The sequence below is a fragment of the Malania oleifera genome, chromosome 1 (assembly GCF_029873635.1).
Source record: "Malania oleifera isolate guangnan ecotype guangnan chromosome 1, ASM2987363v1, whole genome shotgun sequence".
In the NCBI taxonomy this organism is placed as follows: domain Eukaryota; kingdom Viridiplantae; phylum Streptophyta; class Magnoliopsida; order Santalales; family Ximeniaceae; genus Malania; species Malania oleifera.
Genome location: NC_080417.1, coordinates 17494876 through 17566964, shown reverse-complemented (window position 1 = coordinate 17566964; position 72089 = coordinate 17494876). Strand labels below are relative to the sequence as shown.

At 36.0% G+C, this 72089-nt stretch overlaps 1 protein-coding gene across 1 annotated transcript; it reads right to left on the bottom strand.

The window, feature by feature from the left end:
• Window positions 1-55054: 55054 nt before the first annotated feature.
• On the bottom strand, window positions 55055-56091 carry LOC131158760 (transcription factor HEC2). The gene has a single exon (XM_058113617.1). It carries the CDS (start codon window positions 56089-56091, stop codon window positions 55297-55299), a length of 795 nt encoding a protein of 264 aa, XP_057969600.1. The 3' UTR covers window positions 55055-55296.
• Window positions 56092-72089: the final 15998 nt, after the last annotated feature.

The following is a 72089-nucleotide window of genomic DNA, read 5'->3' as shown; positions in this document are numbered from 1 at the left end:
TCTGAACTGCTAGGGGAAACACTCCCACGCTGATGCACAATTGACTATACAAACACCCACACTCTATTTGAGATGTGTGGTAGTGAAACAACTGTCTAACATTCTAACTGTAATACCTATGCAGGAGGAGTTCCACATGGACATTCTCCACGCGGACCATATGAAAAGGGAGGTAGATGTCCAACTGTGCAATAAATTTAAGACCTATTGTGCGAAAATGCGTGAACATTTTCGTGCGATGGGAGATCAAGCAGAAATCCACCCGTATGATAAGATATCCCAAGAGGATTAGGAGGTGGTGTGTCGCTATTTCCGTGATCCACACTATCAGGTGATGTATTTGTATTATAATAACTACTTTAAGCTTTGATGTGAGTAATAAGAAGTCATTACGTCATTTTGTAGGCTATATGTGAAAAAAATGTTGCAAACCGCAGCAAACTCCCTACGATGCATTGTGGTGGGTCGAAGTTATTCATAAATTATCGAAGGGTAATTGCTATATATTAGACTATCTGACCATTACCTGAATTAATAGTAATGATTTTCATATGATAATGTAGCGTGATCCCGAGACGGGTGCAGAGGAGTCGCTGCAAGATCTTTATCAGAGGACACACCAAAAGCGCTCGGGGGATTGGTGCAACGGTGCGCAGGACAAACATTTAAGTCAAAGAGAATTAATAGCTTCTACTTTTATTCAAAACATCAATGTTGTATTCTTATTTCTTCTTGTTTTTCATTTTCATGATAGAAAATAGGCGATGATGGTCAAGTTAAGGGATGCACCTGTTCTAGAGGGGAGCCAGCAAATGACGGATTACCAGATAATGGCCCAGGTTCTTGGGGAACGAGCGGGGGGCTAGGTGAAAGGTCTTGGAAGTTGATACATTGCCCTAACAACATCATCTTTGATGCGTGCGGTGGCTCGTACTGAGATAGAACGAGAGTGCCGAGATGCTGAGTCTTGGACGGACAAGATGGTTCAGCAAATGCATACGATGGAAATGGAGAAGTAGAAATTGAGAGACATGGCGTCTAACATCTCGAAGGAGAACCAGAGTTTGAAAGACATGATGTCTAACGCCTCGACAGAGAACCAGCAATTAAGAGACAAGGTCTCCACCATTGAAGCCACACTCGCTGCAATTCTGAGCAAGCAAGCGCAGTTTGAAGAAATGATGTGTCGATCTTGACCAGATGATGCAGGTGGCTCCTCTCATTAGAAGGTATGTAAAACGTAATTTCAATATTATGCTGGTAGTTCTGCTGCTTGTTTAATTGTGCTACTTGACTGCATGCGTAGTTTAAAATGCCTCCTGCATGATGGATGTAGTGGATGTGAATTGCATGCTGGTAGTGGATATAAGTTCTCGTTTGCCATAAATTGCTTATTTGAATCTATTAGGTACAAATTTTATGGGAAAACGGCCAATTTACTGACGACATGCTGCCAAAATTTCGATAGCCCAAATTAAAACCTTTTACAAAGATGATTATGTTAAAATAAATGATAAAATATTTTTGAAAGGATGAGTGAAAAATAATTGAATATTAAATTTCATCCTACCATAATCATCGAATAGTTAGAGGGGCTCAGCTCCATCTAGTGAAGCTAGGTCCATAAACCTTAGAGATAATTTCTTGGAGTTCATTTTTGTTTCCCTTTTTGAAACTATTCTTATTTGTTTGGAGATACTAGAACTGTATTGATTGTGCTGTTACGACTTGATTTATCTTTTTTGCAATATCATATATGCGTAGATAGAACCTAAGTTGTGTACTAGTGCTGTTGGCTTAGCTAATCCTAGGAAGGACTTTTGTGATTTGCAGGTTTGGGAAATGTTTTATTTATAGACGGCATGCTGCCAAAAATTTGTTAAATTCCAAACACTTTCTTAACCTCCTCCCAAATAAATCTTCTAAACACTATAACTTAGCAACTTATGGACATTAAAACCCATTAAAGAATCACAACTCGAAACCTCCTATATATTGAAAACTTTTCTAGTCAAACTCAAGTTAGTAAATTAAATCCTAAGGACCAAAGGCAAGCTAAAAAATCTCCAAAAAATTACAAAAGGCAATCTTAGAACCTTCTAAAAATCATTAGCAAAGTGTACATGAGAAACAAACTTCATTCCTGTCAAGCAACAAACCTTCCACAAGACCACAAACCTCACACCTAATTAGCACTCTAATTATGTATATATGAATCTATGGATGTATGTATCTGTGTGTATATATATATTTAAAGAGATCATAGTGTTTCAAAGCTTACTTATATCTTCTTTTTGTTTGTTTTCTACCACTTATATCTTTCAGACATAAATTGAATTAGTTGATTGGGCCTTTCGTCCCACTGCCTAGTCCCTTCACTAAAAAGGGTTTAAACAAATCACCCACTTGCCAGTCGCCACTTAAAAAAATCACCCTAGACTCTAATTCCATGAACAACTTCTTCCGAGCCTCAAACCTCACCTTGGCTCTTGCGAGCCTTCTCACCTTTACGAGAATTCCTCGAAGGCCGCAATAAGCTCTCGCATCCCTTCCTCCTCTTTTCCCTATAGCTCGTTACTATGTTATTCTCTCGCGAACGAATGATCGTCTCTTTAGTGTCTTTGTACTTTTTCTCCAAGCCTTCCAATTGATCTTCAAGTAAGGGTTTACTGAGCACCAGCTCTTCATTCTGCTCTCCGATTGTATATGCTCTTCTAGAGAAGTTCACTCACGAATCGAGAGCATAATGGAGAGCTGGTGCTCAGTAAACCCTTGCTCGAAGATCAATTGGAAGACTTGGAGAAAAAGTACAAAGACGCTAAAGAGATAATCATTCGTTTGCGAGAAGATAACAGAGTAACGAGTTATAAGGAAAAGAGGAGGAAAAAGGGATGCGAGAGGTTATTGCGGCCTTCGAGGAGTTCACATGAAGGTGAGAAGGAGGCTATTGCTTATGTGAAGAATAAGTTGAACGATTCAGAGTTCTTGCGAAGGTGAGAGCCGAGGTGAGGCTTGAGGCTTGGAAGAAGCGGTTTGTGGGATTAAAGGCTAGGGTGATTTCTGCCTGGAAGAGGATACGACTTTGTTGATGAGGTTCAAGGTTAGTTGAATTATGTTTTAACTTTTTCTTAGTAATATTTTCTTGATGGATGGTATAATGTTATATGAATTGTATATTGAACTACTGGAATACATGCTTGTGTTGAACGCCAACTGCATGACTAATGCAGTATATTGTGAATTGCATGCTAGTAGTGGGTTTAGGTTGTTGCATGCTTGAAATGTTTTATTTTGTGAAAACAACCATGTTTCAGGTACAGGTTTTATGGGAAAATATCCAATTTACAGACGGCATGCTGCCGAAACTTTGTTAAAATTTTTCCAAAAAAAAAAAATCATGTACAAAGATAATTATGATAAAATGAATGTTAAAATATTTTTTAAAGGATGAGTGAAAGTTAAACGAAAAGTCATTTCATTAAGCCCTAAATTTGCATTTATTAACATACATGGCATATTATTTGCTTTTAACTATGGATAAGCATTATCGTTTGTCCACCACCACGAATATTTAGTTTTGAGAACAAGTTAAAGTGTTTACATGCGTGGTTTGATACATGCAATTGTATATATTCATACGTACGTCATTCACATTCATTTCAGTTATTCATTTAGGGTTGAAAGTTATTGTACAACGCACTCTCTATATTTTTCCTCTTGATTATACTGAACGTCAGCTCTCCATTATGCTCTCCATTTGTATACTAATTTTTATTTTATGATTCTTAATTTGTAGGGTTCGCAACACAATGCCATGCATGTACTACAGTTGTCGGATGCAACTATTAATTATTTCTTTATAATTTTTATTTTTATTTGAACAAATGAAATTTCTGTATTTTAATTTGAATTTTTATAATGTATTTGTATTTGAATTTTATATTTTTTTGAAAATTTTTTTGTTATCTGAACAGATGTTATTTTTTTTTATTTTAATTGAATTTATATTTCAATTTGAAATTTTGAATAATTTATGAATTTTGTAGTAATTATGGTTTTAGGTTATGTATGCGAAAATGTAATTACAGATTTTTACAGAAACTGATGATTAAAAAAATTAGTATAAATTTTTTTAAAAATTTTTAATTATTAGTGAATGATTAAAATTCATCACTAATAGTAGAGTATTAGTGACGAATTTAAATCTTTCACTAATACTGCACTATTAGTGACGAATTTGAGCAGAGCCGATGTAGAATTTATAGTAACGGTTATAATCTATCACTAATACTGTATTATTAGTGATGAATTTCAAATTTGTCACTAATAGTTAGTAGTAACGGCAGATATAACAATTAATTTAAAACCTTCATTAATACTTATAAGTATTAGTGACGGATTTGATCCTTCACTAATACCCTGATTTTTTGTAGTGGGTTCGGTCGCCTGGCCTCGAGAGACGATCGACCGAGTGAACAGTGTTGGTTGAGTAGGGATATTTTGTTCTAACTTGGTTGGTTAGCTGAGGCCTTAGAAACCTGGTCTAAGTTAACGTCTGTCACACCCCGAACCCCGAAATGGGACCCAAAGGTGAAAATGTAATCTAACATGTCCATGTATCAGATCAAACATCCAAAGATATAGTACAGTGGATGAGGGTTCGACCCCGTGGGATTCCCACGCACCCTAAACGCATCCAAACACAACAGAATATACGCAACGGAAAAGGTCATTCTATATATATACAGTACCATACCAGAGTCTATACAAGAGCAGAACATGGCTCCATCAAAACGTACAAACGAGTGCCCAAATACATCTCTAAATGGCAATCCACCAAAATACATTCCTAACACTTACCCAATCGCTAACCACAATACACTAGCTACTACGCTCCCTACACAGGACGCTAGTTCCGGTTACTTGAAGGACCTGTAAAAATGTACGTACAGCAGGGGTGAGACACCTCTCAGTAAGAAAGAACATATATTATATCAGTGTGTGGCATTTGAGTATTATCATGATACATTAACATGCATGGATCAATAGTCAAAACAACCAAAACAGTTCCAGTATTTTCACAAACCAAGCAATACAATCTGGTGTCATCACACCCTTCGGCTAGAAGCCGGATTTTCTGGTGGTAATTCACACCCTTCGGTAAAAATCGGTGATATGGTGGTATTTCACACCCTTCGGCAAACTTCGGTGCCCCTGGTAATCAAGCATAGCATCAGCGTTGAACCAGTGCAGATCTGGTGTTCGCACACCCTTCGGCTCGAAAGCCGACCAATCTAGTGGTATTGCGCACTCTTCGGCAAAAGCCGAATTTTCAAACCTGGAACAATTTGGAACGATGTTCCTATTTCACCAAGATACAACATATGCATGCTTATATAACCAAACAAACATCACCCATTTGGTAATCTAAATCATGGTTTTCCAAAAAATACAATTTAAACAAGTCAAGGCACCACCATCCCAATATCATAGTATAAATCAACATATACCCTCGGTTTTCCACAAAACCAGGGATGCAGCCCATCGCCCCCTTGTCCCAAAACTGTAATAATGAAAAACTCATAATTTTCCCCATTAGATCCCCCCCCCCTCCAAATGAGTAGTCAAAACATACATAGGACTGTGAATCACAGTTCAACCAAGTTCAATTTCAAAAATAACCGATATAAACACAGTTCCCCTTACCTTTTCTCCGAAAGCAAATCCTGAACTCCAAGGCCCCTAAATAGCGAATCGAGTTCCAAAACCTACAAATCACAATACAGAATATACTCACAAGACTGTTATCTACAAAGCTACTGGATCAAAATTGAAAATCGAGCCTTACCTTGATTTTATGTCGAAATCCAAAAATCTCTGAAACGAGATTCCGATCCATAGAAGTTGTAGAGAATCCTTCCACGATCCTCGGGGTAACTGCAGATTTTCAATTCCATCAACGATCGAAGAAGAAATCTAGAGTGAGAGAGAGTAGGGATAGGTTTTGAGAGAGAAAGAGAGATAGAATTGAGTTTTCTTAATGAAGAAGTAATGAAATTTTCTATTTATAGCCCTTTGACTAGGCCCAATTCGTCAACGAAATGGTGCCTTCGTCGACGAATCTTTCACTGACTTCGTCGACGAATCGGTGGCCTTGTCGACGAATCTAGCATCTCCGATTTTTCCGAGACTCCTTAGCTTCTCCTCGTCGACGAGTCTCTGAATTTCTTCGACAAGAAGAACAAAGGTTTCGTCGATGAAATCTGCCAAATTCCCAATTTTGCCCCTCTCTTATTTATTTAACCCATTTATTACGGTTCGGGTTCTTACAAAGTCGATCGGCTAGGTGCTTTAAGAAAGCCATGGCCAATCGACCGAGCTAGTTGGTCGACTGTGTCATTTAAAGCTTGAGAAGGCCGGTCGACCGAGGCTTTTAGAAAACATAAATTTTAACCCCATTTTCCCTTAAAATAATATCAAAAACCTTTGTGTGAGTTTAGCTTTTATGAAAAGGGTTTTTGATGAAAGTTAAGGTACCCTAAGGTCAGTCTATGGTCTTTTGAGCTTTCATTCACATTATGTAAGAACTACATTATCACAAAACAAATATAAAACTAAATGCATTACAATTTAAAATATATGTCTTGTTTTCTTTTGCTCTTCCGTCTTCATGAAATACACCAAGATGAGATGGTCTTTAAGTCCTTTATGGCTTCCATTTTGTCTTTACCTTATGTGTGTGCTAAATTATATATAAACCTATTAGCATACTAAATACACACATAAAATACGAGTGATTTCTCATAATCAAAACGGGATTAGACTCAAAAAGTCAACAGTAAAACCCGAATAAGAAACCATTAATTATCTAGTATTAATACTTTATTAATGGGCGTACCACCCATTTAGAATTTAATAAATAATTGTGTGTGTGCACACCCTTGTAATATAGTGACAATCACCTAATTAATAAAATTACTCGAGAAGTTATAATGGAAAGTTGTTTGGACAAGGTAAATTATTTATCACTTAGACAACACAAGAATCATTCGCCTCTTAGGCAATAGAGGCAAAGTAGTCATAAGACGACAATGGTCGCTTAGTCACCAGGTGAAAGTCACGCAGTCATTAGGCAACAAGGTGAGCTATCATTGTGCAAGCATCTTAATTATAATAAAGTTACCTTTAATATTCTGGAATGATTCCAATTTATGATTAGATTTTAATGTTTAGAATTATTATCTATTATTAAGATTTAATATTTTGAATTTATACTTGTAACCGTAAAATTAATGTAGGTTTGACCGCAAAGGAGTATAAATACTTATAAGGATTATTGTAAAAGGGATTTCCAACCCAAATCAACAAACATAATGCAATAATTTAGGGCGAAACAGGCTCTAGTGCCTTTTATCCCTCTCATCTCAATTTCACTTCCTCTCTTACTTTTTCTCCTCTTGGCTAGTCTCTTTCCTCTCTCTTTCTCTTTACCTTTTCTAATCTGACTTTTCACTTCCCTCTTTTATCTCTCCTAATGATTTTACTATTCTTACTATCCATATCCTTACACTTTTGATAGTTGTTGATATATATATATATATATATAAAGAGTTCATTTACAATCAATCCACTATCTATTCATCCAAATCCACACGATCACTTAAAAAATGTTTGATTTTGTATCAAAGATCTGGTTTAATACAATGCTAAGGCATACTTTTCAAATATATTTGTATTCAAGGCTTGAATTTTGTCCGAGTTCAAATAAATCTAAATTTAGAAATTGAAATACATACTCCTAAATACAACCTTACCCTATATTTAATTGGAAGAATCAAATTCAATCCGACTTTAAATTTAAATTATATGATTGGAGTGTATGTGGAATACTTTATTGTATTAAGTTTTATCTTTAATTTTTTTTTCGTTACAAATTTAAATTTAAAATCCAATAATTTTTCTCCTAAAGACCATCTTAGTATGAATGTCCAAAATTTGAATACAGACATATTTGACGATAGGTGATGTAACAATGTGATATGTGTCAGGCGCCAAGTTTATCAAAACTACAAAATACATATTCATTTGCCCTGGTCACATTCCAACAGGATCGAACTCTATCCTGTCAAGATTGAAGACACTAGATGGAAAGGATATGGTCGAAATGATTAAAAAATTATTTTGAAATGTCAGAGAGGATGATATATACTATACTAATACAATGCATGCACTTGCTTGCTTGCAGGGTGGGAGAAGCTAGCTGCATGTGTGCCCTAAATTTTCAAGTCTCCACCCACCTACCCACCCTCTTCCAATAAAAACCCCTATGGGTATGTTGGGACCTTTGTGGATGGTCTCACATGGGGTATCTCTCTCTCTCTCTCTCTCTCTCTCGGACCTTTGTGGGTTGTCTCACATGGGGTACCTCTCTCTCTCTCTCTGGCCGACTTGATCACTTAATAATACATGAAGATGGGAGGTGGGGAGATATATAAATGGGTGTTAGTGAGGCATGATCCTTGGGACATGAACACTCCTGTAGGTCGACCCTGCCTTGGGAGGCAACCTACCACCTTCCTCCCTCTCCTCATTTTTAATTCCCTTTAAAACAACTCAAACGATGGAAAACAGCTTTGAACTGGTCTAATTTATAATCTATACATGATCTTCTCTATTATCCATATTTATTTATTCTATCATATACGTGCAAATAAATAGGAGTTCTTCTTTATGTTAAATTTTTATTTTTTATTTTTTAAAATATTCTCACAAAATTATTGGTTGATTAATTAAAAATTTTGATGATAATATAAAAAGATATTACACATCTTATATCTATTTTATAACTATTTTTACAGATCGAAGATATAAATATTAACAAAAACCCGTGAAAACCTTAAAATATATATTTTTAAAAGAACAAAAAAACCTATTTTACATGGCTGAAAATAATTGTTTTAGAAATATTCTCTTATATCAAAGTTAGAAACACATCACCAAACTCTTAGATCTTTTTTCTTTGTTTTGGTTCTATATTTTTTTTTATATTTAGTCATAATATATTTCAAATCATTTAAAGTTAATGCAAAGCTGGTATGGTTTTCAAACTAAAATCCAAATTACAATAAATTAGAAAATATAATGAAAAAAGTTGCAGTTGTTTCAAATTTATGGTGACCATATACAAAAAGGATATTAACTTAGATGATATATGAACAAAATAATTTTTTTTAAAAAAATTTAGTGATGAAAAGTGCATTTGACTCTTATACTAATGCCATGATATATAGTATAATACTATGATATTAATATAAATATCTTTATTAAATTATGGTGTTACATTTTTAGACTATTATAGTAATATATTACTATTAATATCGTACTAATTGTTAATATAAGTATATGTTTACATTATAATTTCTCAACATGTAATTATATGTAATGTAATTAATATAATAATATTATTATTTATTATTATTACTGATACTATGTAAAACAATACTTAATTTCTAATATCATAAAATTAACAGAATTTCGAACTAAAATATTTATATTTTACAATGCTTACTAAATTAACACCTTTTCCAATAAGTAATAACAAACAATATTGGACACAGATGGTTGAACTTTTTCATATGTCATTTCATATACAGATCCGTTCAACATATATTTTAATCATCGCCATCGAATTCGTAGACCAATAAAAAAATCAAGTCGGCATATTTTTATTCAAAATAAAATAAAATATAATAAAATAAAATAAAACAGACAAAATTTATACTTTTCTAATCATATGAAAATGTATAGAAGCTCTAACAATCCAATCATATGCCCAATTAAATGAGCATGTGACGTCTTAAATGCGACATACATTATTTGGCAATAGTGAAGACTATCATACTTCTAATAAAAAATCTTAATTTTGGAGGATCATTAAATTAAAATTGTTTTTAAAAATTAAGATAACATTAAATATTATGGTCAAAAAATTGGTTCAAGTTTTAAATGCATAGGCCTTTAAATTGTTACCATCTAAATCTGTTAGCACCGAAAGAGTCCATGGGAGGGTTTGATATACATGGGTGAGCATCAACTTGACCCAAAGCTTAAGTCTATTGGGTATTGAGCCTAAACATGTATATAAACACCCATCATCTACTTAATTTTTTCAATGTGAGACAAATTCACAAGTGGAATTCTCAACAATCTCCCCCTCACTTGTGAGTTCCAATTGCTCTCTCTAAATCAAAATTCGTCTCCCTTATGGGTGTAAGCTTAATTCTACAACAATTACTCAAGTTAGCCTTACCACCACCCCTTACGGGCCTCGAATTGCATTCCACGTGCCTTTGAACCAATCCTACCTCCCACGTCTTGACCCTATTCAGATCCATCTTTCCAGCTTAGATGATCCTTATTGTCCTCAATCACACAATTGGTCCTCCAACTGTTAGCATGTGAGGAGAATTAGCTTCAAGTCTCGACATTTTTACGATTTCGCTCACCTAAAGTTGCGAACTATCAACTCTAGTACCACATGTGAGCACCAAAGGAGTCCATGGGTGGGCTTGATACACATGGGTGAGCACTATTAGGTCTTGGGTCCAACCACGTATTATATAAGCACCCATCATCCACTTAATTTTTTCAATGCGGGACAAACTCACAAGTGGAATCTAAAGAAAACAAGGAAGCTAGTCTGAAGCAAAATCGTCGACGGTTTGCATAGTATGTCGACGATTACATCGATGGTTTCAGGAAAAAGCCAAATTAGGAAAAAAATCATCGATGATTTGCATAGTACATTGTACATCAACAGTTTCAGGAGGAAGCTAATTAGAAAAAAAAAATCGTCTATAGTTTTATTCGGCACCGTTTTTGAAATTTAAACTAAGAAGATCAATAGGTTGGGGATACGAAGGCAAATCCTCCTCGAATTGATACAAGGGTATTTGAGGGGTTCTCTATTACCTCTTTTTTTCTAGGGTTAGTATAAATACAATATTGTAACCGTGGTTTTAATGGACAGTGAATTTCAGTCGCTGTTTGCTTTAGTGGATGTAGGCATTCTATCGAACCACATTAAATTCTTGTGTTGTTTATTACTTTCATTATTTGTGTGTGTGTGTGTGTGGGTGTGGGTGTGCGCGCGTGCGCACGTGTGTGTGTTTCCATATTATTCATCATGATTGCTGCACTGCACGATTGTTTCCGCGTTTTATTCCACAACAATTGGTATTATAGCCACAGGTTACGATGCCTGGGATTTCTTTTGCAAAGTTTGACATGGTCAGGTTTGATGGACCTAGAAACTTTAGATTATGGCAGAGGAGGGTCAAGAATTTGTTGGTGCAATAAGGCATGGTGAGGGCGTTACATAGAAAGTAGTCAGAAGGCATGGACGACATTAGTTGGAAAGAATTGGAAGCAAATGTTGTAACATTCCAAAAATTCTGCTATATTTTTTTTCACATAATAATAATAATAATAATAATAATAATAATAATAATAATAATAATAATAATAATAATAATAATAATAATAATAATAATAATAATTGTTGATTAAGGTGTAATCCCAAGAGGGGGGGTGAATTGGATATTAAAAAATAATTCACTTAATTTTCTTTTACACACTTCTTATAAGTTTACCAACTACTTCTAGTTGCTCAAGTATGTGTGAGTGTGGCAATCCTATCTATGCATGCAATATACTCAATTTAAATATAACGCGAAAAATAAAGAGTAAAAGGAAGAGAGAAGACAAACGCGATTTTACGAGGTTCAACCGACTTGGCCTACGTCCTCGCCTTGAGCAACCACTCAAGGATTCACTAAAAACCCTACTCCTTAAAGTGGGACGGAGCTTCCCTTACAAACCGCTACTTAAAGGAGGTACAACTCCCTCCTTATCCGTTGCTCACAAGAGGTACAGCTTCCTCCTCACACCCGGTTCACAACCCGAACCTTGTTTACAATGAAATCTGAAAATAACACTCAAAACAATGCTTCTAACAAAAGCTTGTGAGTACAATTCAATTTCCTAGTACATTAAGATATGATATAACTTGAAGCTCAATAATGTATGAAAAACGATACAATCGTTTGATGTATGATATGTGTCAACACACAAATTTGTATTTAATCAAAACTCCCAAGTGAAAATATATTTGGAATGCTTTGGAGTCCACTAGGGTTCTTGATTCACTTTGTAAAGATGCTCAAGTATATTTGAAGTAAGCTATTTAACAAAAATTTGACTTGAATACAATTCAATCAAAAATCACAAAGTTTTCCTTCAAGTTCCAATATTTTAATCAAGGTAGGTTTTTCAATAAGAAACCCAATGAACAATATATATGAATATTTTTTTTATGTACTTCTTGAATTTCAAATCAATCAACCAAGCTAACAAGTTTTTCTCAAAACAGGATCTTCCTGAAAATCAGTTTTTATATGTGAATACACACTCAAGATCAAAACCTCTTTCTAACGATAAACATGTAAAGAGATGAGAGGTTCTTCAAAATTAATAACTTGACATATCAAACCTTAATACTAGATCAAAGTTTAGTTTGATGAATGAATGCCCTTTTGATTTCAGTAGAGATTTTCCCAAAAAAATGGAAGAAGATTGAAGTGCAAAAAATCAGCTCTAGGGTTCAAGTCTTGCAATGAGATGTATATCTTTCTTGTTGTATCTCTTCGCTCTTGCTTTAGGGTTTAGATATTCATAATATATATTATATTACCCTTAGAATTAATCTCAGCCATTGGATAACTAAGATACTTCGCGTGTCTTTTTAATAAAGAGCTGATTTCTAGGCTTTCCTGCGAGTTCAGGCAACCGAAGTGGACTTCAGGCTCCTGAAGTATCAACTTCAGACACCTAAGGTTCCAAGGTCAGGTGACTGAAGAGCCTTGGCCAGGTTCTGTCTTCTCCATTTAATTCTTCAGGCGACTAAACTTAATCTTCAGGCAACCGAAGAAATTCTTCAGGCTACTGAGGTTCGAGTTCAGGCGACCGAACTCCCCATTCTCTCAAATTTTCATTTCTAACTACAAAATCTGCTTGGCTTCTTTTCTTGGGTCTTTCATAAAATATATTTTTCATGATTTTGAAAACATTTCAATGTCCATGAGAGTTTCCTAATAATGTACATGAAATGCATGAATCCTAAAACCATTCTAAGTTATAATGAGCCTCAAATTAAATCATATGAAAATGTTAATACATGAGTTCTGAATACCCTTTCCCAAGATATTCTTGAACTTTCCCTCTTGCATCTTGATTCCCGTACTCTTTGAGTTCCATGGATCTTTGCCAATATTTGTTAACTTTCCGTGCATGCTTAGTGTAAGTCCTGTTCACAAACTCAATACACAGATCAAATATCAAGTGATTTGTCATTATTAAAATAAGATAGAGTCAACAATCTCTCCCTTTTTGATGATGACAAATGCACAAGTAAAAAAAATATATATATAATGGGTTACACCTAATAAGGCTCCTCCTCAATGAATGACAATATGCTCATGTTCATACACAAAGTGTTTATCCTGAATCCAAATGAAATATGAAATATGCTCATAATGAATATGCTCATGATGTTTCAATTATGACATCAATAACAGTTTCTCCCCCTTTGTTTATCTCACCCTTTGCATAACATCTATAACAGTTTTACCAAGACTCTTTGCTTTCATTTTATTATTTTTTGCTTTTCCAGATTCTCTCCCCCTTTTGACATCAACAAAAAGATGTAAACAAATAAAGCATGAGTAGATGCAACCTTATGTTCTTTTCCCTTTAGAGATCTTAAGGTTTTGAATGTATCCAAATTTTGATACCAAATATTAATAATATGCACGTTCAAGTGATTAAGTCATAAGAGATGTTGCTCCCCCTAAATTATATCATTTAATCATGATTCTAAGCAACCTCTCGACTATGCATGAGACCTAATTCATGTCTAATTTGTATAAATCTATCCTCGGCAAGTGGTTTTGTGAATATATCGGCCCATTGTTCATCTGTGCATACAAACTCAAGTCTTACATCCCCTTTTTGTACATGGTTACGAAGAAAGTAATGTCATATTCTATGTACTTAGTTCGTGAATGTAATATGGGATTCTTTGAGATATTTATTACACTCGTATTATCACATCTTATGGGAATTGTTTCATAACTTAATCCAAAATCCTTCAGTTGTTGCTTCATGTAAAGCGTTTGAGCACAACAACTACCTGCCGCTATGTATTCAGCTTCAACTGTGGAAAGAGCGACTGAATTTTGTTTCTTGGAAACCCAAGAGATCAAGGAGTGCCCTAAGAAGTGACAAGTACCACTAGTGCTCTTCCTATCCACTTTACTACCCGCATAATCAGCATCTGAATAACTAAGAATCTCAAATGATGTATGTTTAGGATACCATAACCCAATGTCCATGGTTCCTATCAAATATCTAAGTATACGTTTAACAGCTAGCAAGTGAGACTCTTTTGGAGCAGACTGAAATCTTGTGCACAAACATACGCTAAACATTATATCTGGTCTACTGGCAATCAGGTATAACAAGCTACCTATCATTCCACGATATAGTTTGACATCTACTGGTATACCTTGTTCATCTTTATCTAATTTCAATGAAGTGCTCATAGGTGTACCTAGTATTTTTCCATTTTCCATGTTAAATTTTTTGAGTAGGTCTCTAATATACTTTGATTGATTTATGAAAATTCCATGATTTGCTTGTTTAATCTGAAGTCCTAGGAAGAAATTTAGTTCACCCATCATGCTCATCTCAAATTCATTTTGCATTGTATTGGCAAATTCATTACACAATTCTTTATCGGTAGCGCCAAAAATGATGTCATCTACATATACTTGCACCAGGAGAATATCATCCTCCTTAGTCTTTATGAACAGGGTTATATCTATCTTTCCTCTTATAAATCCATTTTCTAACAGAAATCCACTTAGCCTTTCATACCAAGCTCTAGGAGCTTGCTTTAAACCATACAAGGCCTTTGTTAGTTTATAAACATGATCTGAGTTCTTATGGTTTTCAAACCTTGGGGATTGTTCTACATATACTTCCTCATTTATGTAGCCATTTAAAATTGCGCTTTTCACATCCATTTGATATAGCTTGAAATCCTTAAATGCTGCATATGCTAATAACATTCGTATGGCTTCCATCCTCGCTACTGGGGCAAATGTTTCATCAAAATCTATACCTTCTTCTTGGTTATATCCCTGAGCTACTCATCTAGCATTATTTCTCACAACTATTCCATTTTCATCTTTCTTATTCTTATATATCCATTTGGTCCCTATGATTGACTTATCCTCTAGTCTGGGAACTAAAGTCCATACTCTATTTCTTTCAAATTGATTTAATTCCTCTTGCATAGATAGCACCCGAGATTCATCCTCTATAGCTTTACCCACATTCTTAGGTTCTTCTTGTGATAAAAATGCACAATGACTCATCATGTTCCTAACAGAGGAGCGAGTGGATACTCCTCGTAGTGGTTCACCTATTATTTGATCTATGGGATGATTCTTTATGTATTTCCATTCTCTTGGTGGTGCATTTACCTCAGTTGTAGTTTCTTCAATTTCAATGAATGGTTCTCTAAGTTCAATTTTATTTTCTGAATCATTCTCAATTGATAGTTCTTTTAGTTCCTTGTTTACTTCAGGTTCATCTTCATCAATTCTTTTGGAAAAAGGATTTGTCTCATCAAACACTACATGAATAGATTCTATGAAGGTCAATGTTCGTTTATTATACACTCTAAAAGCTTCACTATCTAAGGCATACCCTAGGAAGATACCTTCATCAGATTTTACATTGAATTTTCCTAAATGCTCATTGTCTCGAAGCACAAAACACTTACAGCCAAAAACATGAAAATATGGTATGTTTGGTCTATGGTCATTCCATAACTTGTAAGGAGTTTTATTAAGTGATGGTCTAATTAGAACTCTATTTAGTACACAGCAGGCGGTATTCACTGCCTCGGCCCAGAAGTATTTGGGTAATCTATGTTCGTTAAGCATAGTTTTGGCCATTTCTTGTATAGATCTATTCTTTCTTTCAACAACGTCATTTTGTTGTGATGTTCTAGGAGCTGAAAAATTATGACTAATTCCTAATGAGTTGCAATAGTCTTCCATGCCTTGATTTTTAAACTCTCTACCCCTATCACTTCGAATTTTGGTAATTGTGTATCCCTTTTCATTTTGTACTCTCTTGCATAGATTTATAAAGTTTTCACATGCTTCATCTTTTTGACCTAGGAATAGTACCCATGTGTATCTTGAGAAGTCATCAACTATGACAAAAGCGTATGATTTTCTTCCTAAACTCTGAATTTGATTTGGTCCAAATAAGTCTAAGTGCAGCATTTGAAGTGGCCTAGTAGTGGAGATCTCTTTCTTCTTCTTAAAGCTTGTTCTTGCTTGTTTTCCTAGTTGGCATGCATCGCAGATTTTATCTTTCACAAATTTTGTCTTGGGCAGTCCCTTAACTAATTCTTTCTTAACTAATTTTGAAATTAAATCCATGTTTGCATGTCCTAGTCTCCTATGCCAAATCCAACTTATTTCATTCATAGCAGATAAGCATGTTACACTTTGTGAAGTTAGGTTATCAAAACTTGTGGTGTATACGTTTCATGTCGTTTAGCAATGAACAGTATCTTATTATCAGTTTTGTGTTCAACTATGCACTTGTCATGTTCAAATGATACTTTGTACCCTTTATCACATAGTTGACTTATGCTCAATAAATTGTGCTTTAGACCTTCAACTAATAAAACATCATCAATAATGAGTGAGGAATCATTACCGACTTTACCGACACCTGTGATCTTTCCCTTAGCATTATCTCCAAAGGTAACAAACCCTTCATCCTTGAGTGTGAAGGAAGTGAATTTTGATTTGTCTCCGGTCATGTGACGTGAGCATCCGCTGTCCATATACCATCTATCTTTTGAAGAAGTGGATCTTAAGCAAATCTACAAGATACAATTAAACAACTAGCTTTGGTACCCAGATTGTCTTGAGTCCAGGAGGGTTAGTGCTAGTTTGACCTTTCACCTTCCATACTCTCTTAATTTTTACATCTTTATTTTTTAAAGGACAATCAAATTGTATGTGACCCAACCTTCTACATTTAAAGCATGTAGTACATCTATAATGATTCTTAGTTGGGACAAATGACTTTGACTCTTTTGTGAAATATCCCATGTAAAGTTGTCTTTTCCTTATATTTTCTTTACCATTAAAACCGAGCCCTTTTTTTCGAGAGAATTTCTTTGAGATCCTAAGAGCTTTTCAAAGTTGTCTTGTCCTTCGGTAAATTTACAAATAATTTCAAATTTGTCTTTCAAGTCCTTTTCTAATTCCTTAATTTTCAGCTCTTTATCCTTCATGGAAGATGCATGGGGTTTCATTTTGGTGTTCAACAAGATTTGAAAGTTCTTTGACTTGGCTTCTTAACTCGGAAATTTTCTTTGTTTTCTTCTCAAGTATTTTAATAGTGTATAGGTATTCTTGTTTCAGTTCATCATATGACATCATATCATTTTCATTTTCAGATTCACTAGAGTAGTATGAAGATGATGAATGAGATGATAGTACCTCAAAGTCATCATGTGCCATTAGAAACAGATTGGCAACCTCGTCGTCGCTGGATTCATATTCTGAACTACTAGTGTTGTGTGTATCCCAGCCGACTTTCAGCGCCTTCTTCTTTTTCCTTGAAGCTTTCATGAGTTTGGGGCACTCGGGCTTGATGTGTCCAACTTCTCGACAATTGTAGCATGTTGGTGGATCCTCCTTCTTTTTCTTCATGCTTTGCTATCCTCTTTCTGATTTAGAGTTCCGAAATTTTCTGTTGAACTTTTTGTTCTTCTTTAAGAACTTTCCAAACTTCTTTGTTAGCAAGGCCATGTCATCATCCGTTTCGTAATTGCTTCCTTCACTTAAGTAGCTTGATGATGCCTTAAGTGCAGTGACCTTCTTAGCTTTGCTTTGTTCATTTTTCCTCTTGTTCATCGCCGGCTCATAGGTGATAAGTGAGCCAATGAGTTCGTCCACCGACATCTCCTTGACGTTTCTCCCTTCTGCTATTGCAGTAGCTTTAGCTTCCCACACTGGAGGTAATCTCTTGAGTATTTTCCTGATCAACTCATAAGAAGGGTAAGTTTTTCCAAGAGCATTTAAAGATTTATGATGTGTGTGAATCTAGTGTAAATGGATTGTATGGATTCATCAACCATCATTTTAAATACCTCATATTCACTAGTGAGCATGTCTATCCTGCTATCCTTTAATTCCTTAGTTCCTTCATATGTAACTTCTAATTTTTTCCAAATTTCTTTAGTGGAGTTACATGTCATTACCCTATTAAATTCATTGACATCTAGTGCACAAAAAAGTATGTTCATGGTTGTCGCATTACTTTGAACTAACTTCCAAACTTCTTCAGTATATTCATCTTCAGTTTTAGGTACATTAATCTAATCAATTACTTTCATGGGAATGTAATTTCCCTTAGTCACAATTTTTCAAACTTTCCAATCTACATTCAGTAGATATATGCTCATCCTACGTTTCCAATATGTGTAATTTACACCACAGAAAATGGGGGGTCTAGTGGATGAGTGTCCCTCACCAAATGGAGTTACACCAATGTGGGCCTCGTGATTGTTTTACAAATTAACTATCAAGTCTAAGTAAAACCGCTCTGATACCAAATGTTGTTTAGGTGTAATACCAAGAGGGGGGGTGAATTGGATATTAAAAAATAATTCACTTAATTTTCTTTTACACACTTCTTATAAGTTTACCAACTACTTCTAGTTGCTCAAGTATGTGTGAGTGTGGCAATCCTATCTATGCATGCAATATACTCAATTTAAATATAACGCGAAAAATAAAGAGTAAAAGGAAGAGAGAAGACAAACGCGATTTTACGAGGTTCAACCGACCTGGCCTACGTCCTCGCCTTGAGCAACCACTCAAGGATTCACTAAAAACCTTACTCCTTAAAGTGGAATGGAGCTTCCCTTACAAACCTCTGCTTACAAGAGGTACAGATCACTCCTTATCCGTTGCTGACAAGAGGTACAACTTCCTCCTCACACCCGGTTCACAACCCGAACCGTGTTTACAATGAAATCTGAAAATAACACTCAAAATAATGCTTCTAAAAAAACCTTGTGAGTACAATTCAATTTCCTAGTACATTAAGATATGATATAACTTGAAGCTCAAGAATGTATGAAAAACGATACAATCGTTTGTTGTATGATATGTGTCAACACATAAATTTGTATTTAATCAAAACTCCCAAGTGAAAATATATTTGGAATGCTTTGGAGTCCACTAGGGTTCTTGATTCACTTTGTAAAGATGCTCAAGTATATTTGAAGTAAACTATTTAACAAAAATTTGACTTGAATACAACTCAATCAAAAATCACAAAGTTTTCCTTCAAGTTCCAATATTTTAATCAAGGTAGGTTTTTCAATAAGAAACCCAATGAACAATATATATGAATATTTGTTTATATACTTCTTGAATTTCAAATCAATCAACCAAGCTAACAAGTTTTTCTCAAAACATGATCTTCCCGAAAATCAGTTTTTATATGTGAATACACACTCAAGATCAAAACCTCTTTCTAACGATAAACACGTAAAGAGATGAGAGGTTCTTCAAAATTAATAACTTGACATATCAAACCTTAATACTGGATCAAAGTTTAGTTTGATGAATGAATGCCCTTTTGATTTCAGTAGAGATTTTCCCAAACAAATATGGAAGAAGATTGAAGTGCAGAAAATCTGCTCTAGGGTTCAAGTCTTGCAATGAGATGTATATCTTTCTTGTTGTATCTCTTCACTTGTGCTCTAGGGTTTAGATATTCATAATATATATTATATTACCCTTAGAATTAATCTCAGCCATTGGATCAATAAGATACTTCGCGTGTCTTTTTAATAAAGAGCTGATTTCTAGGCTTTCCCGCGAGTTCAGGCAACCGAAGCGGACTTCAGGCTCCTGAAGTATCAACTTCAAGCGCCTGAGGTTCCAAGGTCAGGCGACCGAAGAGCCTCGGCCAGGTTCTGTCTTTTCCATTTAATTCTTTAGGTGACTGAACTTAATCTTCAGGCAACCGAAGAAATTCTTCAGGCTACTGAGGTTTGAGTTCAGGTGACCGAACTCCCTATTCTCTCAAATTTTCATTTCTAACTACAAAATCTGCTTGGCTTCTTTTCTTGGGTCTTTCATAAAATATATTTTTCATGATTTTGAAAACATTTCAATGTCCATGAGAGTTTCCTAATAATGTACATGAAATGCATGAATCCTAAAACCATTCTAAGTTATAATGAGCCTCAAATTAAATCATATGAAAATGTTAATGCATGAGTTCTAAATACCCTTTCCCAAGATATTCTTGAATTTTTCCGCTTGCATCTTGATTCCCGTACTCTTTGAGTTCCATGGATCTTTGCCAAGATTTGTTAACTTTCCGTGCATGCTTAGTGTAAGTCCTGTTCACAAACTCAATGTACAGATCAAATATCAAGTGATTTTTCATTATCAAAATAAGATTGGACTCGTAGAGTCAACAACAACAACAACAACAACAACAACAACAATAATAATAATAATAATAATAATAATAATAATAATAATATCTTTGATACCATAAAACATATCCTAATCAACCAAGACCCCAAAAGAAACCGGGGATATATCTGTCCGTAGATACATGACAACTATGCAGCAGAAACCATAATTTATTCGACCTTATATACAATACCAGAGTTTTACTATAACCAAAAAACACATATACGTCTAAAAAAGAACCATAAATATCCTGGGTCATAGCCCCAAAAAATCCATCCCGATTTCAACCCAACTACTAACCCTTTAGCCAGGGTAGCACTATCAGCCTCCTCTATCTCGGAGCTCGGTTCACTCATCTATCATGGTTTCCTGAAATGTTTGTATTGCTGGGGTGAGACACCTCTCAGTAAAGGAGATAGACTAATATCAATGTGTGAGACTAATATTAGTGTGTGGCAATATGAGTATTATCGTGTTATAAACATATACTGTACATAATAAATTGTATTAGATAAGTAAGGAAAATATGTACATAGTTTAACTGCATTTGACAATCAGGTAAAATTTTTATGCATAAATCATATTTCAATGTAATATACTGTGTCATACTATAATTTTGTATTCATATAAATCATCTGCTACATATGTCTATTACTAAAATCATACCTTGGATGGATAGCTAGTTGATGTCATGTATTAACCCCACATGACCGGGTTGTGCAGCCCATAGGTGGGACCTAGTAATGGTTGGCCTACCACGCTAAGCCAGAACTAATTAGTCTATAAGTACGATTAGCCTGCCCATCCTTGTCTGGACTTCCAGGGGGGCACACTACTCTTCCCTATGCTCAATCGACTATCCATCTCCCACGCTCCACCTGAGACGTGTGGTAACACTACCTGATCTGAATAGCTACGGTACCGTGTTCTGAAACTAAACTAAGTCATTAGGGTTTTGCTATCATATAGTAAATTTCACAAATAACTGCAATTTAACTGTTTTGTGATTCTGTGTATAATCTGACATGATAATATTTCTAAATAAACGGTTATATATATGTTCACGACATCTGTGTCGGCTGAAATATTATGGCATCATGGGCCAACTGAAATATCATGGCATCTAATCACAGCATCTGCGTCGGCTGAATAATCACGGCATCTACACCAGCTGAATACTCATAATATACAAAAAATATAATTTTTGTATCGTTGTTGTTAACTTTACCGTGATCCCAAGAGGGGGGGTGAATTGGTATTTTTAAATTTTACCTCCTAGGTATTCCTTTCTAACAACAGTATGTTCACAAGCCTAGGGTCAATCTAATGCAATTAATGTAAATATACCTGAAATTAAATAAGGCAGTTTAAACAATCATATAAGCACTAGAAAGCAGTAAAGAGAGGATGACACAGAGATATGTTATCGAGGTTCGGCCAACTGCCTACGTCCCCGCCTTAGCTAACCAGCACAAGGATTATCACAATACCTTGCTCACTTAAACGGGTGGAGCGGCACCTATACAAACCAGGTCAAATTAACATAGGGCTGACCTCAACCTTTACACCAATCCTTACCGGGCTGGATTACCGCCCCCTCAGGCCACGCCTGGAATCTCTCAGATATACAATCAAAGGTACAATACAAGAGTTCTTTCATGTAAAGCAGATTTGTACCACAAGTGCGCACAAACACAAACACCACGGATGATTTAATAATGTAAGCTCTGTGTGGTCTAAATATGTCAATCTCTCAACAATGTTTTCTCTCTGTGTAGCAAGTACGTGAGAGTGTCAATAATAATCTGTGTACTTCAAAATATTCAGTCAAGAGTGTTCACACAGAATATCAAACAAGCCTCAATATTATCAATCAATAGAATGCGTATATGCTTGTATTGCAAAATAGATAATCTTTGTTTTCGGCAAATGATATATATATACTTGTATAAATAATACCACAAAGATTTATATATCACACACACGAATATCTTTTCACAAATATATCAATATGAACACCACAAGATATTCGGATATGTTTGAAAGTATTTTTGCAATCTCCAAACAAAAACGAACTTCCTAAGATATTGCAACGAGAATGCAATACTTGGGATGTCACAAAGAGTCTTTCTTAGGACAGGCTTATTGGCAAAGCCTCCTAAGAAAACTTAGGTTATGCTCTCAAAAATCGATTCAAATATGCAACAATATGGAGAGCTAACCTCTAAGTAAAAGTACTCAATACACTTACAAAAATGATTTAGATGGATAAAGAGTGTAAGCTTGAGTAGGTTTCAAAAGAAGTGTGAGTAATGAGAGGCAAAAATGAGTATTTTGGCTTGAGAGAAATTTTGTTAATCTTTTTGCTAATCCGTGCTTAAATCACCAAATGAAGGAGTATATATAGGCATACTAAAAATTTTGACCGTTGGGGACTTATTAGGGATTTTTGGAAAAAATTAATGACACTTAAGATAATTTAACCCCGTTAAAAAATTATTAACTGCGGTAAAAAAATGGGAGCAACCCGAGAGGTCTGGTTGACCAAAAGTGTTTCGGCCGACCGGGACCCAAGTAGCTCGGTCGACCGGGGGCATTTTAAACTGAGTGGTCGGTCGACCGGGAAAGGGCGATTTGCCAAATTTCTGAGGTTCGGTCGACTGGGGCCTTTTTGAACTATAGGGCTCGGTCGACCAGGTTGTTGGGAATTCTCCCAAGACCCCTCGGTCGACCAGGTAGCTGTAGTACAAATATGGTCGGTCGATCGGGAGGTCAAAAAGTTGACTCCAGGAGGTTCGGTCGACCGAGGTTAAATGACCTATAAGGGCTCGGTCGACCAGGCCTGGGTCAAACAGTTGACCCGGACCGGTTTCGGTCGACCGGGCCAAATTGAACTGAGTTGGCCGGTCGACCGAAAGTGCACCAAGTGTGCATTTCGGTCCCTTCTTGCAAAATTCAAACCCTATTCAAGTGCCTATTACATACAAGTGCAAAAGTGAGTGTCCTAAGGTCACTTGGGTCCAATTTGGAAACACCGAAAAAGTCCGGTGTCGGTCGACCGATGGTTCATCCTAAGGTCTTTCTATGGTTCGGTTTGAGCTTACAAATTAAATCATGCATGTGATGTGTGTGAGCTTATTACAAACCGAAAACCCTAATTACTATTACAGACAAATTTCATTTAAAAACTATTACAATTAAGAGTATGAAATTGTCTTCAAGTCTTTAAGCTTTTCATGTGCCACTGAAGATATGTTAATATGAACCTGCACATGAACTAGATATTTATTAAATAAAATTGTATTTGTCATTATCAAAACCAGGGCGTGACCTATAAGGTCAACAGTTGTAGTTTCTCTAAAAATAAAATGTTGTCAAATCATACTTGTTGTGTGGATTCATAAAATATTTGGACATGCTATTATTGCTATAAAATGTATACTCATGCCTCACGAGTGAGTGCTACTATATAACATATTATTTGTCTAGGAAAAAGTGTATTTTACTGAAAAATATTATTAGATCTGTTTCTAAGGTGTTTCTCAATTTTAACATCAGTATTCCTAAAAATTAAACTAAATCATTTATAGATTTCTGAATCAAATACTGTATATTCAATAATAAATTTCCTGAAAATACCTGACTTAATTCATCCCCTTACTTGGTTTGCTAAGAAGCCTACTGAAAACCCTAATTCCACGCCCCATGGCGTTCGAAGTTCAAAACCCTGAAATTATATTTTCCCCAAATTAATCAACTAAAACCCCAGAATATTTCTCATTTAACATTTCCTAGGCCCCATATACTCCAAATTAACACTTAAATCCTAAAATACCTTACTTACCCTGATTTTGAAGTGGTGCCTAGGAACTCCAATTCAACAATCTAATCCGTTTAATTTGCAGAGAATCACCCCACAAAACTTGTGGTAGCTTCAGATCGTCAAAACGAGCTATAATTGAGCCGAAATTGAAGAGAGAAGGAGTTAAGGGCATAGGGTTTTAGAGAGAGAGAGAGAGAGAGAGTTTTGGTTTGATTAAACAAAATGGCTCATGGTTCTTCTTTAAAATAAGCTCTTCCGAGAAAATTATCGACGGTTTTCTTTACCTCTCATAAAACCATCAACGGTTTGGGTTTTAGTCCGCCCTTTTTTTACCATTTCACCTGTAATCGGACCCTGGTAAACACAAAACCGTCGATGGTTTGTTTGGATTTGTCTAGCTAATGACGTGATGAATCATGTCATTGATAAGGAATCACCGGCAGTAGTTTGGCTGAAACTAGAAAGTCAGCATATGTCAAAGTCATTGATGAATAAGCTTTATATTAAGTAGAAATTGTATGGTCATAAGATGTCATAGGGTTTGGATCTAAATCAGCACGTCAACGTATTCAATTAGACCATTAGTGATTTGAAGCTAGTTGATGTGAAGTTCAAAGACGAAGACAATGCCTTGATGTTGCTGAATTCCCTACTTGCTTCTCCTATGTACGAAAATTTGGTTGCAATTTTGATGTGGGGAAAATAAACTCTCAAATTAGAGGAAATGACAAGTGCCCTTTTAGGTTTTCATCAGAGGAAGAAAACCAGCGATGAGAATCTACAAGCTAAAGGGCTTGTTGTGAGGAGTAATCAGGAACGATGGGAGAAGCAAGTTCTAGAGCAAACCGAGTAACAACAAATCTTGATCCAATTCCAAGAAAAGGAAGGACATACGGTGTTTTAAATGTGGGAAAAAAGGGCACATAAAACAAGATTATCTAGAGAGAAAAAAAAGTAGAGAGTTCGTCAAAATCTACGAATGTAATAGAAGAAGGAAACTTAATAAACGGTGACGAGGATATGCTTTCGCTTTCATCCAATTCAGATAGTCTTATGGATTCTTGGATCCTGGATTCGGCATGCTCCTATCATATGACACCCAATAAAGATTGGTTTGACACCTACATGTTAGTAAATTCTAGTTTTGTTATGATGGGTACTGATGCATCATGTAAAATTGTTGGAATAGGGATTATCTGAATTAAAATATTTGATGGTGTTGTTAGAACATTATGTGATGTTAGACATATACCATATTTAAGGAAGAATCTAATTTCATTGGTAACTTTAGATTATAATGGGTTTAATTACAAGTCTGCAAGTGGGGTAATGAAGGTGAGTAAAGGTGTCTTAATAGTGATGAAAGGGTAGAAATTAGCAGGAAATATCTATACACTAGGTACCACAATTGTAGGTGGAGCTACAACTGCAGAGTTTGAGACAGATAATACTGTCATGTGGCATATGCAGTTAGGTCATATGGGTGAGTGTGGGATGATGGAGCTTCATAAGAGAAATCTATTGGAGGGAGCAAGTGTCACAGACCAACTATTTTCACACCTTTGTGAAAGGGTCATGCGGCGCTAGCTAAAACACTCTTACTTAACTAGTCGGCCTATCGTTTACCAACATTCATCCATGAAACACTTTCATTAGCATTCGATCAAATGGCAGTGGAAATAGTAAGCAAACATGAAAGTTGTGGCACGCAAGCAGTAAACATTGAAACTATGTAATTCATTAACAACATCTTCGTTGACACTGTGTATGTAGTGAGGGAGGCAAGTAGGTTAAACATGTTGACAATAGCTAGTGAGTGTTCATCAATTTCAAAACATGCCAACTAAATTTCTGCAAGTATTGTGTTCTTGGGAAACAGAATAAGGTGCAATTCAAAATAGCCACACACAAGACAAAGGGAATTCTAGAATATGTTCATACAGATGTTAGGGGGATAGTAAAGATAGCATCATGGAAAGGGCATATATATTTCGTGATTTTTATCCATGACTACTCACAAAAGGTTTAGGTGTACTTCAAACGACACAAGTCAAAGATGTTTGCCAAGTTCAAGTTGTGGAAAGTTGAAGTGAAAAATTAGATATGGAGAAAGATCAAATGCCTCATGTCCGACAATGGTATTGAGTACATAGATTAAAAGTTCATGCATTTATGTGAGTAGCATGGCATTAAGAGACACTTCACAGTATGCAAGACACCACAACCAAATGGTGTCGCGGAAAGGATGAACAAAACAATAGGTAAAAGAGCTCGGTGTATTAGGTTGAATGTAGGGCTTGCAAAGAATTTCAACATAGAGGCAGTGAATATGGCATGTTTCTTGACTAAAAAGTCACCAAGAGTAGCACTAGATGGAAAAGTAGCAGAGGAGGTGTGGATAGGCAGTGTGGTAAACTATTCTGGTTTAAGAGTGTTTGGATATCCAGCCTACGTGCATATTTCTAGTGAGGAGAGATCAAAACTTGATACGAAGAGTATGTATGTATGTATCATGATGGGGCTGCGTATAAATGGCCGCCGTATTCTCTAGAGTATGTATGTATGTATCGTAAGGGGACTGCATATAAATGGTCGTCGCTTCGCCTGAGTGTGGGTATGTAGTAGTATGAATGTGTTCGTAATGAGAGATTGCAAATTTCGAGGACAAAATTTTTGTAAGGAGAGGAGATTGTAAGAACCCGAACCGTGATATATAGGTTAATTATGTAAAAGAAGGATAAAATGGTAAATTGAGCAGGGTTCGTCGAGGAGGCCAGGGTTCGTTGACGAAGGTTGAAGGCACCTCGTCGGCGAAATTCAAAGACTCGTCGATGAGGGAATGCCGAGAGGTTCGAAGGAATTGAAATGTTCGGCTCGTTGACGAGGCCACCGACTCGTCGATGAATCTAATGGCGGACTCGTCGACGAGGATGCCAATTCGTCGATGAATCCACTCGGGTCAAAGGTTCTATAAATGATATTTTTGGTTGCTTTGGGACTAAGTTTCCCTAAATTCTCTCTCTCTCTCTCTCTCTCTAGAACTCGAAGGAACTCTGTCTCTCTCTCTTCAATTTCGTTGTCGTTCATCACCTGATTCGTAAATCGAACATTACTACGAGGATTAGGAAAGGATTCTCTACATTTCTAACGGATCAGAATCTCGTTTTGAGCATTTTCGAGTTTCGGGCTAAAATCAAGGTAAAGCTCGGTTTTCGTTTATGATTCAGTATATATGTAGTAGTATTGTAAGTATGTATTATACTGTGGTTTGTAGGTTTTGGAGTCTCGATTCATAGTTTTGGGGACCGTAGAGTTCGTAGTTGGAATTCGGGTTAAGGTAAGGGGATAATGTTTATATCAGTTTATTTTCGAAATCAGGATTGGTAAGCTTGTAGGCTACGATCGTATGTATGTTTTCGATACTTATTTAGGGAAATCTATTAGGTAAAAATGCAGGATCTTCGGGTTACAAGTTTTGGGAAAATTGGGGGATTTCGAGTATCATCTTTACTTTGTTTGGAAAACTGCTGGTTATGTTGAAACTGTATTATTGAGGTGACCGTAATCCATATTTGCATAAACTGTATACTTGAAATTGTAAACAATATGATTTTCCTTAAACCCAATAAGTGTGGAATGTATGGTTGTATGTATTTGTTTCAGGTCTTTGTAAAACAGCTAGTGATGGTTAATTACCGTACGTTGAAATATATAGGAACGTGAGTTCCAAAATGATTCCAGGTTTTGTGAAATCGGCTAGGGGTGGCAAATTACCATATGCCGAAACATTTATGTGGCAGCTAATTACCGTACGCTGCGCCATGTACTGGTTAACTTCCGTAGGCGAGAGTGGTCGGCTCTATATCCAGGGTGTGAAATAACACTAGTATGTTCCAATTGGTCACTAATGGGTGTGCTCTACACCATATGGGGTAATGTAATCACTGTGGGCCTCGCTCATCACAGCGTAGTTGCGTATGTAGCAATGTAATCACTGTGAGACTTAAGTGACCTTGTGTAGTTGCGTATGGAGCAATGTAATCACTATTGGGCCTTGGTCATCGTAGCATAATTGCGTATGTAGCAATGTAATCGTTGTGAGACTTAGGTGACCTTGTGTAGTTGCATACTAGTGTGACAACACTAACTGTATGTTTTGAGTATCGTATGTACTAGAATGGTTTTTATGAAAATACAGGAACTGTATAAAAATGTATGGAAATGTTTCGAACTGTATCGTATTTGATCATGTCATGAAGTATGTAAAATAACACTGGTATGCCACACATTGATATAACCTGTTTTCTTCCTTACTGAGAGGTGTCTCACCCTGAATGTATGTACAATGTTTTTTAGGTCCTTCGGGTAGCCGAAATTAGCATCCTAGCATCTGGAAGCGAGGGTATTGTTAGCTACTCCTAGTACCCGTTAGGTACGATTTTTGGTATCCAGGTTGTCGAGAAGGTTTTTGTAGACACTTGGGGTATGCTTGGTATTATGGGAATGTATATCCTAGCTTGTATAGACTCTGGTATGATACTGTATATGTATAAAAAGACCATATTTTGCTGTGTATTTTGATGAGTATGGATGTTTATGTGTATGTATATGTGGCATCCGTTCACCCCACGGGGTCGGACCCTCTTTTTGTGTTGTATCATGTATGTTTTAATTGATACAAAGATAGGTTAGGCTACTAAATTCACACTTGGGACCCACATGCGGGTTTGGGGCGTGACAGGCGGGCTCATCGTACTTGCAGATATTTTTGACTCAGTAGTGGTCGGCCAACCATTGTCGGGTCCCGCCTTCGAGCTGCACAATCCGTCATGAATGGTAATACATGACATTAGCTAGCTATACATCTTGGGTAAATACTGTATTATCAGTTATATCAGACATTTCATGATTGGTATGAATTATTAGAAATTATGAAAGTATATGATTATTCAGTAAGTTATAATGAATTTTTTCCAGCATATGAAATGTACTATATATGTATGATAGCACAAAATATTCATGTTGTCACACAACTGTATTTAGTTTATTTTCCCTTACTGAGAGGTGTCTAACCCCCAGCATTAAATAATTTTTAGGAAACCTAGAAAGACTGGCGGATCGAGGCTGCCGTTGAGATAGATTGTTACTACCCCGCTAGGAGGGTAAGTTTTTTGGATCTAAGAACAAGAAACTTATGTAATGGGTTCCTAGATGTATATGTATTCTGTATTTTTGAGAGATTGTATATAAACACAATATTTTGGGATTTAGTTAACTCTGGTGTTATGTATTTTATGGTTTTGAGAATGTGATTTATATTTACTGCTGTTAGGTTTTTGCTATGAATGTCAAATGTGTCCCCGTTACCCACAGGTTCGGGTTGACTTTGTTATTGATTATGTTTTAATATATGATAAGATAAGAAAGTCGCTACAGTTTGGTATCAGAGCCTAGGATACTAGGTTCTGTAGACTCTAGAATGCAGCAGATATAATACCAGAGTATACGATAAGGGAATTTGGGGTCTGGTTTTGTAGTCTAGATGCAGGACTTCCATGATGGTTTGGGTGATTTTCCTAGGGTGATGATTTCAGGAAAGCCATGGTAAACTATTGTCAGGTTAGGTAATTAGGTTGCAGGATTGAACCTTGAATTAAGATTAGGAGAGATGAATTAATTAGGAATATATTATATTGGTTGGATGAAATGTATAGTGAAGGGGCTCTAAGTTAAGTTATTTGTTTTTTAGGATAGACCCTGGTGGCAGTAGTGCTCATGCCAGTGGGAATGAGGGTGTTGGACCCTCAGGCGCTTGCGGGTGGTGGTTCAAATGCAGTTTTACGCAGCGTGGCAAGGCAAGTCCTGGCTAAAATTGCCAGGAGCTCAAGGGAATGGGGTGATCCATCAGCAGGTCGCGATAGCTTGATCGAGAAATTCATTACAATTAATCCTCCGACTTTCTCAGAAGGAAGTGATCCTACAGTCGCTGAAAATTGGGTGCAGGAGATCGAAAAAGTGTTTGCAGTGCTGCAATGTACAGAGGAGCAGAGGGTGCTATTTGGTACCTATAGATTGACTGGAGAGGTCGAGAACAGTGGTGAAACTTTTAGAACAGCAGAGGACGGTACCTGTGGAAATGACGTGGGAATGGTTTAAAGAGATGTTCTTCGACAGGTATTTTCCAGCCTTGTCCAAGGAAGCTAAGATGGAGGAGTTCCTGAATTTGAAGCAGGGACAGCAGACCGTACAGCAGTACGTGGCAAGGTTTATCGAATTGTCTCGCTTCGCCCCGTACATTATTCCAGATGAGGCAAAGAAGGTATGAAAATTGGAAAGAAGTCTGAGGAGAGAAATATATAAGCAAGTGTCAATACTGAAATTGCAGGATTTTATTGAGGTGGTAGACAAGGCCACTATAGCAGAGGTGGGGGAGCGGATGGAGGCTGAGGAGCAAAGATAGAAGAAAATATCCACACCTTCTGGTTCCCATCAGGGAGTCGGCCATGGTTCATGGAAGAGGGGTGGCTACTACAGAGATCGGAGGTAGGAGACAGGGACTCAAGGTTTTTAGGGTACGCAGCTACTTCTAGCTTGCCTGACTTATAGGAAGAGGGGGGGTGTCATGCCAGGCAAGGTATCTTCTACTGGTGTGGGGAGCCAAGACATGTGATGAGAGACTGTCAAGCTCAGATTGGTGTTGCTACTGCTCCTAGACCTGCTCGTGGAGGCTATCAGGGGCCACGCGAAGGCTAGCAGAGGAATATGGCTCCAGCCAGGGTTTTCGCTCTAACGCCAAGTGATGCTGAGACAGCCGGCGACGTGGTGATAGGTACGGTTAATATATTTTTATTTAAAGTTATTACACTTTTTGACTCAGGGGTCATACACTCGTTTGTAACTATGGGGTGTTAAATTGTGTGGGGCTGAAACACAATTACTAGATGTTGAAGTATTAGTGGCTACACTAACCGGGTTAAAATTAAGGTGTAGTAGGATGCTCCGTGGTTGTCCAGTTGATGTTTAGGGGAGAATTTTATCTACTGACTTAGTTGTGCTGGACATGCATGGGTTTGATATCATTTTTGGCATGGATTGGCTGGCAGCTAACTCTGCCATTATAGACTGCCATGTAAGGGAAGTGGTATTCAGATCTCTAGGAAGATCAGAATTCAGATTTACAGGGTCACGAGTGCAATCTCTACCTCAGATGGTCTCAGTTGTTTAGGCGAGGAGACTACTCCTGAGTGGTTGTCAGGGATTTGTAGTCTTTATGAAAGAAATGTTAGAGAATGAATTGAAGCTTATCAATATGCCTGTGGTGAAAGAATTTACAGATGTGTTTCTAGATGAATTATCAGGTCTGCCACCTGATCGTGAGGTAGATTTTCCTATTGATCTACTTCCAAGTACAGGGCCGATCTCTAAAGCACCATATCGAATGGTGCGACAGAGTTGGCAGAATTAAAAATCAGTTGCAAGATTTACTTGATAAGGGTTTTATACGACCTAGTGTATCTCCGTGGGGAACTTTAGTACTATTTGTGAAGAAAAAGGATGGGTCTATGAGGATGTGCATAGATTATAGGGAAATTAATATGGTAACAATCAAGAAAAAGTATCCTCAACCCCATATTGATGATTTGTTTGACCAGCTCCAGGGTACACGGGTGTATTCTAAGATCGACCTAAGATCAGGCTACCATTAGGTAAAGGTGATAGTAGAGAATGTATCGAAGACAGCCTTCAGGACCAGATATGGGCATTACAAGTTCCTTGTTATGCCATTTGATCTGATGAATGCTCTTACAATACTTATGAATTTGATGAATAGGATTTTTCATCCATATTTAGATCAGTTTGTTGTTGTCTTTATTGATGATGTATTTTTCTATTCAAGGAGCTTTGAGGAGCATGAAATACATTTGAGGCAGGTTTTACAGATGCTCAGCGAAAAGAAGTTGTACGCCAAGTTCAGTAAATGTGACTTTTGGCTCGAGAAAGTTGTGTGTTTGGGGGCATGTTATCTCAGGATACAGAATTTCTGTGAATCCTAGTAAAATTGATGCGGGAGTAAATTAGGCTAAACCAAGGAACGTCTAGGAAATAAGGCGTTTCTTGGAGTTAGCTAGATAATACCGTCGTTTTGTTGAGAGATTCTCAACCTTATCGGGGCCTTTGACACGACTAACTAGGAAGAATTTCATATTTGAGTGGGATGATAGTTGTGAGCAGAGTTTTCAGGAATTGAAGCAGAGGCTAGTCACAGCACCAGTACTGATCATCCCGTCAGAAGGTGAGGGTTATGTCATTTATAATGATGCATCCTTGAAGGGACTTGGCTATGTATTGATGCAGCATGGCAGGGTGGTAGCGTATGCGTCCAGACAATTGAAAGAATATGAGAAGAACTACGCTACCCATGATCTTGAACTAGCTGTAGTGGTACACAAATTGAAGATTTGGAGTCATTACCTGTATAGCGAGCAGTGTGAGATTTTCTCTGACCATAAGAGTTTGAAGTATTTCTTCACTCAGAAGGAATTGAATATGAGACAGAGAAGGTGGTTAGAGTTAATTAAGGATTTTGATTGCACCATCAGTTATCACCCAGGAAAAGTAAATGCAGTAGCTAATGCGTTGAGCAGGAAGTCTGTGAGACCAGTGGTAGCAGCTATGCAGATCCAGTATCCGATCATGATGGATCTGGAGAGACTTGGCATAGAGTTGGTAGCGAGTGATCCTCCGATGTGTGTTGCCAATTTAGTGGTACAGCCTACTCTGCAAGAAAGGATTAAAGCCGCTCAAAAGGAAGACCTGGAATTAGCAGAGGTGATGATTAGGGTACAGACTGGTTGGGGAGAGGAATTCTGCATTACAGATGATGGAGCATTGCGGTTCCATTCCAGATTATGCGTTCTAGTTGATCCTGACATCAGGAATACCATTTTAGAGGAGGCTCACAGATCTTTGTATACAATTCATCTTGGCAGTACGAAAATGTATAGGGATTTGCGAGAGTTTTATTGGTGGAGTGGTATGAAGAAGGAAATTGTTGAGTATGTAGCACAGTGTTTGACGTGCCAGTAGGTAAAAGTTGAGCACCAGAGGCCAGCAAGTCAGTTGCAGCTAGACCTGGCAAAGCAGATCGGGTCGGTTTATCCATGGCGAATAAGGCGGATTATCGGGTGAAAAAATCATAATCCATATTCGACTTGTTTAAGTGGCAGATTAGGCGGTTTCGGGTCGGATAATTCATGGCGGATGGGCGGATAATCCGCGTTTCTCAAATATAATTTTATTAATAATTTATTTTTGTCATAATAATTTAAACTGTATATAATAACTTGCAATTAGTTTGTGTATTAACTTTTTTAGTAACTATATCAATCATTCAATCATTTATACTAATTAACAACTCCTAATTCATGCAAGTAAAACTATAAGCAATAAAACATAATAAATTAATCTCAATCCAACTCAAAATAAAAACTCAAACTGTGTGAGTCTAAAATCTAAACATTATAATTGTTCTTACAACATGTGAGTTTCTTTAAATACAACTATTTTCAAATCGTGTGAATCTCTCAAAATAAAACTATCAAAAAATTAAAAAAAATCTCAATCCATCCTTCAAATAACTTCAAAATCATTTGAATGCCTTGAATTAATTGGAATGCTTTAGTTTGTGACATCAAAGCTTTCATCTTCTTCTCCTCGTGTGCCTATCATGAAAGAATTCAAAATATAATTTAAGTTATGAATCAAATAACATAAATTGAACTTATTAATTAGCATCTCAAAAGTTACAAGTTATCAAACTAGAAAAAAAAATTACAAATAATTTATTCAACACTACAAGTTAAAACAACAAATAAACAATAATTTATTGACTACATAATTTTCAAAGATAAATAGAAACAATAGCTGCACAGCCTGTGCTAGTGTAGCAATATTCAAATAAGGTCAAATAGAGCAAGATGATACACTAGATGAGGTACGACCTGCTCTTTCAGCTTGAGCAATATCTTCAACAAGTTCTTCCTTATCTACAAAATCTTCAACTACATTCAAAATTCAAAATATAAATAAATAAATATTGCATAATACATAGTAATTATAATAACATAGAAATATAATTAAATAAGCATACCTCCTCGACTATACACCCAATCACGAGTTAAAATGATAGTTTCAGTATTATTAGGTGTAAGAGAACTACGTGACATATTTATCACTTTTCCTCCAATACTAAATGCTAATTCCGATGCAACAATTGATATTGGAATTGATAAGATATCTCTTGCCATTCGAGAAAAAAATTGGATACCTATATTCATGACTTCTCCAAAAGTCCAGAATATCCAATTCTTTATCACAATCTACCATCCTCTCTCTAAAAAACATTTCTAGTTCTAACATAGGAGCTTCTTCATCTTCCTTAGCAAAAGCTTTAAAACCCTAAAAACAAGTATATAACAATAGAGATATAAAAATTCTATAGATGTATAATAAAAGTAAAATAAAAGTTGTACTTAAAAAAAAAATCTTACTTTTAGTGTCACATCAACTGATGTTGCAATAGGTATCATATGACCACAATCATGCCTAATAGTTGCTTCAAAGGAATGCATTTTCTTAGAAGTCGAAAGGGAGTGGTGCTTCACATACTCATCAAAAAGTGAATGCATCTCACGCTGGATGTCGTTTACTCTATCTTTTCAAGACATTGGTTGCACTTCTTTTAAACAAAAAGATACAAATTGTATCTTGAAACGAGGATCCAGAATAATAGCCATTGCCAAAATTTTACTATAATCTGACCAATATTTGTCAAATTTCCTTTGCATTTGAGTAGCCATATTCCTTAAAAAGACATCATCACCCAATGCCACATTAAGTAAAGTTACTTGTACCTTCAATACTCCTTGAAAGTACAAATTTGCAGTTGGATAAGATGTCCCAGAAAAAAGATTTGTCAAGTCATAAAAAACCTTTAAAAAACTAGCAATTTTCTCAATTTCCTTCCATTCATCATCGTTTGGGTAAAACTTGAAATCACTAAACCTGAATTGGCAAATAGCATCTCTATAGTATAAAGCACTTTCAAGCATCATATAAGTAAAATTCCACCTAGTAGGACAATCTTGGCAAAATCCTCTCACACATGGCACTCTCACCTTTTCACAACATTCATGAAATCTAAACTTTCGATGTTGTGAATGCTTCACATATTTGACATAATCTCGTATTTTGTCCACAGCGAAATGAGATAATTTTAGGCCATCTTGGACAATGAGATTCAATATGTGAGTGCAACAACGAACATGAAAAAATTGTCCTTCCCTTACCAAAGCATTTTTCAAGTTCAGATTAGACTTCAAAAACTCTACAAAATAGTCATTGGATGAAGCATTGTCCAATGTTATGGAAAATAGCTTCTTGTCTATACCCCAATTCACCAATAAGTCCATGACTTTGTTACTAAGTGCTAGACCAGTGTGTGGAGGAGGCATGCTTGAAAAACTCAATACTTTCTTCTGAAGCTTCCAATTTTTATCCACAAAATGTGCAGTTAAATATAAATAGCCATCAGTATTTAACGAAGTCCATAAGTCCGAAGTAAGAGAAATTCTACTAGAATTATTCAATAAAAGCTCACGAATGTGCTCTTTTTCCTTGAAAAAAACCCTCATAACATCAGCTTTTGCAGTATTTCTTGTCACAAATTTTGTCTCTGGATTTAATTCTAAAGCCCATTCATGAATTCCTTCATACTCAACAAAAGAAAAGGGCAAATTGTGTCTCACAATTGCCATTGCCAACTTCCTACGTTGTACAGCTTGATCAAGTTTTCATGTATGCAAAGACAACTTTCCATCACCTTGACTCATTAGCATTTGTTTCAGATCATTATTTTTCTTTCCCATGCATTTTTTTATATGACAATGTAAGTTTTTTGTCCCAGAGTTCTTACTATGCTAGAGGTATTTCTTAGGACAATACTTACATTGGGCATATTGTTTATCTCCATTTTCAATCAACTCAAAATCTGTCCAAATACTAGATGTTTTTTTCCTAACTCTTTTTACCTGTGGAGTTGTTTCTTTTGTAGGTTCTATGTTTGATGAATCTGGCAACTGAACTTCTTCTTCACTCATTTCATCATTTTGATCAATTGAATTCGCTACTAATTGAGACATTTTTTTCTCAAATCCTTGTAATGCACTGCAAAAAATTAAAAAATGGGATTAAAAGTTTTCATTGCCCAGCAAAGGATTAAATTCATCTTGAAACAGAAACAATGCTACTATGCAGGCCTACAACAATAGCAATGCAGAGATGTCATCATGTCAAAGTGTTTAAAATGACAAAGGTATACACTTAGTTTCCCTTAGTCCTCTGTACTTTTTTGACTTACTATATTTGTGTACTTTTCCTCTTATCATATCAAACCAGAAATTAAACCAACCAAAACTCATTCATAACGATGAACTAAATAAAAATAAAGGGACACTTAGTCCAACCAGAAATTATTCAAAATAATAAATTAAAATAAACAATTAAAAATAAAAGAACAACTCAAACCAACAATAAATCGTTGAAATCTGTAAAATAAATGTAAATAAAACTAACGGAACAAGAATAAATAAGGAGAGGAGAAGAAGAAGGGAGGAAGAAGAGGAAAGTTGGAAGAACTCCCTTGGCCGAACTCCCATACTCCCAGCTGCTGCCCCTCCTTTTGAATGGCCTTCACAGCAGCTTGTTACTTCTCTGCGCCTACAAGCTGCTCACACAGCAGCTTGGTGCTTCACGGCCTTCAGCAGATTTTCTCCCAAAATACTCCCAGTTTTGTGTATTATCATATCTAATACACAGACAACCCAAAATAAATTATTCAAATTTGTTTACTTCAACATCCAAAGCACCGAGTACACTCAACCATTCAGCAATATTTTTTACGGAATATTCATGCTCTAAAGACCCAGTGCATCGCAACAACAAACAATTAGCAGACAATAGCAATCACTGATGATTTATAGAACAATTTTTAGCAATACTGATTAGGAGCAAATGATGCGCTCCCCCAACTATCCAAAAACATTTGAACAGAAATGTTGTAACAACCCTAATCAAGGCCAGATAAATATACTGCACTGTGTTTGTTACATTCGGAGTAACAAATTCTATAATTTAAGGAGGACAAAAATCTCAATAACACCAAGAAGCATTTCAACATAAATGTTTCAAATTAATTTTTTGAACACATTATGACACGAGCCCTTCAAGACTTGTTTTCTCACGATGAGCACTGGGAACTAGGCGTCACTCACACAATAACTACTAACACTCCCAATATCGGTTGGAGCTCAGAGTCGAGAGTTGGGACTACGTTCTGAGAAGTGAGATCTGAAGCACCCTCGGATAGAGGAGATGAAGAACACCCGTGACCCACCAGTTCTGAATAAAAGGGCTACTGGTTCGAAGTGTTGAAGAAAAAGGATCAGAGTCGTCGGACACTTGGAGGGCAGAGGGCTTCGAAGGGTTGAACTGTCGAAGAAGAAGGGTTCTTGTGCGGCCACCGACTGGTTCTCTTCTCCTTCTCTGAGTCTCTGTTGGCTCAGGCTGAGGCTCAAATGAAGACGATAAGGGAGGGGCTGGAGGGCTAGCCGGCTAGGGCTCTCTTCGAATGGGAATGGGAATGGGAATGGGAATGGGAATGGCTGAAATCGAATGGGGCTGGTAGGCAATCTGGCATTAGAACTAGCCTGGGCTGGGCTGGGGGCTGGGACTGGGAGTGGGCAGGGTGTGCCGCGTGCGTGTGAAGCACTTGGGCCTTTGGGCTTTGGGGGCAGTGGGCTGCTATAGCGGGCTGGGCAGCAGGCTTTTATGGGTTTGGGTTTGTATTTAATAAGCGGGTTGGTGGATATCCGCCGGATAAATCCGACCCGACCCGCTAAGGGGGCGGATATGAAAATGAAAACTCATATTCGACTCATTTAGCAAAAGGATAATTATGAGTCGGTTAAAACGGATCGGGTACGGTTCGGATTAACAGATTTTTATCCATTTTGCTAGGTCTAGTTGCAGCTGCTATTTATCCCAGAGTGGAAGTGGGATGATATATCTATGGATTTTGTTTCAGGGCTTCCATTGACATCGCATGGCCATAATGCAATTTGGGTGATTATATATTGGTTGACTAAGACCGCCCATTTCCTCCCTATCAAGATCAGCTACTCCCTCAACCATTTGGCGGAGATTTACATTCAGGAGATAGTTTGTTGTCACAAGGTTCCAGTATCTATAGTGTCAAATCGAGACCCTCGATTCACATCACGTTTTTTAAGGAGCTTGTAGGAGGCTCTAGGGACTCATTTTTCTTTTAGCACGGCATTCCATCCTCAGTCAGATGGGCAGACTGAGAGAATGATACAAATACTAGAAGATATGCTCCAAGCGTGTGTATTAGATTTTGGGGTTAGTTGGACTTAGTTCATACCGCTGGTAGAGTTCGTGTATAATAACAGTTATCAAACCAGCATTGACGTGGCACCGTTTGAGGCTTTATACGGTAGGAGATGTCAATCTCCTTTGTATTGGGACGAGATGGGTGAGCGGCGAGTTGTGAGACCAGAGCTTATGCAGTAGGCGTATGATAAGGTTCGGCTCATCAGAGATAGAATCAGTGCAACTTAGAGCCGACAGAAGAGTTGTGCAGATAATTGCTGTAGGAAATTAGAATTTGATATTGGTGATTATGTATTTCTGAAGATAGCTCCATTAAAAGAGGTTATGAGGTTTGGAAGGAAGGTTAAACTTAGCCTTAGGTTTATCGGTCCATTTGAGATTCTAAAGAAAGTAGGGCTGGTTGCCTACAGGTTAGCTTCACCACCTACGTTATCCAGGATGCACGACGTATTCCATGTTGAGGAAATACATCCCAGACCCTTCTCATATTATCAGTTATGGTGAGTTAAAGCTCAGCGATTTGCTAGTTTATGAGGAGGTACCGGTGTAGATTCTGGATAGAAGAAAACAGGAACTATGTAATAAGAAGATTCCTCTGGTAAAAGTTCTGTGGAGGAATCATGCAATAGAAGAGGTTTCTTGGGAGCTCGAGGAATAGATCAGACAAAAGCACCCATAATTGTTCCAAGAAGTTCATATGTAATTAGGAAATGTAAGTAAACATGTAGTATTTCTTTTGCAGGTACATGTAATGCTTTAGTTAGTAAGTAGTATTTTAGTTTTGGGGGAAATTTTCTTTCGTTTATGTAATCTCTAGAAACTTGAAATGTAACTACGGTATTCCTCCCCCATAAACGAGGGTAAGTAATAAGATAAGTAGACCATTTGCCTTTAAGGGATGATGAGTTATATGAATAGTAAATTTTGAGGACAAAATTTTATAAGGAGGTGAGAATGTAATGACCTGAAGAATAATGGTATTTAAATAATAAAGAGGGAGAAAAAAGAAATTAAAAGGGGGGCACAACAGGTCCTCATCGACGAGAGTGTGCTTCGTCGATGATAAAATACTGAGAGACTATTTGCCCATCTCTGAATTTCGTCAACAAAGGGTGAGAGTTCGTCAACAAAGTGCCTTCTTGACCTCGTCGAAGAGGTGACGTGGCTCGTTAACGAAGGCCAGTGTATAAAAATGCCAAATTTCATTTTTTTCAGTAGAATTTCGACGCTCAAACCCTTTCTCTCTCCTCTCTACGGTTTCTCTCTCCTCTTTCATAGATTTTGGCTCCATCGTCCGCCAAATCGATAATATGAGGCCACCACGACACTCCTGGGGAAGTTCTCTCTAAGTTTGCCAGAGCAGATCGTTGGTGGGGTGAGTTCAAATTGATCATTGGTTTAAGGTAAGACTTTTTATACAAAATTTGGTCTTCTCGTAGTTATAGGAAATGTTATTCATGGAAAAATATTGAAGTTTAGTTCTGAGAGTTGTTATTTTCAGGGTATTGAACTGGGAACCCTGCGGGAGCAGGATCAAAGAATTTTAGGGGGTTTCTTTTCGGAATCAGGTAAGGGAATAAATTAAAACAGTTATTTTCCATGCAAATTATTATTATTTATCAAAAAATTAATTTTCAAGAAAGCATGAATTATATTTGTATATTATTGAGAAAATGCATATTTGGGAAAATACTGCTATTATGTTGAAATATATATATTAGTATGAAATGCAAGAATTATGATTTTAGAATAGAACGTATTGTTTTATACAGCAATGTGTGGCATGAATATTATTTTTACGTGGAAAGTATTATGATATAGCAATTTTATGAATAAAGCATGTTTTTTTTTTTTTCAGAGATTATAAATAATGCAGTACATTATAATTTTAAAATACATGATAAATGAATTATTTATTCAGAATGATATGTATGAAATATTCGGCGCAAGGCCGTGATTGATAGTCGACGCAAGGCCATGTATTACGTATGATTTCGGCGCAAGGTCGTATTTATGTATGATTTCGGCACAAGATTGTATTTATGAGAGAAATTGGCGCAAGGCCATATGTATGTATGTTGTTATAAAAAAATGCTATCATTCTATTTATGTTAGATAAGTATATTATCATGTATTATATGTTGTCAGAACCCGGATGATAGTTCAGTTCGTTTACAGAAGCACGGTATCGTAACTATACAGATCAGATTACGATGTTCAGACTTGTGCTAATTGCCCCACAAGGGGGTAGAGATGGATAGTCGATGTGACTTTCAGTATAGAGTTGTAAACATCCACTTGGTAGTTTAGACCAGGGTGTGGCGGGCCCATCATACTTATAGACATTTTTTACTCGGCAGTGGTCGACCAGCCATTATCGGGTCTCGCCATCAGGCTACACAACCCGTCATGGGGGGTAATACATGACATCAGCTAGCTATATATCCTGGGTAAATTACAGTATTATCAATTATATTAAACATTTCATGATCAGTATGAATTATTAGAAATTATGAAAGTATATGATTATTCAGTATGTTATGATGAATGTTTTCCAGAATATGAAATGTACTATATATGTATGATAGCACCAAATATTCATGTTGCCACACAACTACATTTAGTTTATTTTCCCTTACTGAGAGGTGTCTCACCCCAAGCATTAAATAATTTTCAGGAAACCCAGAAATACTGGTGAATCAAGGCCGCCGTTGAAATAGATTGTTACTACCCAGCTAGGAAGGTAAGTTTTTGGATCTAGGAACAGGAAACTTATGTGATGGGTTCCTAGATATGTATATGTATTATGTATTTTTGGGAGATTGTATATAAACACAGTATTTTGGGATTTAGTTGACTCTGGTGTTATGTATTTTATGGTTTTGAGAATGTGATTTATATTTACTGTTGCTTAGGTTTTCGTTGTGAATGTCAGGTGTGTCCCCATTACCCACGAGTTCGGGTTGACTTTGTTATTGATTATGTTTTAATATATGATAAGATAAGCAGGTTGCTATAAGAAATATATTTAAAATAAATCCAAACATAATATATTCCCCTTACCTTAGCCTTGGAGTGGTGCCTACGATGTTCAATCGACGAAATCTCTATGGTTAAATTGTTAAAGAGTGAAGCTAGGATCTGAGAATGGTGTTCGTTTTTCAATTCGACCAGGAAATAGTTAAGAAATTGAGAGAGAGAGAGAGAGAGAGAGAGAGAGAGAGAGAGAGAGAGAGAGAAATTCGGTTCTTGGGGGCTATTCCAATTTCTAATTGGAATCTGATTCAAGTATATATATATATATATATATATATATATATATATATATATATACACATTATTATATTATGTTGATTAAGGTGTAATCCCAAAAGGGGGGTGAATTGGGTATTTTAAAAAATTCTTTGAAACTTATTTACCAATCAATCCCTATTTCTATGTTTAACTAATTAATAGCTGAAATTTGATGTTGATTTGAATTACTAAATCAATGAATTTCGTTTTACCTAATTAAGTGCGTGTAAAGTTATTCAACAAACACAAGCAAACTGGAAATTGAAATACAATGCAGAAAATAAAAAGGATAAGGGAAGAGAGAATGCAACCACGATTTTACGAGGTTCTACCAACCCGGCCTACGTCCTCGCCTTGAGCAACCCACTCAAGGATTTCACTAAAATCCCTGCTCCTTAAATTGGGACGGAGGTTCCTTTACAATCTGCTGCTTACAAGAGATACAACTCCCTCCTACTCTGCTAATTACAAGAGGCACAACTTCCTCCTAATCCGCTGCTTACAAGAGGTACAGCTTCCTCCTCGCACTTGGTTCACAACCTGAACCGTGTTTACAATTTAGGCTCAAATCTTCAAACGCTCAATGTTACTTCTAACAAAAGCTGGTGAGTACAATTCAAAATCCTAGTACATTGACATATGATGTAACTTGTAGCTTATAATGTATGGAAACGATACAATCGTTTATGTATGATATGCTTCAACACACAAATACTCTTTTTATGAAATCTCCCAAATAAAGATATATTTAAGCACTTTGGAGAATTTTAGAGTTCTTAGTTCACTTTGCAAAAATGCACAAATAAATTTGATGTGAACTTATTAATAAAAACTTTGTCTTGAATATTAAATCAATCAAAGTCACAAAGTTTTCTTTTAAGTATTCAATCACACAGTGATCTCTGTAATAAGCCGATACATACATACATACATACATACATATATATACATACATACATATATATATATATATATAATGATTTTCAATGATCACAAACTGAATATATTGTTTTTCAGAAAATATCCCTCAATAAAATGTATATTTATAAATACCAAGGATATTTAATCAATCATTAATATATCTAAAATATAGATCCTTTAACAAACACACATTTGAATCAAATCATTCAATCAACAACACAACCTTAATCAAGTAATGATCTTGTTTAAAATAACTATGTATATGTATAGGAACTTTCAAGATCAATTTTTTTTATCAAAATAGATTTTTCAATAATAAGCTCTATGAACAATATATATATATATGTACTATTGAATCAAAAACCAACCAACCAATTGCTAAACAATTTTCTCAAGTAATGATCTTTTCAAAAACAATTTTTATAAGTTTTTGCACACTTAAGATTAAACTTTTCTAATGATGTTTAATAACAAGTAATGAGATGAGAAGTTCTTAAAAATAATAACTTGAATGATCAAACTTCAATACCAAGTTGACAATCAAGATGTATAAGAGAGAGATCCCTTTGAGATTCTAAATTGATTTGCCCAAGTTCGATGAGTAGAAGTTGAAGTCTAGGCAATCGTATATCAATAAAAGCAAGTTTTCAATATTCTTTCAACAAGATGTGTTCTTCTCTTTCTTAAGTGTCTTAATTTCATTCTAGGGTTTAGATATTCAGTATATATAGTGTCTTACCCTTAGGATTAATTTCAGCCATTGGATCAAAGAAATGGCTCGCGAGTTCGTTTAATAAAAATTACAATTTTAAGTTTCCCGCAGGTTCAGGCCCCTGAGGGTGAACGCCCAGGCGACCAAAGTTCCTTAACCCTTTGAAATTTAACTTAGGATGCAGGGTCAGGCGCCTAAGGATAGGGTTAGGCTCCTGAAGTGGTTCAGGCACTTAAGGTTCCAAGGTCAAGCGACCGAGGTGCCTCAGCCAACTTACTGTATTTTCCCATTAATTCTTCAAGCTACCGAACTTAATCTTCAGGTTCCTGAAGAAATTCGTCAGGCTACTAAGGTTGAGTTCAGGCTACTAAAATCCCTTTTTTCTCAATTTTCCTTTTCTAATTTAAAAATCTTCTTTGCTCTTTTTCTTGGGTCTTTTATAAAACATATTTTGCATAATTTTAAAAGTATTTTTAAGTCCATGAAAGTTCTCTAATGATATACATGAAATACATGAATCCTAAAATTATTCTAAGTTATGTTGAGCCTCAAATTAAATCATATGAAAATGTTAGTACATGAGTTCTAAATACTCATTCCCAAGATGTTCTTGAACTTTGCCGTTTGTATCTTGATTCTCGTACTCTTTGAATTCCATGGATCTTGCCAAGATGTGTCAGCTTTACTTTATGGCTTTCATGACTCGTTATCTTTCCATGCATACTTAATATGGTTCCTATTCACAAACTCAACGCACAGATCAAATACCAAGTGATTTGTCATTATCAAAACAGCATTGGACTCGTAGAGTCAACATATTATATTAATATATATTATAATATTATTATATTGTGTTAATATATATTATTATTTTATTATATTATATTATTATATTATTTAATTGATAATTAGTATTAGTTAATTAATTAATTCTTTTTTTTAGGATTATTACATTAATCATGTAAATGATCTTGGTTAAAATATTTTATGCAAATATGGTTAAAGGATACATAGTAACCACTACGGAAATCATAGGGAAATCAATTGCCCTTACTCCACAGACCTTAGCAACAATTTCTAATATTCGACAAGATGAGTTTGAATGTCCATCTTTTGGACAATCTTGGATTACAGTACAAGATTTCACCCCTGAATAATTTCTACCACTGGTCATATCTGAGGAACCCATCTATTTTGGTCATCCTCCATTGTAAAAACAACTTAATCTTCAGGCACAAATCCTCCAGAAGCTAATTATGTACAACATTTTGCATCAAGTAGGATCACATGACTATATTTCAATATCTTTAGCAGTGTTACAAACCATCACCCTATTAAACTCATTTACATCTAGTGCACAGAATAGCAAGCTTATTGCAGTAGCATTTATTTGCACAGATTTCCAATCTTCTTCAGTATACTCATCTTCAGTTTTGGGTACATTTACCTTATCAACTACTTTCATAGGGACATGGTTTCCCTTGGAAACAATTTTCCACACTTTCCAATCCACTTTAAAATATATATATATATATATATATATATATATATATATATATATATTCATTCTTCTTCTCCAGTAGGTGTAATTTACACCGTAGAAAATAAGTGGGCTAGTGGATAAGTGTCCCTCATCGAATGGAGTTACACCAATGTGTGCCATGTGATCTTTTTTACAAAAATGACGGTTAAGTCTATGTAAACCTGCTCTGATACCAAATGTTAATTCAGGTGTAATCCCAAGAGGAGACGTGAATTTTGTATTTTAAAAATCTTTAAGATTATTTTACCACTTAATCCCTATTCCTATATTTAACAAATTAATTACAGGGGTTTGAAATTAATTCAAATTATTATCTCAATAAATTCTATTTTACCCAATTAATTATCAAGTGCATGTGAGGTTATTCAACATACACACATGCAAGATAGGTAATGAAATATGTTGCGAATATTAAAAGGAGTAAAGGAACAGAGAAGGCAAACACAATTTTTATGAGGTTCAGCCAACCCGGCCTACGTCCTCGCATTGAGCAACTCACTCAATGATTCCACTAAATCCCTGCTCCTTTAACCGGGAAGGAGCTTCCCTTACATCCATTTCTTACAAGAGACACAGCTTCCTCCTCACCCAATTCACAACCCAAACCATGATTACAATATAGAATTTCAAATCTGCAAAACAACTCAATATTACTTCTAACAAAACTAGTGAGTACAATGGAAAACTTAACGCATATCCATATTATAAAACTTGAACTTCAGTATATATGTAACGATGTAATCGTTATATGAATGATATGCTTCACAAAATTTCCCTTTGATCAAATCTCCCAAAATAATTATATAAGTAAATGCTTTGGAGAACTTGGGGTTTTAGTTCAACTTACTAGATGCAAGAATACCAAAGGTGATCTTATTTAAAATTTGGTCTTTAATATTATGAAGATCTAAGTTCTTTGTATCAAATAATTTGTGAAGTTGAATCTTTGAATAAATAAAATATTTTGAATATTGCAAAGATTTAAACACTACTTGTCACAACAAAATTTCTCACAAATATATATTGAGAACCTTTAGATTTTTCAATCAAGTAGATTTTGCAATAATAAAATATTGAGTATTTGAATGAAAATAAGAACTTGAAGATCTTCAAATATTCAATGTTTGGAAAATCCTTTCACAAATAAATTTTTATGTATCAACACAAGATTTTTCCTTTTTCAATAAGAATAATAGATGTATAAATATGAGATATGAAAAATCTTCAAGATATCTATATATTGAAAACACAAACCAATGCCTTGTTTACCAAACCTTAATCACCAGAGCTTGCTTTCAAGATGTGTAAATGAAATCCCTTCGAAAAGCTGGGATGATTTGCCTAAACTTGATAAATATAGTTGGAGTGCAGGCAAACGTACTGCAATATGTTCAAGTTTCTCAATATTATCCAAAAAGTTGGAGCACTAAGGTTTAGAGGTTGATTATATAGGTAATCTTGGCCTTAGGATAAGTCCTGACTGTTGGATTAATTTGATCAAGTGTATAACACGCGTGTTCTCTAGCTAAAAATCAAAATTTTAAACTTCCTGCAAGTTCAAACGACTGAAGATTAGGGTTCAGACGTCTGATGTTCCTTAAAGCTTTGAAAAATTAAACTGGACACAGGGTCAAACGACTGAACTTAAGATTCAGACTTCTAAAGTCCCTACTTCAGACGACTGAATTGAAGGTTCAAACGTCTGAAGGTGTTCTACCTATTTTGTGTTTCAGCAATTAATTCTTCAGACGACTAAACTAATTTTTCAGTCTTCTAAGAAAATTCTTCATACGTCTGAGGGTAATCCTTAGTCATCTGGGCAGTCCAACTTCAGCTTTTTAATTTTATTTTCAAAAAATATTTTTGCTTTCTTGTTTGACTTCTTCATAAAATATTTTCCAGGGTTTTAAATAGATTCTCTAAGTCAATGAATAACCCCTAAAAGATTTTCATGAGATGCATGATTCATAAGGTAAGTATAGGGTATATTTTGAGTTTCAAATTAAATCATATGAAATATGTAAATACATTCAGCTCTAAATACTCATTCCCATGACAATCTTGAACTTGCCGCTTGCATCTTCATTCTTTTACTCTTTTATTTCCATGGATTATGTCAAATTGTATATCCTTTAATCCTCATGGCTTTCATGACTTTCTAACCTTCTGTGCATGTGAAATATAGTTCTTATTCATAATCTCAATGCACAGATCAACTACCAAGTGATTTGTCATCATCAAAACATGATTGGACTCATAGTGTCAACACATGCTTCTCTGATTCTAGCTCTCCGCGGTCTTCAAGCCTCAAGTTCTGCAACTTTACTAACTCTTGAACTCTAACCTTTAGCCTTTATCCAAATTCTTTTGAATTCTACCATTTCTTCACAAATTCTCCTTCAGACTCACAATTCTTTCAAGCTTTCAGTTTTTTGTCTCTCACTCTCAATTGTATATCTAGCCTTCTCACCCTCAAAACCTATTATTTATAGGGGGAATCAATTCTGATTTGATCAATTATCACCTAATTTGATCAATCAAAATTGAATTGATTTGACTAATTTTTGCTTGCATCAAAGCATAATTTTCACATGTTTCTCATGTAAATTCTCACATGTCTAATTTATTATTTTTCTTTTGTGCTTTCAGGTTTAAAGACAAAGATGTTAGCCCATTTTATTTCATTTTCTATTTTTTTATGTATTCAAAATTTTTTACTTCTTCATGGATTCTTTTTTTCTTTTTTTGTATTTTTTCATTTTATGAAATGAAAATATCATCCAATATTTTTTATATAAGTCCCCCGACAAAATGGGGTGTGTACAATTATTTTCCTTAAAATAATTATTATTGCCTTTTTCATTATTATTGCTCTTGTTGTTATCATTATTATTATTTTACATTAATAAATATTATTTTTATTGTAGTTATTATCAGTTGTTATTATTATTTATTATTTTTTATAATTACTATCCTTAAAATAATTATCATTATTTTGGTCTTTTTTTTATTATTAATATTGTTCTTGTTGTTGTTATTATTTATAATAATAAACATTATTTATTGCAATTGCAATAATTATTAATTATTTTTATTTTTATTATAATAATAATAACAATTAGTATTATTACAACTTGTTTTTATTTTTAAAAATTTTTAATTATGAAATGAGTTTGATTTCATGGAATCAAGATCAATTCCAGCTTTATCTGGACTACAACCATGATTTACTCATTACAGAAATTATATTTTAATCGAAATATAATTTTCATTCTTAATTGTGTAAACCAAACGCTCGAAAACGATTTCATCTTGAAATTTGATTCCACATTTCTGGTATAATTTTCCAAATCAAACCGGGGTAATTTGTTAGGCTGGTTTTGGGAATTGTATGGGAATGAGTGTGGAGTGCCACGCAAGGATACAGATCCAGCATGGCAACGGGACTCGACCACGTAGACGAGGGGTCACGTGCGAGGTGGAGCCGAAGAAGACAATGGAATCGACGTCAATTTGATGCGATGCTGTGGGAGTGGGAGCCGGCCAAAACCGGAGTCTCGGTTTCGCGTGCGAGTCCCACGCCAATCTTGAGTGATTGCCAATGCCAATGCCACCCCTTTCGTTTTGACCAAACCGTACGCGACAAGCACCCTCCCGTCGCCTTCTTTCCTTCCTTCACGCTACGTACGAGCACTGCTAATCCCTAATTAATTAATTCGCCCACCTTGCACAAAAGTTAATGAGAGATGCCAGTTTGGTTTTAGAAGGTTTGTCTTTTTACAAAGTATAAGGAGAGATTTGTGTATTTTAGTAAATCTTCGGAGAGATTTATAGAATTCTCAAAACTTTAGGAATGGTTCTTAGGATTTTTAAAATTTTAAGAAAGATCAATATCTTTTTTTATCAAATTTCAGAAGAGTTCAGTGTCTTTTACTCGTTTTACAATCATTCTTTTTCTCTTTTCTTAAAATTCATTGAAAGAGAAATTAGTAGTTAGACTATCTAATTATGTCATAATTTAATAATTATATTTTTATTAATTAAAAGTCAAAATTGAATTTAAACTTTGTAACGGCAATTGACCTATCTCTCAATTTATACTTCTTTCTTTTCTTTCTAAAATTCAAACTTGAAAATCTCAATCCCAACATAAAAATTCAAAGATGAGATTCTCCCTACTACTTTAAATAATTAATTAAATTCCTAAATTTTAATTTAGGCGATAGTCAAATAATTTTACTCAAATAAATAGCAATCAAAATTACTTAAAATTCAAATATTTAAAATTTTTTTTGTAAAATATAACTTCATTAAGCAGTTTTACCTAATAATTTCTTCTGTTAAAGGTAATTTGTAAGCAGTAGAACATCATTTCTAATGCGCATCCCAATAATTAGAATTCGAAACTTTCATATTAAAAGTCTCACACCAAATCTTAGTAAAAAGTGAAAAGGGTATATATATATATAAAATAAGAAATAAATTATTGCATTTGTATAACTAAAGGGCAATGCACCTTCAATGGAGGATATATAATGAAACGTATTTCCGTCATCTTACATCTGAATCCTTTCTCGCCCCTCTCTGTTGGCAGCAATAAAGAGCAACACTAAAATTTACAAGATTCAGTACAAAATTATTTACGTCCTCAGGCGCTGCCAATCAATCCACTACTTCCAAAAAAAAATTTCAACTTAGACAAATTTCAAGTTATGAATAGTAATTAGAAATACCCTAAAATAAAAATACTATTTGTAACTCTACAAATTTGAGGTCTCATTACAAATGGTAGAAAAACTCTTTACATAACTTCAACCTCAACTTCAATAAATATTTCGACAAAAACCAACACTCTCAATGTTAAACCTAAAAAAAAAAAAAAATCATTCTATTACCATTAATTGGATGACCCACAAAACACTTTTATCATTGTCTTAATTAATTTATTCTTCTAAAGCATAATAAGGCCAATGGGTCTTTGGGGTCTACACTCTCCATGCGACCCGGATGGATTAAGGTCCTTAACTTTGGAATTTTAATCGAATTGGAACCACATTTTGCTACAACAAATCAAATGTGAGAGTGCATGAGAAGTGACACTCACAATTCCTCCTAGAAATTTGGAACGGAAGGTTCAAATACGCTGTTTGAGGTGAGACCGTCGCCTCAAATCTTTAATTGATAAAATCAGCTAATACTATGTGTAAATACATGTGTAATATTATTGGTAGGAATTTCCGTGACGTCATGTTGAGTGCCTCGAGGACAAATACATTTCTTTATCTAGTCAAGAATTTAAATTTATAGGAAAAGGGTCACATATGTGTTTTAGTATCAAAATGGTTGGTTTGGTTCACATGGAAGCACCTTGGTTGATTAAATGCAAAGAAAATTATAAATAATTAAAATATATCTTTAATTAAAAATAAATTTAAAAATAAAAAAAAAAAAAATCGTACGAGAGACTTTCCTTCCACGTGTCTGTGTGACTGCTTTCTAAATCTTTTTTTTTTTATTACGTACATAGGAACTCCAGTCACAAACGAACCCTTCAAATCCCCTAATGTGGCACCAAACCTACGGATCAGCGTCCTCCGCCTTCAGGTCTCGCTGATCAGGGTAAAGTCCAAAATGCGGATACGACTTCTATGCATCAATTGGATGTTTGACCCCCGAGACATATTTCCATTAACATCTGTTGCAGCCAAAAATTGAACAACTTTCACGATCCCTAATCACGACCACCTAAAGAGAGATAAATAAGTCAGGCTTGGAGGACCCGGAGTGTACTCCGAGGGATCGCTCCGATGCTTAAGTCAGGGATTGGCTTGAGAGGTTTTTTATGCAACAGTAAAATAGAGTTTAGAATGAGATACCTTAGCCTCTTCTCTGAATCCCCATTTATAGTGATGGAGTTTGACCCAAGCGTGATGTGTCATTTATTAGCGAATTATGGCGCAAGAGTGAATCGCTCCGGTTGTTATAATGTTGGCGTAGATTGCTCTAGTAATCACGGAGTTGGCGTCAATTGCTCTGCCTGAGTAGTTGACTTAGGTGGTAATTGTCCTCATCAATGTTGGGCTCTAGTCTCCTTTAAATTTATGGTAAGTGATATATTTGAGGTATATCAGTTGTCCCCACTTCAGTTTCGAATTTTTGAAGCTGGCTTCCAAAGTTTGAAAGTTGTAATATTTTTTTTTTTTTTGTCGAGCAGCTCTTCTTGAGGCATTTTGGGCTGCTTGTGGCTTCATGAATCGTGCTCTTCTTTTTTTTCGTTTCTGGCCTAATGAGCTGTGCTCATATTTTGTGTCGTTTCTAGGCCTCATGAGCTTTGCTCGTCAGTTCGTCCGATTCTTCTTTGCCTAATGAGTTGTGCTCATTTTTTGGGCAGTCTTCTGGCCTCACGAGCGTTGCTCATCAGTTGGACCGATTCTTCTTTGCCTAATGAGATGTGCATATTTTTTGGGCAATTTTCTGGCCTCATGAGCATTACTTGTCAATTGGGCTGATTCTTCCTTACCTAATGAGTCGTGCTCATTTTTTGGGCAGTCTTCTGGCCTCACGAGCGTTGCTCATCAGTTGGGCCAATTTTTCTTTGCCTAATTAGCTATGCTCATTTTTTGGGCAGTCTTCTGGCCTCACGAGCGTTGCTTGTCAGTTGGCCCAATTCTTTCTTACCTAATGAGCTGTGCTCATTTTTTGGGCTATATCTTCAGTAACATTTTGATAATTTATGATGTCAGGATGGTTGTTCAATTCAACAGGTTCTTGCAATTTTGATTTCATTGGGGTTAAAGATGTGAGTTCTGGTATTTTCAATATCAGTTAGGATTCTTAATCGGTTCGGGATGGATTTGTTTCAAAGGGTTTGGATGTGTATGCACCAAGTGTTCGATCATTTGTGGCAAAGGGAACTACAAGTAAGCGTGCAATATTATAGATTTTGCAGACTATTTTTGTGTTGTCTGTGTCATATATGAGGTCTATAAACTCTGATTATTTGATTGTATCCTAGTTGATTCGTGAGTCCCATGTTGGATGGGGTTGTGAGTGTAGTGGCAGATTGAAGTTTAAGATTGAGATCTGCGAGATGTCTACCATTGATGATGGTGATTTTGTTACAGTTTGTTTTGATTATGGTGTGGATTAGTCAGTTGATTGGGTACCAGGTGCTTAACTGAATGTCATTAAGAAGTTCAGTTTTGCTATTTGGGGTTTTGCTGATTGCAGTTGCTACAATTATGCAATTTCAGTGTTCATTGCAATTTCAACTCAAATTTCCAATTGTAATTTCAAATTCACTGTTTAGAGCACTGTTCACATGACTGTGCAAGAGTCATTATTGCTGACCCCATGGTACATTCGGCTAACCCATTGGAATTTTAAAGTTTGGCTTTGTTTATTTGACTAGTAGTGTAGCTGTCATGACCCCACTATGCATTTAGTGCATAGGTCACTATTCAATCAATTAAATATCTTGAACATCCTATTAATTATTATTAGCCATTAAGGTGGAGCTCTTCAAGCATTGAAACTGTGGCGTCTGTTTATTTTATTTTTTCTAGAATTATTATTGTATGATGGAGAAAAAATCATACCTTGAGAATAGGCATGTTGGCTACATAATTCTTGTGCATAGAAACATCAATTGTAGTCAGATTCGTATTAGATCCGGAATTTCCCAATATCGCAAGTTAGGTCCCGGTTATTCGTCTGTCAATTTTCTTACTTAGCTTCTTCAACATGAGTAAAGCGTCATTGACATGCTTGAATGTAATAAAATCATACCCTTTACTTTTCCCAATGGCCTTACTAAGAATCGCGACGGCCTCTTCGAGGTCACTGTAGGTGGAGAAGAGATTGTAGAGGTTCTTGATGGTAGTGTCTCATCCAATTCGGTGAATGAAGAGTTTGCACTGGGTAGGGTCCCAATTGGCGATGGATCAGACGGTGTCAAGTACGTCTAGGTATCATATGATGGCATTTCGGACCATCTTAATTGAGCAAATGCATCGACCTTTAATTATCTGATGTAGTCATGATCAAGGATTGAAAGAGAAAACCTCTCAAGAAGTTCTCATAGACGACGCCAACTGTTGCAGCCAAAAATTGAATAACTTTCACGATCCCTGATCACGACCACCTAAAAAGAGATAAATAAGTAAGGTTTAGAGGACCCAGAGTGTACTCCGGGGGATCGCTCCGATGCCTAAGTCAAGGATTGATTTGAAAGGTTTTGTATGCAACAGTAAAGTAAAGTTTAGAATGAGATACCTTAACCTCTTCTCTGAATCCCCATTTATAGTGATGGAGTTTGACCTAATGGTGATGTGCCATTTATTAGCGAATTATGGCACAAGCATGAATCGCTCCGGTTGTTATAACGTTGGCGTAACTTGCTCTAGTCATCATGGAGCTGGCGTTAATTACTCTGCCTGAGTAGTTAACTTAGGTGGTAATTGCTCTCATCAATGTTGGACTCTAATTTCCTTTTGATTTATGGTAAGTGATATATTTGGGGTATATCACCATCCACGGTCTCCACTGGCTCACAAAGAACTCTCACCATTTATGATCCCCGCTGACTTATAGAGCGAACTCTCGCCATCCATAGTCCCCGCTGGCTCACAGAGTAAACTCTCACCATCCACAGGTACCGCTGGTTTCTTGAGTATATCTATCTAGAATTGAACCCCGATGCTCCTTCTTACTTGCTAATACATTTCCACTGCGCCATGCTCGTGGCGGCGACTACTTTCTAAATCTTAAACATATTAAAAATATGTCCCTCTTTTTCTTTTCTTTTTTATACTATTGAATGTACAATTAATGTGTCACATGTTTAACATTTAAAAAAGAAGTACAGGAATTCATGAAGGAAAAGGTTTTTCCAATAATTTCTAAAAAAAAAAAACACTTAAAATAATGTGTGGGATCAAACATTAAGATTTGGTTGTGTTTGAACTTAATGCAATATGAAATTGTTTCAAATTTCTTCCAAATCCACATAAGTATAAATTTAAGCCTCGAAATCCATGCTCTCAAATGTAGATAGGTTTACTTATTTTTGAAAACTTGAAATTCAGACATTTATTTCAAATTTGTAAAAATGAGAAAAACTTAGATGCTATTGGTTATCATTACTCCCTTCATTATAATTGTAACATATGCTTATATAGGGTCAAATTATTTACAAAATATAATTTTAATGGTGAGAACTGACATAATACTCTTATAAGTTTACATAATATACAAGGCGCACAAACAAAAATGCATTGAATTTTACTTAAATATATAAAATCAAAGAACAAGATTGAAATTCATGTTTCCAAATACAACATTAAGATTGTCACATAAATTTCAATTGGGTTAATGAAACTTGGTATGATATACTTATTTTATGATATATATATATATATGACATGCAATTATCTTGATCCAAGTCCTTCAAAATAATCTAAGAAGTATTCTCGTTCAATACTAATAATTAAACACTACATATATATATATATATATATATATATATATAGATATATATATATATATGATCATATCGTAAAGTGCATTTCGATTAGATATAAGGATGAATCCACAACTATACGAGTCCAAACGCGCTGTGTTTAGCTGGAATTGCACTTGAGACTTAAGATGTATTTAGATCTCTAAAACACAACGATTGAAACTAGAGATTACACTGTGAAGAAGGAAGCAGTGCATTTTCTCTTTACAAATTACAAGACCCATCAGAACCACTACTACACGATAATTAATTAATACATTACTCTCATTCAAATTATAATTGATTTATGCAATTACCAACTCTAGATTAATTATACTACGCCCATCTGCATAGAGTATTAATGCCTCCATCATGTCCTCACCTAAGCATCTGCATACAACCCCCGATTTGAGCTGCAGACTGGCAAGCTCTGATCCCCAAAGAAGAGTAAGTAACCCCAGCACCCATGGTGCTCGCCGGAAACCCGACACCGGGTATGTGGCGGCCGCCGGCCCCGGCCTGCTCCAACGACTGGACCTGCTTCTTCAAGAACTTAACGTAGTGAATGGCCTCGTCCAGCATGGAAGCAGTGTCCATCTTGGTCCCACCTGGCACCAGTCTCTGCAGAATGCGTATCCGCTCGCTGATGCGCTCCCGGCGGTGCCTGGCCGCCACGCTCTGGGGGTCCTTGGAGATCCTCACGTTCCTCCGTTTCGGCGGCTTCACCGATTCCGGGTCAATTTGTATCGGCTGCATCGCGGCGATCCGGAAGATCATCTCCCGCATCGCCGCCATGTTGTTGGACGAGTTTCGCTTGTTCTCGGCCAACATCGCATGCGGCGAAGAGGACGAAGAAGCCGAGGATGACGAGGTGATGAGGTTGGGGATGAGAGGCGGCGGTGTCATGGGTGGGTTTATCAATGTGGGTGAAGCTACGTGATGGTGATGAGGGTTGTGGAAGAGAGATGGAGGAGGAGGATGAGCGGTTGATATGGTGGTGCCGCCTCCATTTGAGAATTCGAGCTCCGGCATTTCCGGGGCAGCGCATGAGTAGGGCCCGCAGAACTGATCGGGAAGCTTGTCCATTTGCATCATCATCATGGTCATCATCTCCATCTGGTTTTGATCAGATGGTGCTGATGATGATGATGATTTTATCACATCAACATCCATTTATGTATATATAAATATATTCTCACTCTATGTATTATTGAGAGAGAGAGAGAGAGAGAGAGAGAGAGAGAGAGAGGTTGAAAAAGCTGAGAACTGGGAACAAAGGCTGAGGAGGATGCAGAGGACTGAGAGGGGTGCAGAGGGATGGAGAAGCTGGGGAGAGAGGAGGTAGGCTAGCTATAAGGGGGGGGTGTTTGGGAGTTAACTAGCTAGGGTTTTATCAGAAAAAAATGTTGGGGGAGAAAGCTGCTGGAGGGGGGAGGGTATATTGATAATAAAAGGGTAGCTAGGGAAAAGGCTGAGAGGGGAAAAAAGAAAAGAACAAAATGGGGATAGAAAGTTGCAGGAATATCGAGAACTGACCATACTCAATCCGGCAGGCTCACTGCATGGCTTTATATAGCAAGTGGTCAAATATTTTATAGTTTCTTATGGGGAAATAATTGTTCAGGCCTACGGGGGTTTTACTTTCATTTCATTTCATGTGGGGGGGTGTAGTGGGAAAGTTTCAATTTTCAAACTTTCAACTCGATCAATTTATTGCGGAATTTGGAGATAGATCTCTGATCTGGACCGCCCAGAGGGGTGACTGGTGGGGCCTTACCAATTTATATATCTCCCATCACGGATGCGTGACCCAACAGTGGACGTCAGCCACCTGATCTAATTAATACGTACCGATGATCATCTATCATAGACCACAGCGGACGATCGATGATTATCAGTACTGGAGATCATGACCCGCGTAAATATATATATATATATATATATATATATATATATATATAGTCAGGAGATAAAAGTATGGTCCACAAAATGGAGGGGTTGCAGAAGAAAAGCCAGAGGGGGGTGTTGAAAAATGAACGTGTGCATGAACCATTATCTTGGAGAGTAAAGATACCTCTTGCCTCGCCTTGGCCCCGTGGAAGGGAAGAGAGCTGTGCTTTGCTTTGCTTACCTTTGATTTGCTTTTAAATTTACTACCAACTTTCATTCATTAATTAATTAATTCCTGAAAGAAAGAAAGAAGCAGGAAACCCCACTTTCACATGACAAGTGTCAGAAGCACAACCCTCCTGTTTAGCAGCGTCTCTCAGAGAGATTGTGTATGTGTGTGCGCAGCGCGCGCGCGTGTGAGTGAGAGAGGGAGCAAAGCAGACAACCTTTAATTGGGATGAGCTCACTGGCGCATTGGAATCTGGTAGGCCGGCCGGCCGATCAGAGGTTCCGCTCCGTCACTGTCGGCGCAGACTGCCGATGAGAGGTGATATCATTGTGGGTCCTTTATATATATATATATATATTATATGTATATATGTATGTATGACTTATGTATATACACTTCTATGGTGTTGGGGGTAATTCAGTTTTTACATTCACAGATTCACAGCCAAAGTTCAGACGGCTGTATGGCACGCTGATCGAGGTGGATCAGGATGCAGGGCGGACCTGCTCCTGCTGTTGTTCTGCCGGTGAACATGCTGGGCTGGGTGTAACTTGCAAGCAAAAACGGTGTCGTTATCGCTTTTTAGTTCACTAATCTTTGCTGTCCGATGACTGTTGACTGTTGTACATTTTGCACTTACACAGTTGCACCGTTGAATCATCAAAAATGACTGGGTTGAGCATACATGGATCCCACATGAAACGTAGAAGTATTCACATGAGAAAAGGAATTGAAAAGGTACGCGATAGGCCGGGCTGTAACGCGGTTTAAACGGTATATTGATTTGTGGCTCGTTAGAGGTTACATAGTCAACCTTCTACATTTATACAAAAAAAAATTTAGACTAACCTTATTGCGTGTGTGAGAGAGAGTATATCTACTCGTTCAGTTTGAAAATTGTGAGCTGAGATTAATTAAAAGCAACAGTTTTACTAGTTCGACCTTGCAACTAGTGTTCCCAACGTGGCCTTTCTTTTCGTTTTTGTCTGCGTTTTAATTAAATCTCAAAATTTCTAAATTTTTGCCATACTTTTAGTTATTTGGAAGACTTACTTGTGTGATTGCAAGGTACTCATCGATTTTGGAGGTGTTGGTAGTCTTTAGAATGAGAAGAGTTCTCTTATATTTTCTCTATTATGGGAGAAGTTTTATCCTCGCTTTTACCTGTAGTCTTATTTAGAGATTTCAAACATTGTGCTTGATTTCTTCTCTTTTAATGATATTACCTTTTTTTCAAAAAAAAAAAAACTAAATTTCTTGATTTGGGAATTCAAGCCATATATACTTTGCCCTAATCCAAAATAAGATAAATAAAATGTAGAGTGCATCAAACCCCATGAAGATTGGATGAAGTAAATTTAAGGACAGGATTTTTAAAATATGATATTGTATTTTATCATTAATTCTCCTATAGAGGATGTGGATGATCACTATATCCAAAAATGTATCCACATAGGAGAGATTGTCAACCAAATCCTTAGATTGTATTCCAAAGTGGAGGTACAATATGATTTAAAAAAAAATTAAAAAACATGTATCTCTTCTAAGGTTTGTTAAAAAGAAAAGAACTTTTTCTAAGGTTTCAAAATTTTTATTAACCTTCCTTGAGTTTTCAAAAATGTCACAAATCACTCATAAGATTTACCAATAAGATAAGAACTTCCCTCATAAGACTTATCTTTTTATAAAATAAAAGAACAGGTCTATGTCTTTTTGATAAATTTCAGGAAAGATATCTAAAATTCTTGAAACTTTAGGAGTGGTTCTTGAAATTTTTAAAACTTTAGGGAAGATCAATGTCTTTTGTCCTTACAAAAAATATATTGGTTGAAAACCAATCAAACTATTGAGACCAAACATAAAGGAAAACTCTACTAACCACAACATAAGCATTACAACTAAAAATAACAAGTGATATGGCACATAATTTTATTGAGGAAAAATTAACTAATTCTAACAAGTGATGTGTGACTGCATCACATGAATTTTTTTTTTAATTTATTGAGCGAGAAAAAATTAACTAATTCCAAATACTAATGATGAAATTTCACATCAGTTTATACTTTTTTATGATGATGATTTTTTATTGTTGGATGTGTACTTATATTGAGTGGAACGCATACACCGGGAAAACATGATGAAGCAAAGAACAAGGAAACTGTACTGCAGGAAGAAACTGTCAATTGTTTGATCGACGGTTTTGGTCTTGGGAGATAACCGTCGATGGTTTCAGTCTACATGGGAACAGCTCTCGGTATTAAACCATCGACGATTTGTTGAAACTGTCCATGATTTCGTTTGGCGTAGATAACAGATTTTGAATCAGGATATCAGTAGATTGGGAGATTTAGAGGATTTTCTTCTGAGATTTGCTACAGTAGTATTTTAGATGAATTATAAGTCTTTTGTATGCATAGGGTTAGCATATAAACTATATTTTGTAACCCTTAATGTAAGCTTGATGAATTAATAGTGAAAATCAGTTGCTTGCTCCCATGGACATAGGCACATTGTCGAACCACGTAATTTCTTGTGTCGTGTGTTCTATTGCTTTATTTTATTCTCTTTGTGTTTGATTATTTTTGTATTCATTCATTGTTGGTTGCTACATTTCTTGCTCCGGATTCAATTTGTTGGTTCTTGTCGCGCATTGGCATTCAGACTACTCTGCACAACAAATTAGTATTAGAGTTATTGGTTGCAATTGCTAGGATTTCTTCTACAAAGTTCAATATTGGTAAGCTCAATGGAACGGAAAATTTTGGACTTTGGCATAGGAGGGTTAAGGATGTGTTGGTACAGCAAAGTATGGGGAAGGCACTATACGAAAGGAAGCCAGAAGACATGGACGACACAAGTTGGAAGGAGTTGGAAACGAAGGTTGTGTCTACTATCAGGTTTTGTCTGGCTGATGACGTGATGTATCACGTCATAGACGAGGAATCACTGACAGTAATTTGGCTGAAACTGGAGAGCCGATATATATCTAAATCTTTATTGAACGAGTTGTATATTAAGCAAAGACTTTAAGGGCTTAAGATGGCAGAGGGTTCAGATCTAAATCAATACATCAACGTATTCAATCATATCGTCAACGATCTAAAGCAGGTTGATGTGAAGTTCAAGGATGAAGACAAGGCATTGATGTTGTTGAATTCCCTACCTACATCTCCTACATATGAGAATATGGTTACGACTCTGACGTATGGAAAAAAAACCATGGAGTTGGAGGATATCACGAGTGCATTGTTTGGGTTTCATCAAAGGAATAAGGCTAGCGATGAAAGTTTACAAGGTGAAGGGCTCGTGGTAAAAGGTTATCAGGATCGTGAGAAATGCAAGTTATGGGGTGGATCAAGTAATAATAAAACTCAGTCACAGTCCCAGAAGAGGAAGGACGTTTGGTGTTTTAAGTGCGAAAAAATTGGGCACATAAAATTGGAGTGTCCAGAGTGGATGAAGGGGAATATATAAACTCAAGAGGGTTCATCAAAATTTGTGAATGTATTGAAAAAAGGAGACTCGGGGAGCACTGATGGTGATATGCTTTCTGTTTCATCAGGTTCAGAACGCCTCACAGATTCTTGGATCTTAGACTCAAGATATTCTGATTACATGATGCCCAACAAAGACTGTTTCACCACTTACAGATTAGTGAGTTCTAGTTCCATTCTGATGGGAAACGATGTTTCTTGCAAAGTTGTCAAAATGGGGAATATCATAATCAAGATGTACGATGGTGTGGTAAGGACATTATGTGATATGAGGCATGAACCAAATCTACAGAAGAATGTGATTTCATTGGGCACTTTAGATTGTAACAGGTATAGTTATAAGTCTAAAAGTGGGATAATAAAGGCGTGTAAAGGTGTCTTGGTGGTGATGAAGGGACATAAGTTAACGGGGAATATTTATGCAATGTTAGGTACCATAGTTGTAGGTGGAGCTACAGCTGCAAATTTTGAGTCAAATAATAATGTTTTGTGTAAAACAACCACACACAAAATGTAGGGTATTCTTAACTACATTTATTTGGATGTTGGAGGACCGGTGATGGTAGCATCACGAGTTGGACATATGTACCTCGTGAGTTTATCATGAAAGGTTTGTGTTAGCTTTACTATAATCCCAAGAAAGGGGGTGAATTGGTATTTTAAAATTTCTCCCCTAGGTCAATTAACCAGCAATAGTATTACACAACCCTAAGGTCAATCTAGTGCATATATAAAATAAATCAATATATATGTGCTGAAATTAAATTACACAAGTAGCTAATTATGCATGCAAGGTAAAGCAGGTAAAGAGAGATAATACCAGATATGTTATCGATGTTCAGCAAACTACCTACATCCCCGCCTTGGCTCACAAGCATAAGGATTACACTAAGACTCACTTCACGGGTGGAGCGATATCGAAATACAATCAATTCAAATTAACATAGGACTGACCTCAACCTTTTACAACCAATCCTTCTGGACTGAATCAATGCCCCCTCAAGCCACACCTGAACTACAATAGAATCACAATACAGAATGTGTACAAATTATATGCTTCTTAATTAAGAAGATTTGCACCAGTATAATCAACACATATTGATAATGTAAGAACCATAAGCTCATATGTATATGTGTGCAAACAACACTTAGAGTAATGACTATATTCAATCACGCACAAAAGTGTATCAACAAGCTAATCTTTGAAACTATGTATAGATGAAAATTTCAATCACAGTTTAGGGTTTCAAAGATTTCTACCAAGAGTAATCAGAATATCTCAAAAATATTTTCTCAATAATCAAGAACAAATAGATATTCAAAAGTAAGCTTGTGAAAAAATTTTGCACACTCAAAAATACAAGCTCAATTAGTCTTGCAATAATAATGCAAAGACTCACTAGCCACTAGATTTTTCCCACACACTGGTTTACCAAATAAAATCTAGGGAAAAATCTTATACGCAACTCTTAATCCGAAAATCAAATGCACAATACAATGAGAGTTTCCTAGAAAAATAGAACAATGTATAATCACTCAAATAACTCACAAGGTTTGGTTTAGCAAAGGAATGAGTGCATGAGGGAGTATAGGCTTTGTATTTTGCAAAAAGGTTCTAAAAAATACAAAGAACATTTTGCTAATTACTTGCTAATCTGAGCAAATGAACCCATATATATAAAGAAGGCCTAAATTATAACCGTTGGGGATACATAGGGAATAATTAAATTTGTTTTAAATGAGTTTAAGAAAATTAACCCAATTTAACTCCAATTAACCGCGATAAAATTTAAGCCAACCCAAAAGTTTTGGTCGACCGAGCCATAGGTTCGGTCGCCCGAACACACACAACAGAAAAAGTAACTTTTCCATGTTCAGGTGCCTGAATGAGGGTTCGGTTTGCTGGCCAAGGCGATTTTCCAATCTGTCCGAGGTTCGGTCGCCCGATCTTAAGTTCGGTCTATCAAACTTAAACATTCGGTCGCCCAGGGGTATTTTGAGCGTGAAGTTCGAGTGCCTGAGTTGTTGGAAAAAGTTAGGGCTTGAGTTCGGTCGACCGTGGACACTCAGTTCATTCTGAGTTTGGCCACTCGAAGGCAAGTCAACTTTTTGACCATTCAACGATTTGATCGACCGAGGTGTTTTGAACACCAAGGTTAGGTCGCCTAAAACCCTAATAACTTAACACCTTAAGTCCTGCTTTAATTTAATAAGTTCCCCTGATAGTATATGTGATAATGGGGACTATCCTAAGTGTAAGTGCATGGACCTAGGGTCTTTCTAAGGTATTTGAGCTTATTAGTTCTTACATGCATGATATGTATTAATTATTACAGACCTTTCCTACTTTACTATTACAGACCCGAATTAAACTTAATATAAAATTATAATAAATGAATCTTTTGGGTCTTCTTTTGCTTCAAGGTAACATATGTCATCATACGATCTTGCAAATATGAACCTGAATACAAACTTAATAGACATTAAATACCGCAGTATTTGTTATAATCAAAATAAGGTATAACCTATAAGGTCAACAGTCTAGGGGTACTTCATGGGGCACAAGTTAGAGATGTTTGTCAGGTTTAAATTGTGGGTGAGGTGGAAAATCAAATTAGGAGAAAAATCCTCAGGTCAGACATTGGAATTGAGTACGTTGGTGTTCAAGGAGTTTTGCAAGCAGCATCTCAAGTTGTATATAGGGCTTGCAAGGAACTTCTTGGTAAATTTAGTGAGTATGATGTGTTTCTCAATTAACCAATCACCAAGGGTATCACTAGATTGGAAAGTTGTAGGAAAGGTTTGGATAGACCCAAAAAGGGTACAGTCTCTAGTTCCATTTTCAACAACTGAGTCGGAGTACATGACAATGGCTGAGGCTGCCAAGGAAGCATTGGGTTTAAAGGATCGATCAATAAGTTGGGTATTTAGTTAGGTGGGGTTCATGTTACCAAAGACAAGTTCAAGCATCGCTTGGACTTGGTTAACGTCTCTAGGTGGTAGACGGGAGGCGGTCTCAATCAACTATCTTGGGCGGAGAAGCGAGTTATGCTTTCATATTTCTCCTAAGTGGTAAATATTAGCCAAGGTGGAGATTGTTGGATATGTGTCTCATATTGAGTGAAATGCATACACCAAGAAAGCATGGTGAAGCAAAGAACAAGGAAACTGGACTACAATAAGAAACTGTCAACTGCTTGGTCAACGATATGATCTACGTTTTTGTTCTCAGGAGATAATCGTCAACGTTTTCAATCTGCAAGGGAACAACTCACGATATTAAACTATCGACGATTTTTTGAATCTGTTAACGATTTCGTTCGGCGCAAATCAGGAATTTTGAATCAGGAGATTAGTAGATTGGGAGATTTGGAGGATTTTCCTCTGGAATTTGCTACAGTTGTGTTTTAGATGCATTATAAGTCTTCTACACATAAGGTTAGTGTGACGACCCAAAAATTATACTATATATATATTACATAAAACTCTGATACCATATATATACCACCCGACCCCTAGGTGGGTAACTAGATACAACAATCCATAAGTTATACTACAACACAGCGGAAGCATAATATACATACATCTCATATACAATACCAGAGTACTACCATATCCAAAATACATACACAAATCCCAAAACATAATACATTCATAATTCATTCCTAAAAACATAGAATACATCCTTACACACCCTAGGGTCACGCTAGAACTCACCCTGGGCAACACAGTCTATCCCTTCCCTGGAGCACTCAAGTCTGGTTTCCTAGATTCCCTAAAATGTTGGAATTTATAGGGGTGAGATACCTTTCAGTAAGGGAATAAATTATTATCAGTGTGTGGCAAATGAGTTTTAGGGTTCTAGAAACAGATTCATTAAATAATTAAATTTAACTGAGAAATCATAATAACTGTGCTCATATCCATATACATATATATACATTTGCAACCATATATTTTTCTAAAAAATATGTACTTGCTTAATACGTTTTCCTGGGTCCAAAACCCAACATGCCTGTAAACGTAGATTTATCATGTTTGTAATGAGAAATCATCCTGAGGACAAACATACATCATCGTCATGTAATTACCCTATATGACCGGGTTGTGCAACCCGAAGGCGGGACTTAAACCATGGTAGGCCTACCAAGTTAAGTCAAAAAAATTATTATCTGTAGTATGATACGGCCACCGCAGCCTGGTCCGAACCAGGGGCGGTCAACATCTCTCTGCAGACCTAATCGACTGCCAATACCAACACTCTCCCTGAGAAGTGTGGTTGCACTGACTCATATCCTAGCAACGGTACTGAATCTCATATACATCACTGGTCCATCAGGGTTCTCATTTTCAAAAATACACAGTAATTTCATTATAACCATTATCATTTCTGTCATTTCATTCCTCAGTATCAAAAATCATGTTTGTATATATATCACATTTCTCAGCAACAAATTATTATATCTGTATAAATCACATTTCCAATATCAAAATATCATATCTGTATTTTCAATATTTCCATAGACCAGTATATATATATCACATTTCATTATAAACTAGCATAAATTACATTTCTCATGCCACACAAATTTTAAATGATATTTCATAAAATAATACTTGTCCAGATAAATAAATGATAATTCAACCAGTATTTTCAAATGCCTGATATGTTATAAAACTATATATATAGTGTTTTTCATACTCTCATACTTTCAATTAATTGAGTTAATTTTCAAAGTACCTGATATAATTTATTCCACTTACCTGATTCCTGAAGATATGCTTGTAGGGATCCTAAACAGTGCATGCGGTGTTCGCACAAAACCCTGTATCCATATACCCTAATTTAATTAACTCAACCCCTGAATAATAATAACCATTAAATATTTCCTAAGCCCACACACTCTCAACAACTGATTAAATTTTAAAACATTTTACTTATCCTAGTTTTGGGGTGGTGCTTGGGAAGCCTAACTCAAAAAATCGCTCCAGTTATAAATTGCAGAGAAACGTTGCCAGGATCTTGATATAACGTTTCTCCTTCGATTCAGGCTTAAACCGAGCAAAAAATCGAGGAGAGAGAGAGAGAGAGAGAGAGAGAGAGAGAGAGAGAGAGAGAGACTACCATAGCTAGAAAGAAAGGGGAAGAGGAATAAGTTTTACCCTAAAAAGTGAATTTAAACCTATTTATAGGTTTTGGAACTAGGGAAAAACTGTTAACGGTTTGGCCTATTCCAAACCAAATTCTCCTTTTTCTTACTTATTATTATTATTATTTGTTCTTTTTTTTTTTGGGTCTCTACAGTTAGCATATAAACTATATTTTGTAACCCTTGATGTAAGTTTGATGAATTAATAGTGAAAATCAACCGCTTGCTCCCATGGATGTAGGCACATTGCCGAACCACGTAATTTCTTGTTGTTGGCCCGGTTGAGCATCTAGAGGGGGGGTGAATAGACTTTCTTCATGGATGTGCTAACTTTCTATAAACACAAAAAACTTACCAAGAGCAAGTGCATAAAATTGCAATGTAAAGATGCAAGAAATCACAATAAAAGTATAAAGGAGATTGAGAGAGGAAAAGCTTAACACAAAGATATTTATGTGGTTCGGCACCCCACCTACGTCCACGCCTTGAGACCAACTCAAGGATTCCCAAAATATACTATAATCCTCCTTCGGTGGAGAAGTCAATACACGGTAGCTCATAAATAGCTTCAACAAGGTGCTCACTTAGAGACACTCAATAGTAGCTCACAAAGAGCCTTTCTTTACAAGAAGTAGATGAGAAATAAATGTAAACTTGAATACTCCGTTTGAGCTGATTACAACAATAAAATCCTTACTCAGTGTCCTTTTGTCAATAGAGTAGAAGCAAGACTAAGAGTAGCAAGAAGAGGGCAAGTGAGTGTATGAGCAAACCCTAGAAATGAGAACACCAATGAATGATCTTTTTACAATATCAACTTTCTTGGTCAGGAATAAATGCAATTACTCCTATTTAAACACCAAATGGGTGAGGGGAATGCTGGAGAGCCATTAGGCATTTATTAATGTAAGACAAGCGTCAAACTAGCTGTTCTGCAGCATTTAATGTCTGTTGCTGCCCAACGTTCGTCGACAAATTGGAGATTCGTCGACGAGCTCTTCAGTCAATTCATCGACGAAGCCTTGTGTTCGTCGACGAGTTGCTGCTTCTGAATTTAGGTACCTCTCGGTATATTTTCATCGACGAGAACCCCTGTGTTCGTCGACGAGTTTTCATGCCATTCGTCGACGACGACGCCCTGTGTTCGTCAACAAGTTATGGCTCTAACTTCAGATGCCTCTCGGTATCTCTTCGTCGACAAGAACCCTGTGTTCGTTGACGAAGTTTGTGTTACACTCATTGACGAAGCCCTGTGTTCATCAACGAGTTCCTTCTTTTTAAGACTTGTTCTTTAAGTACAAAGAAGGTCCTTGTCCGTTTGGGGGTTTCTTTTCACACTTTTAAATAACTTTACTTGTATTTTGTTGTGTGTGTGTGATACACCCATTTCTTGCTCTTAGTTTTGAGTTTTACTCTATATACAAGATATTTACAAGATGGGCTCTCTCTCATTTTCACACTCATCCTTCAGATGACTTTGTATATTGTGTATCGTCCATGAATGCGTTGAGAGGCTTGTGCTTTTGGTCATGGCATGAGTTGCTTTGACTGTTTGTTGGTTCAAATGCCGTTCTGTATAGCTGAAACATGACTTAGAGAGAAACGTTAGTGGCCTTAAGAACTGCTAATGGGTTGTTGTCATCAAAACACGGTAGGAATGAAAGACCCTTAACTACTTGGTCTAACACTTGTATTGTGTGTTCTTATTGCTTTATTTTATTCTTTTTGTGATTGTTTATTTCCATATTCATGCATCATTGGTTGCTGCATCGCTTGTTCTGGATTCGATTTGTTGGTTTCTGCTGCGCATTGGCTTTCAAGCCACTCTGTACAACATTTACCACAAATAGCAAAACTAGTCATAAGAATTTAAGGCATCCTTATATCGGGGAATACAATGAGACAAGGGACTAGTAGGAATTCAAACAATCATGTGAAGAACTTGAATACCATCCATATGATGCATGCAAGCACAAATATTATAATGTGTTATATATGCATTTTCTACCATCCTAAAAAGTTGTGTATTTTTGTTTGTAAAATTAAACTTGTCACTAAAGGCAATCAATATCTTGTTTTTCAAAAAAAAAAAATACAGTGAAGAAAATTATCGTAGATTTGATGGCTTGGAGGTGTGAGGTGCTCAAATCTCTTCATAACTATGTAAAGGTGCAATATAATATACATATATATATATATACACACACATCCTATTTGGGTCGGTAGGATTGTCATTTGGAGCTTTTTAAAATTTGGTTTCATGGCTTGGACAGCACCACTATTGCAACAGCAGCTTCAGGATTGGAGGAGAAAAGATCAAGAAAAGAGAAAGAGGAAAGGGAAGCTAGGGCTGCAAAACAATAAAAATAAAAGAAAGAAAAGAAAGCACACAAAAATGAGTACATCTTAAAAAGTTATGAGTTCTATGCAAAATAGCATTTTTATGTTTATACTTTGAGGATTACTTGATTTATGTTTTATTTCTCTTGTGTATCTGTGTTTAAAGGAGTGAACTTTGAAGGTATAAGTTCCATGTTAAATAACAATTTTATGTTTATACTTTGATGATTGCTTGCTTCATGTTTAATTTCCCTTGTGTAATATTTGTATTTAAAGGAGTGAGCTTTAAAGGTATGAGTTATGCAAAATAACATTAATTTTTATGTTTACACTTTAATGATTGTTTGCTTCTTGTTTGATTTATCTTGTGTATTTGTGTTTAAAAGAGTGAGCTTTGAAGGGAGTTAGGGAGTTTGGCAACTTCACATGGCAGCCTTGGTGGCCAAGTGGGATAGGAATAGGCTTTCTTCTTCTTTTTCTCTCTTAATTTAAAACATACAGGCTCTGTAACAACCCAAATTTTTTTTATTTTTTTTTATACAAAACTTTGATATCGACTATAATATCCCAGACCCAAAGAGGAATCGGCTGACCTGTTCATCACATATACCTAACCATGCAGTGGAATCATACATAATAACCCTGATACAATACTATAGTTCTAAGATCACCATTATTACATACATATCTCCTCAAAATGATATACATCCCATAATATACCAAAACATAACTATATAAATGTCTCTCACCAGTACTTACTTCTGAACCAAACACTATCTAGACTCGCCCCAAAATTTCTTATGTTTGATTTCTAGTATTCCCTAAAATGTTAAAATATCATTGGGGAGAGACACCTCTTAGTAAGTCGGAATAAATTATTATGTAACGACCCAAAGAATAATGATATTTAAATAATAAAGAGGGAGGGAAATGGAAACAGAAATAGAAGGAGGCAACAGACTTCGTCGAAGAACGCGGACATTGCACTTTGGATATTATAACCCAAGGAATTTTCTCATAGCCTCGTCGACGAACATAGGGATTCGTCAACGAGAGTACAAGAGGGTCTCATCGACGAGGGCATGTTTCGTCAACGAGAAGATACCGAGAGAATGTTTTAGGAGATTCTGAATTTCATCGACGAAGGGGAGAGTTCATCGACGAATTTCCTATTAGACTCGTCGATGAGATGACATGGCTCATTGACGAAAGTCGTAGTATAAATAGCCCTAAACTTGGTTTAATCATAGAAAAATCAACGCAAATCTTTCCCTCTCTCTCTCCTACGGTCTCTCCTCCATCTCTCTTCGATTTTAGCTCCGTTGTTCACCGAATCAATGATCTGAGGCCACCACGACGCTCCTAGCGAAGTTCTCTCCAAGTTTTCTGGGGCAGATCGTTGGTGGGATCAAGTTGAATTTCTTCCCAAAATCAAGGTAAGGTCTTTTAGTCAGTTTTTGACCTTCTAGTAGTTGTAGAAAATGATGGAGATAAAGAAATAATGATATTCCGTTGTGGCGAATGTTGTTTTCAGGGTGTTGAGTAGGAAGCCTTGCGGGTGTTGGACCAGTATACCATAGGAGCTTTCCAATAGTCAGGTAAGGGAAATATACTATGCTAGGAAACCCTTTTACGATTTCAGTACGAACTATATGTTTTTATCAAATTATTGTTCAGATTATCTATATTTATAGTTTCCAGGACCTGATAATATTAATATTTATTTGTGTGGCTTGAGTTGATAACAGAACAGTACTATAATTATAGAATTTGTGAATACCATGTTTATAGTTATTAACAGAAATACCATAATATTTGCATGTTTCTAGAATGACGAATTTTTCAGTGTACAGTATACTCAGAAATATGTATTTTCAGTAATTTTAGAATAACATGTTTATCAGAACCATAACGCCTTGATATACAGATATTCAAACAACAGTTCAGTTATATAGAAATCAGATTTTCAGTCAGTTTATTTAGAATTTCAAATAAATTCTATGGGGTTATGGTTATTTTAGAAATCACAGTAAAAATAGTATATTACAGATATCAGTTACCTGTATAGTATCAAACCCTGATGGATCAGACAGTAGAGCACGGTACCGTAACTACAGATATTCAGTTCAGAGTGCAACCACTTTACTCAAACAGTAAGTGGTATGAGGTCGATCGTGCCCACATCGGGACAAGCTCTCCATCAAATATGGATTGAGGGGGGCGATCAAACTGTCAGAGTTCAGTTGACTTACCCTGGTCGGCTAGCCAGGATAGGTCCCGCCTTCAGGCCGCATAGTATTAATATGAAAAGCAATTTCATATAGATTGGCATGTTAAGTTATGTAGTTAATGGTTTTTATTATACGTTATGTAATGTCAGCATTTTTAGATTCAATTATTCATATTATTCTTAAATCAGATTATTTTTATCAAACTATAGCTCATTGGCCACACACTAGTAATAGCATGTTTCGTCTTACTAAGTGTTGGCTCATCCCAGTGTTGAATTATTTTTCAGGTGAACCAGCTAGGCTATCGGAGCAGGCTCGCAGGTAGAGGGGTTGTTGTACTGCCCTTTTTGAGAGTGAGTATTTTTGGGTGGCATGTTTTTTGTAATCCCTTGGTATCAGTAAGGGTAGTTTCGAGAGAACAGCGATGATTGTATATTGTGGGTTGATTTGACACTCTGGTATTGTATTATGTGTGGATTTATTTTATATGATTGGTCTTCCGCTGTTTAGGTTAATGATTGGATTTAAAACTAGGGAAAAAAGAATTTTATTTTATTAGCAGGTCGTTACATATTATCAGTGTGTGGCAAATATATATCCATTAATTTAGCAAAGAACAAACTACATTTAAACTATAACTTCCACCTAAAATTGAAAATATATTTATCTTCTACTCAAGCATACTTTAACTTAATAAATTAGCCTGTTTTCATAAATTAGTATAATTTCTTTTATTTCTTTCCTTGATGGTACTAGCATACTATCATGGATTAACCCCGTATGATTGGGTTGTACAGCTCGAGGGCTGGACTTAACCATGGCAGGCCTACCAGGTTAAGTCAAACATAACATAATTACGCACGATTGCCCACCCAATCTGATCCGCCCATACTACTCGCCGCAACACTTCAGTGGGTATCCTACTCGCCGCAACACTTCGGGGCTAATCGGCCTCCAACTCAACACTTTTTGAATAGTTTGGTTGCACTATCGGTTAAACATCCAACCTGGTCTGCCTATCCTACTCGTCGCAACGCTTCTCAAGTCAGCACACAGGGGGTTACACTGTCTGATCTAGCTAGTTAGCTACAGTATCGTGCTCTGAATTTGAATCATACTAGTCCATCAGGGTTCTAATAACATATAATACTTCATAATTAATAAATCTATATCTTGATCTCATTTTTATAATTCTGCATAAAATCTATCTTATCATATTTTTGTACTTGGCAAAAAGTCGGCTGAACTGTTATAATATATATATATATATATATATATATGTTTGAAACTATTATATCACATTTCTATATAAACTATTATATATTTATATATCTGATCACAACACTAGGCCTACTAAGGTGTCACGGCACTGAGCCGACTGAACTATCACAGAATTAGGCTAGCTGAAATATCACGACACTAGACCGACTGAAATATCACGCACTGAGCCGGCTGAACTGTAATAATATACTGTATAATATCATATATTCTGTGATTTCTGTGTCATTCTAAAAATCATTATCAAACTGCATTTGTTCTGTGTAATCATAAAATACTCTGGTCTATTTATAAATACTGTAAAATAATCGCACTTATGCCCCACGAGTGAGTGTTACCCTATAATATACTAACTGTATAGGGAAAACATATTTTACTGAAAATAATATTAAATATATGTCTATGGTTTACTTAGTTCAAACAACATATTTCTCAAAAACAAACATTAATTCATAAGTATCCCTCCCCATAAACCTAAATATCCAGTAAAATCATATAAATAATTTATGTAATCAAATATTGCATTTTAAATAGTAAATTTTCTAAAATAACTAACATA

What these genes read in the sequence shown, in the direction of transcription:
- LOC131158760 (XM_058113617.1), bottom strand. Translation starts at nt 56,091, where the DNA reads ATGGATGTTGATGTGATAAAATCATCATCATCATCAGCACCATCTGAT.